Source organism: Phytophthora cinnamomi (genome assembly GCF_018691715.1).
Source record: "Phytophthora cinnamomi strain GKB4 chromosome Unknown Contig114, whole genome shotgun sequence".
NCBI classification, from domain to species: domain Eukaryota; phylum Oomycota; class Peronosporomycetes; order Peronosporales; family Peronosporaceae; genus Phytophthora; species Phytophthora cinnamomi.
In genome coordinates this window covers 852,128-915,312 of record NW_027151047.1, presented here as the reverse complement: position 1 = coordinate 915,312, position 63,185 = coordinate 852,128, and the positions used below count along the sequence as shown (strand labels likewise).

The 63,185-nt window shown below is 54.1% G+C and overlaps 7 protein-coding genes across 7 annotated transcripts; 4 read left to right on the top strand and 3 right to left on the bottom strand.

The window, feature by feature from the left end:
• Positions 1 to 263: 263 nt before the first annotated feature.
• On the bottom strand, positions 264 to 579 carry IUM83_11576 (uncharacterized protein; the record flags this gene model as incomplete). The annotated part of the gene is made up of 2 exons (XM_067936147.1): positions 264 to 420; positions 494 to 579. 2 exons carry the CDS (start codon positions 577 to 579, stop codon positions 264 to 266), a joined length of 243 nt encoding a protein of 80 aa, XP_067781749.1.
• A 59-nt stretch (positions 580 to 638) lies between these two features.
• On the top strand, positions 639 to 1,172 carry IUM83_11575 (putative GPI anchor protein; the record flags this gene model as incomplete). Its single annotated transcript, XM_067936146.1, has 2 exons — positions 639 to 826; positions 902 to 1,172. The coding sequence occupies 2 exons, from the start codon at positions 639 to 641 to the stop codon at positions 1,170 to 1,172; spliced, it is 459 nt and encodes a 152-aa protein (XP_067781748.1).
• Positions 1,173 to 3,383: 2,211 nt separating this feature from the next.
• IUM83_11574 (putative GPI anchor protein) lies at positions 3,384 to 5,129 on the top strand (the record flags this gene model as incomplete). The annotated part of the gene is made up of 3 exons (XM_067936145.1): positions 3,384 to 4,306; positions 4,390 to 4,806; positions 4,928 to 5,129. 3 exons carry the CDS (start codon positions 3,384 to 3,386, stop codon positions 5,127 to 5,129), a joined length of 1,542 nt encoding a protein of 513 aa, XP_067781718.1.
• Positions 5,130 to 5,392: 263 nt separating this feature from the next.
• Positions 5,393 to 6,689, bottom strand: IUM83_11573 (pectin lyase F; the record flags this gene model as incomplete). Its single annotated transcript, XM_067936144.1, has 2 exons — positions 5,393 to 6,081; positions 6,281 to 6,689. 2 exons carry the CDS (start codon positions 6,687 to 6,689, stop codon positions 5,393 to 5,395), a joined length of 1,098 nt encoding a protein of 365 aa, XP_067781780.1.
• Positions 6,690 to 38,335: 31,646 nt separating this feature from the next.
• Positions 38,336 to 38,869, top strand: IUM83_11572 (NADH-cytochrome b5 reductase; the record flags this gene model as incomplete). Its single annotated transcript, XM_067936143.1, has 1 exon — positions 38,336 to 38,869. The coding sequence occupies one exon, from the start codon at positions 38,336 to 38,338 to the stop codon at positions 38,867 to 38,869; it is 534 nt and encodes a 177-aa protein (XP_067781779.1).
• A 17,192-nt stretch (positions 38,870 to 56,061) lies between these two features.
• IUM83_11571 (uncharacterized protein) lies at positions 56,062 to 56,397 on the top strand (the record flags this gene model as incomplete). The annotated part of the gene is made up of 1 exon (XM_067936142.1): positions 56,062 to 56,397. The coding sequence occupies one exon, from the start codon at positions 56,062 to 56,064 to the stop codon at positions 56,395 to 56,397; it is 336 nt and encodes a 111-aa protein (XP_067781778.1).
• A 184-nt stretch (positions 56,398 to 56,581) lies between these two features.
• On the bottom strand, positions 56,582 to 57,007 carry IUM83_11570 (uncharacterized protein; the record flags this gene model as incomplete). Its single annotated transcript, XM_067936141.1, has 1 exon — positions 56,582 to 57,007. The coding sequence occupies one exon, from the start codon at positions 57,005 to 57,007 to the stop codon at positions 56,582 to 56,584; it is 426 nt and encodes a 141-aa protein (XP_067781777.1).
• Between the last annotated feature and the right edge of the window lie 6,178 nt (positions 57,008 to 63,185).

Genomic DNA, 63,185 nt, shown 5'->3' with positions numbered 1-63,185 from the left:
GGCCCCGACAGCCTCGCCATCGAGGTGGCCTTCTGCCCGGACGGATCCTCCAACTCGACATCGACATCGACGTCGACAACTTCTACCACCACTACTACTACGACCGTTGTCGTTACGGATGCCCCGTTGCCACTACCGAGGCTCCGGTTGCAACCACGGCGGCCCTGTCGCCACTACCGCGCTCCAGTTGCCACAACTGCGGCCCCGGTTAACCACGGCGACCCCGAGTCAACGACTGCGGCTCCGGTTGCCTCGGACGCCGATTACTCGGCCGGTGTTGTCTCGACGGACTCGCCATCCTCGACCAGCACCAGCTCGACTACTTCGACTAGCACTGCTAGTACCAGCTCCACCACGTCCAGCTCTTCGACGACTTCGACTAGCACCACGAAGACCACCTCGAGCGGGCTCCACGGGAGACTTCTCGAGCGCCACGATCAGCTCCAGCTTCGAGTACAGCGGCACCAACGCTGGCTCGGCCACCGGCACCTACGGCAAGGTGACGGCGATGTCTTCGTGCTCGACGGAGGATGTTTCGGCGACGGACCCCGTCAGCCCCATGAGCGAGGAAGTGACCATGGTCTTCCTTCCATGAACATCTACAACATCGCCGTTTTCAGCGGCTCGTCCGGCAACGCCTGGACAAGGTGTCGTCCTACGACGCTAGCGCCGGCACGCAGGACAACATGGTCTTCATGAACAACATGAACATCGACTACACTGGCGCGGACTCGACGCAGGGCTACTCGACGGCTGACGGCTCCGCCACACGGCTACGGAGTCGACCATCTTCGGCGGCTCGCTGGCGGATGCCTCCGACACATCGGTGACTGGCGGCGGCCCGTGCGTGTCCACAGGCTGCGAAGTCAACATCATGACGTCGACGAACTGCGCCGACGAGGACGGCTGCATTGGCTACTACGACGACACATTTCATGGCTGGGACGGCGGCGCCGAAGATGTTCGTGACCAAGGTGCAGATGCCGACGGGTTCGACGGCGAACCTGCCTGCTATCTGGATGCTGAATGCCCAGGTTGCAGTGCAACTGCCGTGGATCGGGCTCCGTGGGTGCGGTGAGCTTGATGTCGCCGAGGTCATTGAGACCAACACGGCCCAAGACAAGGTGTCGACCCACTACTACTTCTATGACGGCAGCGTCCCCGGGCGGTGACAACTACGCCGCGCCCCACCGACTCGGCCGTGACGTACGTGACCATCTACGACAACTCCGGCGAGGGCGTCGTAAAGATCATTGAGATCGGCGGCGACGACTTCGACTTTTCGGTTCCGCTGACACTGTGTCGACGTGGCTGTCCGCCTCGGTGGAGAACCTCATCAGCTAAGCGGTTTGTCGTTGGACCTCTTGTTTACATTGGATGTTGGAATCGTTTGGCAGGACCACCAGAGGATTCTGTATGACTCTACATTAGACTAAGTATTGTCGCTCCTGCGCGCGCTGGAGATAATACGATAGCAGTATTGCTCTTTGATGGTGTTGGCTCGATAAGAATGTAGTCTGAATGATTTTACTCGGGATAATGCGCAATGATGAACTTTTCTACTACGTAGTAGCTGTATCCACATTTGCTTTGTGTACGTACAAATGATTGAGCGAACCCCTGCATCCTTGTGCACAACACGTAGAACAATGTGTATTGGGAATGATGATCGTTGATACTGCACAGTACATATCTTGCAGGGATCGCGCGCGAGCTGCGTCAATTAAATGTAAGCCATCGTATCGGTGAGGAAGGCGCTGCAACTAACGCCACATGACGGGCATTCAATCAGTGCATGTACACTGAGTTGTAGTCGTGGTGTCAGCGCAGTGTGATACCAGTGAAGGCAACGACGATGCGTCACTGAAGCCCATCCATCGATATGCTGCGGTGCAAGTGCGGTGCAAGAGGAGGAGGAAGTGAAGACGAGAGCAAAGCCGCGAGTTGAAGCGGTCGGCAACGAGACGATGAGGCGGACAATGCTCCATAGCGCGAAATATTGGCCCGCGAAATGGCAGTGAAGCAAACGCACCATATTCGCTACATCGTCCTCAACTCTTCCTCCATTTTGCAAGCTCATCCTAACTACAGCGAGTATGGTGGCGTGCCCTGGCCAAACCATGAACATACCGTTGGCGTAGCGCACGCCAACGATGGCCTGGCCGATCAAGGAGCGGTACTCATTCCTGTTTGTAGAAAGCTCGCCGACGCGGACTGTCATCAACGTGAAGGATCTGTCGCCACTGGGGACACGTAGGCCAACGTCGTACGAACAACAACACCGCTGCAGCATGGCGCCGACCGTGCAGCAGTGCACGTTCGTCAGTCAGCTCCGACGGGATCGCCTTCGTACAGCGAGGCCGACTGGCAGCCACACAGCGCCAAGCATGACAAGCAAGCCCATCACTCCGAACGGATCCGCGTTTCCCACGCCAGCGGAGTCTGCAGCATCAGTGAGCGAAGCCACCTTGGTGACGCGCGGCCGAGGGCGAGTGATCACAGAGACGTCAGCCGATTTAGAAAGCGCGCGACACTCGCAGACGCCACCGCGTTAGCCGCTCGTTACGCGCAGTCCTTTCGGCCAGCCGCAGTGCCGATTCCTGCGGGGCAAAGAATCCGCAGGCCACCTGGCATTTTGGTGTTGCAACTCGCCGTGTGACTCAGGCGTAAAGTGCCTGGCAGCACTCGACCATCGAGTGTCGATCGGCTGGGCACGCGACGCGACGAGCGGCTAATCAAACTAAGTCAGTAGATCGCAAAAGGTTGCCAAGAGCCTCCAGCCGATCCTCGCCGCCAATCCGCCGCTGCAGACGCAGCGAAACCTCTCGCCCCCTTCCCTGCCAAGCCGATCGCCCTTCGCGCGGCGAGCACGCGCTCGTACGCTCGAAAATCATCTCCAAACCGCCACCAGACCGCGCTGAGCCGACTTAACGCTTTATAACGGTGCCTACTCACTTGCGTTAATAGTCAGATCCCGCATACAAAACCTAAATGATCGGAGGCCGGTTCGCGCCCCGGCCCTGCGCCCCAGAGAGTGGACCTCCCAGTCACGGGCGTCCAAGTGCAGACGAAAGGCCTGGTCCACCGCTGCCGGTGCTGACGTCGTCGTGCTCCACCGCGGCCGCCAGATGGCGCTGGCGTCCATGCCATGAACCATGGGGCGCTGCGACTAGCGCCTGAGATGAGCGCGAGGCTGCCCACACCGCGCCATCGCCACGATGTGTCTGGCACCCGTCTGTCGTCCGAGCGTCTCCGAAAGCGCTGATCGGCTTTACCCGCGTGGGTGATAAGTGAGCGCTACTACCTGTACGCGCGTGCCCCGCTGTGCCTCATTCGCAATTTACCAGCGGGCTCACTCCTCGACAGCTCAGCTCATCCGCACAATGGTTAAGGTCTTCCTCGCCTTGACACCCGCGCTGGTGATGGCCGCGCCTGTGGCCGCTTCCGTGTCGGTCACCTTTGTCAACTCGTGCTCGAACTCCATCAGCCTCTACGACAACAGCAAGAGCGAGACCATCGCGGCCGGCAGCTCCACGTCACGCGAGCTGGCCAGCGGCTACCACGGCATGTTCCGCGACGGCACCGACGACGAGGCCACGCTGGCCGAGTTCACTATCTCGGGCGGCTACACCTGGTACGATATCAGCGTGATCCCGCCCGGAAGCGGCAGCTGCTCGTCCTACGAGGCGTGCAAGGAGCTCACGGGCAAGACCGGCTACAACGTGGCCATGAGCATCGCGCCCGACACGAGCTCGGCCACGTCCGTCTCCAGCTCCTGCGCCACGCTCACCTGCGAGAGCGCGGACTGCTCCGACGCCTACCTGTACCCGTCGGACACCGACATGCCCGGACACGCTGCCCTTCACGGTCACCTTCTGCCCCGGTGGATCCAGCTCCAGCACCACGACGACCACCGGCAGCAGCACCACGACGTCCTCGTCGTCCACGCAGCAGCAGTCGAACTACCAGCAGTCGACGACCGGCCAGCAGTCCCAGTCGCAGTCGACGTCGGCCCCGACGGCGACCACGGCCGCCCCGAGGTCGCCAACGACTACGAGTCCGGCACGGTCTCGCTGACGTCCACGGCCAGCAGCTCGACGTCTACCCGGCAGACTCAGACTTCGACGTCCACTTCAACTTCAACTACGTCGACCACTTCAACGACGACGACCGGCAGCGAGCGCTACGATCAGCTCCAGCTTCGTGTACAACGGCACGAACGCCGGCTCGGCCACCGGCACCTACGCGGCAGTGACGGCCATGTCCTCGTGCACCACCGAGGAGGTGTCGGTGAGCGACCCCGTGGGTCCGTTCAGCGAGGAGGTGTCCATGGTCTTCCGCGGGCCGCTCAACATCTAACATCGCCGTGTTCAACGCCACCTCGGGCAGCGACTGGACCAAGGTGTCGTCCTACAGCCAGAACGGCACCCAGGAGAACATGGTCTTCATGAATAACCTCAACATCGACTACACCGGCGCCGACTCGAGCCCGCAGGGTTACGCGACGGCCGACGGCTCTGGAACTGCCTCCAAGAGCACGACGTTCGGTGGTTCCCTTGCTGATGCCTCGGACTCGTCAGTGACTGGCGGCGGCCCGTGCGTGTCCACGGGCTGCGAGGTCAACATCATGACGTCGACGAACTGCGCCGACGAGGACGGCTGCATTGGCTACTACGACGACATGGGCTTCCACGGCTGGGACGGCGGCATGAAGATGTTCGTGACCAAGGTGCAGATGCCGACGGGCACCTCTGTCAACCGCCCCGCCATTTGGATGCTCAACGCCCAGGTGGTTCGCGCCAACCAGTACGGTTGCAACTGCCGCGGCGAGGGATCCGAGGGCGGATGCGGTGAACTCGACATTGCCGAGGTCATTGAGACAACACAAGGACAAGGTGTCGACCCACTACTACTTCTTCGACGGCAGTGTGTCTCCGGGCGGTGACAACTACGCCGCGCGCCCCACCGACTCGGCCGTGACGTACGTGACGATCATCGACAACTCGAGTTCGGGCACCATCAAGATCATTGAGCTGGGCGGCGACGACTTCGACTTCGACGTGGACGCCGTGTCGGCTGCCCAGGTGACGTCGTGGATCTCGGCTTCGGTCGAGAACCTCATCAGCTAAGCAGCTACGAGTCGATTCGTAGCGGCCTTAGTTGAGCTGTGTGTTGCAGTGTCGTGGCGTGGCCTCTGAGCCGCAAGTTTCGGCTAATAGATGGGGCGGCCATAGCTGTGTCCCTCCTTCCGTAAAAACCGCGTAGTAACTTGATATCTATACAACGATTTTGAAGCTACGCTCCGCGGTCTTCTTCGATTCACATCAATTTGTTGTCTACGCAATTTGTTGTCTACGCATTGCTACTGACAGCTTTTGCCGTGCTACATGGATCATGAATGGTTCTTGGCCGAGTTCTCTTGTTGCACAGCATCGGCGCTGTTGTCCTCTCCACTTTTCTTTTTGGTTTTGTTGCCACCTTTACGGGCAGTAGTTTTTGGGGATGGTGAACCATTACCCTGCTTTACGTTCCCCTGAATCGGTGAATCACCAAGGTCGCCCACGCCGAAGTTAGTGGAGGATTTCGCCAGCTGTGATGCCTTTGCTGGAATGTACCCCGCGATTGCCTTGTACTGCTTCAATGCGTCCAAGGCACGACCACCATTCACCGAGTCAAACGCACCGCACTTCTCCAGCACATTGGCGGAGCACGCGCGACCCAGAGCTGCACGACAGTCGTCCGCCGTCGAAATGCTCGATTTACTTTCATCGGCGAGGACGGGCTCCACTGTATCGTCGAAATAGTTGCCCTCGGCGAGAACGAACGCGTTGGCCCCGGGCTCGAACGAGTGACCGGAATTGTCAGCCCAGTAGTTGTTGGCGATGTGGGCGACCACATTGGCATTAGGGCTCGACGCCCCGACGATCTTCGGCGACCGACCCGACGTTTCGTGGATATAGTTGTTGAGGAAACTCACGCGCGTGGTGGTGCCGTCCAGGATGAAGCCCCAGTAATGACGGCCATCACATGAGGTAGAAAACTCCGTACGGCCGTCGAAATCCGAGTTGCTGATCGTGAGATCTGTCGACGCCGGCAAACCCACTAACGAACATTTGCCGACCAACACGCGAAATTTTGATGTGATCCAGCCAGATATTCTTCATCGCCCGGTCTTCCATGCCCTGGAGATAGATGGCATCTCCGCCCCATACATACTGCGGATTCAGTTCCGTGATATGGATGTTCTGAATAATGATGTTGTCTCCGTCGAGCCAGAGACCTTTTCCTCTGAGGATTCCCTTCTGGTCGATTCCACGCAACGTCTTGTTGCTCGAGACGAAGAGGGCGTCCTTGGTGGCCTTGTCGTACGTCACCTGCACTTTTACCTGCTGGTCGCAACCACCAGTGTGGGTCAGCGTGGTGTCTCCTGGGAACAGTATCACGTCTTGGCCCTTGAAGCCGTTGTTCTTGGCCAGACACTCCGTGTGGGCTCTAGGTCTGCATCCCGTCTCAGTGATGGTTCCTTCGGTGCCGACGAAGTTGAACTCCTTGTCGAGCACGATGACGCGTGGCTGATCGTCACTGAGGAGGTGTTTGAGCTCTTCGATGGTGGCGGGGTAATCTGGTGTAGCGCTGCCACCACCGGTGGTGCCGGCGGCGAACCCGAGCTTGGCCCGTATGGATAACATCCGCGATCGACCGGGCAATCAGTAGTGCCGTGAACACTGTCGTCTGAGCGATCACTCCGTATGCTTTCATGCTTTTGGGCTGGAAGAAACTGCACCAATCAAACTTGATTTCCGGGGCTTCCGGAAAAATGAAAAGTGATCGGTGCGCCCACCTGAATTTTGTTCAAGCATGTAATTCTACACGACGCAACGTATACATTACAAAACCTTCTATTATCGTGATGACGAAGAATATTCGATTACAATACTGCTTGGTATAGGCAGGATTACATTCAAACCTCGTAAACATGCAGTTCTAAAACACATGTATAATGGTTCTCTTTCATAGACCCCTGTAATGCATTTTGGATATATAAACTGAATGGCACTTTGGCAACCACCAACCAGTCGTCCAGCGTTCTTGGCGTGTTGCCGCGCGCGTTAGAGAAACCGGGCTGTTTAATGGGTCACCTTCATGTCCTTGGTACACATTTATCGTAGTTCGGAGAATTTCATCATCGAAACTACAGTACCGCAGCTCAAGGAGCAGAGTAAAGCCACGCTTCTGGATTCTCGCTTTGTTATCGGCTGTTTTTACTACCGGTACTGTACATGTAAGTTCTAACGTCAGATGTAGTTTACCTACAGTGCGACCCCCCGTTTTCGCGGCTGCTGACCTCTAATAAACTGTTAGAAATAATACTCCGCACATTCGGAGACACTCGGATGATAGCTTTTGGGATAGGACTGGATTGCGCAAGTGGCGCGCACATCTCCGTTTTCAAAGGTTTTCCCTGTATCAAGGGAGGGATGACACGTTCTCCGAGATTGACTTAAACTCGGGTGCATAGACCTTTTCATACCCCTGCTCGCATTAAACATTTCTGTGTCGTACAAATGTTGCGTCGCCCCTACTGGTACACTACGCTGACACTAACTCAGAAACACGAACTTTGTCTTAGCGCCAACATGGAATAAGACTGTGGATCTCTTCTCCGCAATGAAGTGTTGTCCTGAGGGCTTTAAAAGATCTCCGATGAACTATTCGCAACTGCTGGTGCCGCAAGGCTTCATTTATAAGGCCCGGATTAAGTGAAATACAGTATCAAATAGCAAATCATTTTAATGTCCATGGCATAGTTTATTACCCTCTCGTTTCTTTTATGGTCCACCCCCCGCGAAAACGGGGGGTCACACTGTACTAGTAGTTTACCTACTGCCAGCAGTACTGGGGGAACAAGTTATTTGTCCAGTTGTTGCTCGTAATCGTCACATAGAGATCGGGTTGTGGAACTTATTGATTGAGCGCACGTTTTATTGCAGTCTCAACAATCATAAATACAAAATATTGAAATCTATAAGCTCGCTTACATTCCTCTGGCGAGGTGCATTTCAATTCGTTTGGTCTAGTAATCGTCCTAACGCATCTATCTTCTCCATCACAAAGCTGCGAAGCTTAAAAAATAGAAATTTTGAGATGTTTTGGTCTTTGTACTCATCGTGTTAGCTTGTATCCCAACAACTACCGTAATAATCGGGCCCAGTGCGACACAGTTTCCCAGTCATAATCAAGTGAAGCAAAAAAACTCGTAAGGTTTTTCAAAGAGTTCGCTCGGATGACGTCCGTCCCGCACGGTTGGTTGCGGTACCTCCCTCGCGCCATCGCAGTCACAAAAGAAAATGAAGAAGAGGTCGAAGAACAATAACAAGACGAAGCTGACGGTGCGGTCTCTCGGAAGTCATGCTCGATACTCGTTTTTTTACATTTTGCTGATGATGCTCGTGTACAGGGGGCTGAGGCCTCTAAAACCACTGCCAGAGATGACCATCACTGACGAGGAGGAAGATAACGATCAATAGACGTTAAACGCAAGTTTTTTTTCAAGTCTTTTTTCTTAATATTTTTAGGAGGGGAGGGGTTGTCACCTGTACGTCTGCCAGTGTCGCACTCAAACCGTTTGTCGCACTGGACCCGATTATTACGGTATTATAATAAACCAACTTTTTCCTCGTCTCGCATTCTGAAGCAGCCAGAAAATCAACTGGTAGCTAACGTCGGTTCTCTGGACTTGCGACTGGTTATTTCTCTGCCAGATTGCAACTGAAGCCGTGCGCAGGGGTGAAAAAGTAGAATGGGGGCACCCTGGAGATTGTGATTGCCGATTGAAATCTCCGCTCTATCAATTGTTGTGATTGACAATCTTGGCAATATTACAATAGCAATCCTATTTTGTGCGTAGAGATTCCGAACGTACAGCTGTAATATGGGCTGCCCTCATTAAGCAGCGCTAGAGTCCGCTAGCTTGCCCGGTACAGCGCAGCATTTACCTTGGTGACGAGTGGGTTTTTGTTGGTAAGCTTCGATTGGTTCGTCAATACTATCTATCTCCGTTATGCCTGTTGCAATACGTTAAGCTGAGCGATCACCGCCAGCGAAAGTATCGTGCTGGCGCGAGGTAGTGTTAGTCTTAGCAAGAAATGGGTGCTTCGCTGTAGTTGCTGCTGGTAAAATTGAGTGTGCAAGTTCGAATAATCGGAATCTCGATTGCATATGGTGGTAAACTGAGACAACATGGGCAATATTTAATAGCGGGTTTACTCACAGCCTGATTCTTTTTCAACTGATCTTGCGCCGGATGAGTTCTTGAAAATATATAACGTTAGAATTACAGCTGCAGAAGTTCAACGTTGAAAACCAGGGCTGGTAAAACCTGCCGATTTTTAAAAACGCAATTAGGTTTTCGGCATGGGTTAAATAAATATAACCAAGTTTTTTATTGGTTGTTGATTTAACCCCCCATTCACCAATGTCGGAGGCTCCGACGACACAAAAATATTCAGGTCGGAGCCGCAGACATGATAGCAGATTAGGAAAACGAAAACATAAATGTGATCTGTACAGTCTACGTGTCACTCATCAAGTTTTGTGACGTGTGACAAGCTGACACTGCGAAAATTGGGGGAAACAGTTAATATTCACGATTGGTCAAAAATAGTAGTTTCCATTGTTTTGCGATGATGATGTTGGTCCTGTGCACGGTGAAGAGGGGGGGAAGGCATACCGGTAGTTATGCGGCCGGTCTTCCCTCCCTCTCCAGCGGTCCAAGCCCTCTCTCCAAGCAGCTCGCAGGGCACCGCTCGACTTAGACGGTGTCGCGTTGACCCCCCTCAGCCCACCAGCACGGCCTTGGACAATATCAAGACGCTCATGAAGAAGGCCAAGAAGAACCAGGTGGATACCCTGGCGCAGCAGTGACGTCCCCGGCTCGCTGCAGCCGACGGTAGCGGCGGCGGGGGGGGGGGGGGTAAGCCCAAATTAGCGTGTGCTACTCGCTTTGGCGTACGGCGCCGCCGTTGTGAACCCCGACCTGCAGTGCCTACACATGCAGCCGGAGCAGATGCCGCGCATCATCACCGTCAGCATGAACGTCGGCACCGTGATCTTCATGGCCATCGCCATCGCGGGGTACGCTGCCGGACGCTGCCAGCTCTCAGGTAACCCGCTCTTCTCGGCTGTCTACACCCCCTGACCCGTACGCGACGTCCGTGGTGGGCTTTGTCCCCGACCCGTACGCGACGTCCGTGGTGGGCTTTGTCCCTAACCACGGCGTTGTCATCATGGCCTACCTCTTCATGCACGTGCGCATCGTGATCGCCTTCTCGACGATCGTCATGGCGGAGCGGTTCCGGCTGGGCACGCACAAGAATACACCCACTGTCGAGCGTCGAGATCGTCGAGAAGTTCTCGTCCGTCCCCGTCGCGTCGCCAGCGACCCCGGACATCGAGTGCAACTACACGGAAACCTCCAGGTGGCGGTCAAGTGCAAGGCCGAGTTCGCCGAGTTCCGCGGCAAGCTCAACATGCTGCGCTACATCCTGTTGCGTCTGTGCATCTTGGCGCCGCCGGTGGTTGCCTCCATCTTCGTGCGCGACCACTTCCCCGACCTCGTCAATTTCACGAGCGCTTCGACTGTCTCTACCGCTCATCTTCTACCCCAAGCACTATTGGAACAAACTCCCCATGCGCGAGCGCGTAGGCTCCATGCTGACCATCGTCGTCGCCACGATCCTCGGCGTGTACGTCATGTTCTACGCGAGCAAGAACCTGCTCAACCTAGACTCGAACGGCGCCACGTTCCCGTATTGCCACGAGGAGTACCAGGCGGAAACGTACTATTCACGCAACTCTACATCGTCGACCAAGGCGTGCTGTAGTCAGCATGGATAGTAGTAGGACTCCGAGAACCTGCAGGCTCTGGGCGTGGTGACTTACGATTCGGCGAGCAGAATTCCTGCGGCAGGAGAGTCACTATTATGACGAGACGCAATCAATAACGAGACCTAATGGTGTCAAGGTATCTCGCTGTCCATTTACAATCTAGCCACTTCGCCTCTACCTTGTCACAGCTACAGCCGGCCGCGATCTCATCTTTGCGCATATCGATCGTCTCTTGTGAGTAGACACACTCGGCCCTCCCAATGTTCTCGTTGAAGCAGATTCCGGGACCCTCGGACTCCGATGAACACTCGCGAGACTACACCCTCTTGCAGGTGTCGTCGTCTATGCGTTTGCTGACCAAGGACGCAGTCGGACACGTTGCTAGGGTACGCATCACAAAAATTGGAAACATTGGTCTCGAATTGGTTCAGAATGGAAAGCGTTGCGGTGGTCAGAACTAGCGATTCGTCGTCCGCTATGTCGAGGCAGAACCGTGGCAACGCATCGTGCCTGCTGTAATTTCTACTGTTGTTGGAGCTGTCAACTGACCCGCAACAGCTTGGGAAAGTCGTATTGGAGCTGTCAACTGACCCGCAACAGCTTGGGAAAGTCGTATTGGATCGACTTCGCTCAGAAACCCGCTGCAACAAGCAGGTATGTCTTGCACATTGTGCAATGCACAAACACCATCTCCAACGTACTCTCGTACTTAGCAACGTTGGGGAGTGAACAAACAAACGGAAGCCCCTCCTACGCAATGACCTGTAACGCTGGGAGATCACCCGTGGAAGGGATTTCTTTGACATTATCTAATTACCCGAAGTAGACACATTCGAGAGTTGGAAGGCCAACGAGAGAAGGAAGAGTAGACAGGTTCGACTGATAGGATAGGTGAATAGTGTACAAACTCGTCATGGAAATGAACAAATAACTCGGAAGCTCTAGGAGAGTTGTGGTGGTACGGACCAGCCTAAGCACAAAGAGGAATATGCAGCACAGACCCTCAGTAAGTTCGGTTAGCCATTCCAACCCCTACAGTACAACAAAAATACGAGAAGATAAAGTGACCACCAAAGCAAAATCTTCACTTGCAACTTTCGGACAAGCAAAAACCTTGTTTTTAAAAGCCGGCGAGCTGCCCTCACTCCACACAGCACCATACTGACCATTCGTGTCAAACAGCAACACGCACCCGGAGCAGTGCAGCAGTGCAGCACTACCAGGGCGAAGTTGAAGTGAACTTAGCCGGTAATATCAGCGCGCTCATTCGCCGAAAAGCGCCCGTCTCCTCCAGCCAATGGCGTCCGCCCGCGCCTTTAGCGCCAGACCGCCGCAACTCTCGCTCCGCTTCCTCCTCCTTACCCACCATGGGCGAAGTGACCACTACGCCGCTGGTCACAGCGCTCGGCCGCTGCCTTCATCGTGCAGCACCAGCAGAAGAAGAGCAAGAAGGATCGAAGCCCAGTAAGCCGCTGCCCTTCCTCATGACGTGCACGCCGCTTGAGCGCGTGCCGCTGGGCCAGCTGCCCAAGCTCAAGAAGACCGGCTGCTGTGTGGCGACCGAACTGAGTGCGTATCCGTGTGGTGCATGCGTCAGACCGGAAGGTGAGCAGATCCGCTTCCCTTTGAGCTGCCTGTGGCCCAACGGATCGTAAACCTTACCGCTATGCTCTCTTTGTATGCACAGCCACCTACCAGAGTTCTGCGAGAGGCTGCGTCATGATTACGACCTGTGCTGCGTGCCAGAGCTGGCGGTGGAAGTGAGGCTGCAGCTGCTGCACCGCTACCGCATGGACGCCGTGAGCATCGTCTCGAACATTTTGGTGATCCCGCAGGCCATGGGCATGGGAGTCGTCATAGTGCCCAAGGTGGGCCCCGTGCTGCAGCAACCCCTGCACGCCCATGGACATCGCCAAGCTAGAGCTCGATTCGTTCTCAGCAACCAGCTAAAAGCTGACGACACCAGGCATCGTGTAGATGTCGATCGCGCGGGCGACGCCACCCACGGCAATGACATCCGTAGCGTGGTCAGCGACACAAAAATGACAGGAGGGCAACGTCGATCTGGCAGCCGCGAGCAGTTGACCCGAGCTGCGATTCCACTTCTTCAGACTGGCATCATTCCCCACGCTGAGCAGCTCTATGTGGTGGAACACGACGTCGTGAACATCACTCGTCTGGGTGTAGTGCACAGGCACTCGGGAGGGCAGATGCCACATTCTAAGGAACCCACCAGAACTCGATCGGCCTCCAGGAGACCGTCTACTGCCACCACCACATGCCAGCCACATCTCAGACTCATCGTGAGCAACAGCTCCAACCCACAGCGACGGCAAGGCCGGTGATGCTGAGGACGATTGCGTCGCCGGCTGAGGCCGCAGGAACTCGACCTTCTTCTCCTGACGCACGTCCCAGACGCCGAGAGTGCCGCCCTCCGACCCCGTCACCAATTCCTGTGAATGCTGCAGGTGGCGCACGGCGTGCAAGAAGTCTTCGTGCCCCTCAAACTGTCGCGTGAACTGCTGCGTGGCGACATCCCACTCGTGCGCGACGCTTTTCCTCCGGCCAGGAACAAATGTTCCGATGTCTTGCTCACGGCCACATCGTTCACCTCCTAGGCTGGCGGCAGAGCCCCTCGGAAACCAAGCGTGCGCCGCTTCAAGTGGTCTACGTGCGCTAGCTGCAGCTTCTTGGTGCTTGCCGGGTGCTTCACCGCCGCCAGAATGTCCTTCCACTTCCACACGCGAAAGTCCTGGTCTCTCCCACTGTCGTCGATAGTTTAAAATAAACTATCTTGTCAGAGCTTGCCGTAGTACTGGCAGTCACATTGACTGCAGTTTTTGATACCAAAGAATAATGGCCCGCGTCATCTCCAGCAAAACGGAGCGAGTAGATCTGCGTCTAGTGCGCCTGGAACGAGAGGTTTGGGCTGGGGAAGGCGGTCGCCCTGTACCGAATTCCCTATGATATCATATACTATATGTTATCGCATACAGTGCCAATCTAGCCAATGAGAGAGCTATCCGGAAGCAACCTATGTTATGATAACATTGTTATCGCGTACAAGCGCCCCATCTACCTCTCCCGAGCTTATTCTGCCATTTGATGGCTCCGAGACAACCCAAAGGAAGAAAGCGCTTGCCGGGCGGCCTTGGCCGCAAGGTGAGATTGCTTCGTTCTCTGCAGCACACAAGCTTGACGTCTTACGTCATCTCGAGGCCCACAACGATGCTATGTAGACAATTCTGCATTACTATCCGGACCTGCCTGCAGCCTAGGCCAACAACCGCAGGACCCTAATTCTGGCATGGCGCCGGTCTCAGGCCAAACTCGAAGCATTGTGCACCCAACGCGGAGGTGCCAACAAGAAAAAAGCTCGCCAGAAAGGTGAGGCCACCATTCTGCCAATGGAGAGAGAGGTCGGTGGGTGAATGGCATGCGTGACGAAGGTGTGCCAGTCACGCCGACCATGCTGCGCATTCAAGCGCTAGATGTAGCTGAGGACGCTGGTATCAAACCGTTCAAGGCCTCGTGGTGCTGGCAAGCCATTTCAAAGCGCGTCATCGATATTCGCTGCGTTGAAGAACGCGACAGGGCCAGATTCGCCCTCCCGAGCTCGATCAAATTGCTCTCAAATTTGCTGAGGAGGTGAAGGCAAAAGCAGAGGAAATAGGAGCAAGTCGGATCTACAACGCGGATCAAACTGCAAGCTGATCGAGCTGCTGGATGAGGGCCTGCACCCCAACATTGAGCATGATGAGGATGTAGTTTGCGAAAATGACCAAGACGTCGTTGATGCAGTGCTCAGTACGAGATCATTTGGTCGAGAAGTTGGTGAGTTTAGCTTAGACGATGACTTCGACCACGCATTTCGCGTTGTAGCGCTAAGTGAATATACCACGTGAGTTTCATCACTCTCAATAGAAAGACGTACCGTCACTGGTCTCTGTAACTACACTTTGGTGCATGGCATAACATAGGCTTCGGTATACACACAATAAAATGGGTACATTACGCAAGACTTAGTGCTCAAATTTTGAATAAGCAGGTGGCGCATTTTGTTGAGCGAGAACGTACTCGCCCCGCCCCACTTGGTCCCAGTATGCGGGCTTCATGACTTGGCCGAGCTGGTAGATGTGCAGTAGCCCCGAGCTTGTGGCTGCCACGAGCACCGTCTGGCCGCCCGAGGCCTTCTCGGGGGTGAATACCGCCTGCTACACGATGGTCTCACTCGCGGCATCTTGCGCAGCAGCTCGGCGAGGTAACGCCGCCGGGTCCATCGTCTTCAGTCCGCAAATATTCGATTTTGGGTATGGTATTTAGGTCCGATATTTGCATCATTTGGGCTCCGAATTTGGGCCTCATAAAGCAAGTATGCTCTCCCTGCCCGACGACGGCGGGGACGACGCTCCCATTCCTGCAGCTTGCATTCTTTCTGGGCCTTATGTTATTGACTGCAGTCAACGACGCACTGCTAGCTCTAGCTAAACCCCTATTAATACCGCTCCTGCAGCGGTGGAGCGCAGCTCCGTTGCTACATGCGATGCAGCATGAAGCTACCGAAGCATGTCACGCCGTGCCTCGCAGATGGACTCGTTTGCCTCGGAAGTGCCCCAAAATGTGAGTCCCCGATGGTTGCACTTAGTTGCTGCACGCGTAGACTACTGACATTTGATATTGTTGCAATGGTTCGCGCAGGAGTTCGGCGGAGTGTTGGTGACGCCGGAACAGATCCGGATGGCGTTCCAGTTCCTAGATGTGGCCGCGTGACGCTCGAGAACCTGCGCTCTCGCCTGGGCATCTTCTGCGACAACATGAGTCTCAAGGACGTGCGTCTGCTGCTCAGCGAGGAGGCCGAGCTCACGGAGGAGTACCTGAACGCTCTGATGCTGCCGAACGAGTCAAGAACTTCGATCCCGTGGCGGAGGCCTTCAAGGCCTACGACCCGGAGGAGATGGGCTTCATCTCGCGCGAGATGTTGCGCTACGTGTTCGAGCGTCTCGGCTACGGCGCGCTTACGGAGGAAGACCTGGACGTGCTCACCTCGTGCGCGGACGCCGACCACGACGGCCGCATCAACCAGGCCGACTTTCGAGCCATGCTAGAGTAAAAGTACGCTTCATCGCTCTCTCCGTCTCCTACAACAGCTTCGTCGCCCCTCCCTCACCTGCTTAAGAGCTGCGTGCGATAGACCACATTTGACGTGGTAGAACATGATCTGCCCTACGGTCCCTTTGGCTCGAGAGCCACCAACTCGTCCGTCCGCAGAGAACTCTCTCTCTCTAATCCCGGTCTCCCCTGTTTCTTCACCCTCCCTTGACCGCCCGATGGGTCCGTTCTCTGTTTCTTCTTCGGCTGCTGCTTGCCGCTTTTGTTGTAGTTGCCGTTGGCGTTGGCGTCGCCGCCCTTCGCCTTCATAGCCGCCTTGCGCGCGATCTTGTCCTGCAGCGCCTTGGCGTCGGCCTTGCGCTTGGCCAGCGGGTTACCCTGGCTGGCATTCTTGGCGCTGACGCGCCTGGGCGCGCTGTGGAGCAGCAGCATAACAGTAGCATCACCACGGCAAAACCAATGAGTTTCTGGACTTTTTAACGGTGCAAACAGCGCTGCAAGGCAGCAAATCTAGCTGTCAGTACGCACCGCGCGGTCCACGTCTCGCTGGTTGCCACGGGTCATGTCGTCTAGGCCTGGGCCTGGTCCTGCACTGCTACCTGGAGCTTCTCGAAGAAATTGTGAAATGAAGGAGTCACGCGGCCGTAAACTACATCGCCTTATAATTCATATCTCCCTTCAGCGAATCAACTTGCATTCCGATCGATAAAATCTGCGCTGAGTGGATAGTTTTATAAACTATGGGAATACTATTCATGTCTCATGTCGGTCTCAGAAAACGCATTCGAAACGGACGATTAGCAATGCTGAGCTTCCCAGTCAGCGGCGACGGCGTCTCGGCCCCGCGCCCAGCAGTGGAGACGCCTGGCGCCGCCGTCACCACCACGACGATGCTTATTGACCTCAAGCAGCAGCAGCTGGTCGCAGCCGAGCAGGGCGCGACGGGCCCGAGCCCTGTTGAAGTTGACACACCACACCAGCCGGAAGAGTTCCCACTATTACAGGCCCCGGCGCTGCGTAGGCGAGGTATTCGCACTGCATTCCACCTCATGACGTTCCCGGACTCGAACAAGGACTCGGAGAGCGACTACGAGCCGTCGGAGGGGAAGAGGAAGAAGGAGAAGGGCGGGAGATTGAAGAAGAAGAATATAAGGAGGAGGGAGACGACCCCAGTGCTGAGGAGCTGTTCGAGAGTTACCACCAAGATACGGGGACGAGTGAGGAGGAAGTGGAGGAGGTGGAGCTGGACGAGGACTTCCGCTGGTGGAAGAGCGGCGAGGACAAGCGCCGCTGGGAGAAACGCTACCGACAGGCAGACGCGGCCTTCCGCAAGCGCTTCGGCTGCGCCATTGACACGCCCGCGCAGCCCGAGACCAGGAGGAGACTACGGCGAGAGAAGAACCGCCATCGAGCCTACAAACTCGTGCTGGCGGGCTTGGTGGTCGCCTACTTGGTGCAACTCGCGGTCGTGTACTCGGCGTCGTCTTGGGCATTCTCGATGGTCGCGTGGCGGACATCGACCACCGAAGAGAGTGACGACACTCGTGTGAACGTAAGTGACGGAAAGGTTATTGACGAGACGCGTGCTACCATCGGAGCAGCAGGTGCCGGAGCATGTGCGAACGGGGCTTCACCGTTGCGCGACGCTCTCGCGGCGTGTGGTCAAGTCTGAGCATGATGTGACAGCTACGCAGCATGCGCTACATGCGTGTGATATCGCGGTGACGTTTGAACCGCTGAAGTCAGGAGAGGATCGAAGCACATGTGCTGCATGGCGACCTGCGCAGCCTTCTCGCACGATTCGATGGAGCAGACGAAGACTATAAAGACGCCCTGACATTGGCGCTGGAGGTTGAAAGCAGCAGCATCGACTCAAAGCTCGCACCAGCGTTGTCTCAAGAACTAGACCTCAAACTGGTCGCCAACCGCTGGACGCAATTGTACAAGACTAAGGGCTTCAAGGAGCTACGACGCGAGGCCAATGCTCGAGCTGCAGATAACAACGATGCAAGTGCAATACGCGAGTTAGCGGCCGATTGGTTGAGTGCGTTCAAACAAAAGAAACCTGTTCTAGAAGTGCTCACTCTCCAGCGCAGTTGGCGACACGACATCGAGGACTCGCTGGACTACATACTGGACTACATGCTGGACAAGCTCAATCTGGCGCGCCAGAAGATCAACGGCGAGGTGCTGCTCGTCGGGTTCGTGGACGCCCCGCTCACGCTCATATGCTACCTGATCGAGGGCAGCTACAGCAACACCAAGGCGCTGCTCAAGACCTTCCTGTACCAGCAGCCCAAGGCGACTCACAAGTTGCTGCAGGGCATCACCAACGCGTGCGTCATGTTCCTACTGGCACAGCAGCATGCCGGTGCTCAGGCGCTGCAGGTCTTTGAGAGCGTGGGCGCGGCGACAAGGTTTCAACGGAACAACGACACTGGGGCGGCCACCTGCTACCATACCGCAGCAATCGGTGACGGTCAGCAGGTGGCTGTGGCAGGGATGCACTTAGCTGTAGTAAGTAGGTAGATCTATACCAACTAGAGTCTATACCAACTAGAGCACAACATTAGCAAGTTCATTATTCAATTCATCATCATCATCATCATCGACAATGCTTGCACTACTGCCTCAACTCCTGCTCGCTCCTCGAAGCCCGTCCACGCCTCTGCCTCACGCATCGACAACCCAGAAGACCTCCGCCCCGTCAACCCAGAAGACCTCCACCCCGTCAGCCAACAACACCAGCGCCACCGAGGTCTCAAGCTGCAGCGCAATGAGCCCGCGGCCGCCCCAATGTTCTCATATCGGGCAGGCTGGGGCCCAAGCGCAGCAACAGGAGACCTCGGTGGCTGCTGCCACCACACCAGTAGTGGTGTGTGCTCGGCGGTCGGAGCGCCTCCGCGCCACGCCCGCGGTGTCGTACGCGGGCATGCTAGGGCCTCCCGCCAAGCGCGCGCGCAGGACTGCTCCTCGGTACGAGGTCGACATGCTCATCGACCACCGTACCGAGGAAAGCACGGAGCAGTTCTTGGTGGCGTGGAGGCACTACGCCGAGACCACCTGGGAGCCGGCGTCCATGCTCAAGGACGACGGCATCCCCGACTGGTACTTCCAGGCCGTGCTGACCTGGAAGTCCGGTGGTGCAACCGAGCCGTTCATGAGATGGGCGAGAGCGCATGCCCAGTTCGCCCGTCTCATGCAAGCACGCCCAAGCAATCAAAATGATTGCGCGCAGCATGCTGTTGACATGGCACTGCGACTCCTTGGCCATGACGGCGCAATTACCCAAGCGATGAAGGACGGCGACATAGCCGCCGCGAGGAAGAAAGACATCGATTTGTCTAAAGGAATGAAGTTGAAAGACTTAGTTTTTACTTAGAGAGTAGTTAGAGGCCAAGCCAATGTTCCATTGGACTTGGACACTTTTTCTAATACTAATCTTTGTAAGGGGGGGAGGGGAGGGGTGGAGCGTCTCAACGAGCTCAATCTTCCTACGGGGGTCTATCTTGTGTCCGCCTACTCCAGGCGAAACAGAGGCCACTGTTTTTGCCTGCAAGTGTTAGGTAGCTGTAGGGTAGTATGGGAGGAAGGACAACCCAGGGACCTCAACGAGGAGGATTCCTGGCTGCGACGGATTAGCTTTGTCCGGCGCTTGCAGCTGATTGGCTAATAAACCTACCTTTCGTGTCTATCATTGGCTTAAATAATTTGTAGGCATAATAAAGGGTTTGGGATCATGTAAAGGAAGCATGCATATTATAAGTTATTGTGGTTTGCAGATATTTTGTCGCTCGGATTTAGGGCTTATATCGATCTCTGAGATAAAATAATTCGAAGACATAAAAATGCGAGACGGTAGTAAATCGACCTCCAGGCGTAGGTAAGTCGCATCACCTCTTCCTACTTAACATAACGGGCGCATCGTTGGTTCTCAGGACACCGAGGAAACGTCGCCGGCCACTGCTACTCCGGTACGGCTCTGCTGGACGTGTTTAACGGCTCATTAGCTTCGTCTGTGAGTGCACGTGCGGCTCCTGCATCACTCGGCTTTCCGCTTCTCTGTCGCGCGAGCTGCTCCCCGCCATGTAAGACCACATGATACTACACACCATTTTACTTTAGGAAACGCGTTTCGTATGAACTGCTGTAGCTCCTCTAAATAAAATGTAGGGTGCGCTTTCACGTACTTTCGAACACGGGTAACCACGGCACTCGGCCAACGCGACGAGCGGTTAGTTCGATCTCCAGACCATCGGTCAAAAACAACTTGTACCAACGTTGCAGTGTTCGCACATTGGGTCAAAATATATCACTAACATACTGCATACAGATTCCATACACATGCATAAGAAAAACTGCTCGACAACGGTAGTCGAGAGAGTGCATACTGCACTTGTGCACGATGAAGATTTTCGGAAACTGCGGTGCTTCGACAGATCGGCAGCGCGATCTGCCGACCACTCGTAAAGTGTCCAGATGTAAGTGTCCAATTGCATATTATATATATATTTAAAGCGAAGCATTATAATCCGTACACAGTCATCGCGATTTAAATAAATCGGCCCGAATTGCGTTTTTGGATCGGCAATTCGACCACAGATAGCGTAAATCGAGATCGATATCGAGGCTGGTAAAATAACTTGGTCAAGTTAGTGGCCATCTGTTTTATTTCGGTCGCCAGAAATTATAACTCGGGCAAAACACTAGGTGAAAGCGACAAACGCATTGCAAAACATCATACATCATATACTGCAGTTAGACGATGTAGAACAAAAATACCAGGTGCGTGTGTGGGAAATAACAGATTCGGGAACTATTTCGTAATATTTTTTTCAAATTGTGCGTCAAATGACAGAATCGGGAACTCCAGCAAATATATGCCATAGCTATGGTACTGCGTGCCACACCACACCAGATAGTTCTTGCGGTTGACGATTGAGTCGTCGTGGCGATGGCTGCCTTGAAGGTGCCCGATGTCTTGGGAGGAGACTGACAACGCAAAGTATATGCCGCCATCATTGAGGTGTTCCTGCTGGATCGTGCTGTTGAGGTCGTCACACAGTGTCCGCATATGTGTGCTTTGTTCGAAGCTTTCCGGTAGTTGCTTCGATTGCACTAGGAATCTATTTCTCCCTCGGGTGCCCTCCTCCTCCGCGGTCGCCATCTCAACCATGTTTCTCCTCCATGGCAGACTCTAAGACGCCTGTATTGTTCATTTCTGCTGTTTCGGCTTTACTAATTGCGCAACTACACGACGGGCATCTGGTGTTCAACGTGTAATAGGCGCGTAGTCTTCTTTTGCAGCGGCCTTGGTCGCTGGTTTGGTTGCTGCCTGATGTAGTGTGGCGTGCGGTACCGTGGCGGATCTGTCACTCGGGGTCTGTTCGTGCTCTCGGCAGCACCATAGCTGTGAGAGGAAACCACCATTTGCCAGTGTTGTTTGTATAAGGTTTTCAACATAGGATAGATCATTTGGTTGATATATTTCGCGCCATGTTTTATTACTGTATCGTCGAGCATGTGTCGGCACGTGGTAGTGGACGAAGGTGGCTACGGCGGCACGACGTTCTACCTGATAACAACCAAGTGGAGTGTCGAGCGCAAGCGCTGCCAATTCAACTTCAAAGTGGACGCCCCATCTCGCGAGCGCACGCGCTGATCCACGTGGGGTCCCTCACGCTCTAGCAGCTGGAAGAACTGTCAACGCCACGGAAGCTGGAGCTTGTGGACATGGAGTCACGCTTCGGTTCCTTCGTGAAGCCGGAACAATGCTTCGGGACACGGCGACCAGATCTCCTTCGTGGTGAGAATGACAGTGCTGTGTGTGCGCTACCAAGCATTTGTATCGCATCCTCGCGCACCCAAAGGTCAGCCTAGCGCAAGCGAACGACGCGTGTCAACGCGTCAGCATGCACTTGAGAGCAACTACGCAACGCATTTTATCATGGACCCCGGATACATTGTGGCCTCAGTGGAGGTGGTTTGGGCTCCAGCCCGTGGTGTGCACGCCGTGGATCTACGTCATTTTGAACCGCACGAGTCTGTCGGAGTCGTTGTCATGCTGTGAAGATCCTACCATCAAAACCAATCGATTCAATCGGTGGAGTCCAACCACCTGCCGAATCCACTACGGAAAACGCTGTTTCAAGGATATGAGGTAGTTTTGCTGACGATGCAGGAGCTGATTGCTGCCATGGGCGAAATCGTGCTTGCTGCTTATAAGGCATTCGAGGAAGAGGACGCAATGCTAATGCGTGAGTTGGACTTGGACTCACTTGCGTCAAGCAAATGACCCCCACCTTGCGCTTGGGCGGGGCCTCGACCACGGCCTTGCAGGTCACCACCAGCTGCACCGTCGCCAGCGTCTCCGCCGCACGATCTCGTAGCACCAACTCAGATGTATACACACCCATACTAACATCATGACCACGTATCAATCCTCGCTTGTGAGCAAAGGGAGTTGACCATGACACGCTGAACCACTGCTACCACATCTAGTGATCGCTGGAGGCGATAGGAGAGTGAAACTTACGGACAAAATTACATATACATATGGAGCTACTGAGAGAAAAGTCGTTGGCTGACCTAACTTTGCTATTGGAACTCCTTAGTCCGATGTACGTTCGGTCGAATCGGTTTTATGATTCATTGCTTATTCCGAGGAAGTTGCACCTACCCGAGCACAACGTTAGTTAGTTTGCGAACCCGTTGTTTTCGATCACGTTGGGTCTAGCTGAATTCATTATTGTCTGGGAAATCGTTTGTTCCGTCTGGTGTCGGCGCTTTTTCCCGGTTGGCCTTCGATATTGAATCCGTTTGTCGACATGAACCGGGAGGCGTTTTCCAGAGTCCCAGTCCTCATGCCATATTGAAAAACATGATTTCTTGATACCAAAGGACTCGTGACGGATGAGCTGACACAAATAAACGCTGCAACAAGCCAAACAGTTAGGTTATCATTCTAAAACCGAATTCGCATCAATTCCACGGGCACTTACTCCCCAGTCCGACCTTCAGAACATGCCTCGCAGAGCCATTTCGTGTTCTTGCCCCGCTTTCCAGGAGCAGCGAGTATACTGCAGACTTTGCATGCCCTATGCATACGTTTTCTATCTGGATCACCGACTTCGCCATGAAAATCTTGCGTTTCCGAAGGTACATGATCCGACCTATTGATGTAGCGTCGTGCTAGTGGCTGCTGAAATGGTGTGGGATCGTCTTGCTCCTAAAAAATATTTCTGATTAGAAGGAGCAGGAAATATGTTTGCTTGCCAAAATTGTAGAAATTACCTCCATATCGGTCGGTTTCACTGCGAGAAGTTGCGCGTGAAGCATGGCTAGAAAACCTGAGTGAGACATTCCCATTTTCCCCATTCGGGAATAATGCGTCCGGTGTACAAGATATGCGTTCACTAGAGCAAGGTCCAAAAGACCTAGGAATAGTCTGCACTCAAAAACACAACATTTAGTTAGTTTCGGTATGTCAGATCCTGAAAAGCTGCATCACGTACGCCTTGTAGTACTTCTTAAACCGAAACGCATTTTGTACTGAGAAGCGTTGTAGCCTAAGCTGGTCATGAACATCCACACCCCCCATGTTGTGATGATAATCCTTGACTAGTTTAGGGCATGGAATCTCGGATGGTTCTCCTTCCGCCCAGGTATTGCGCCCTATATCACGTAGACAATCTTTCAGTACACCACCACCATACACTAGTGCTACATTTTTCATACCAACAGTCAGTTCTTGTAGACTTGCGCCAGTTGCAAGCAAATGCACTGGTTTGAGTCCCACCAGCAGCAAGCTGACATCTCTGGCACTGCTTTCGACCGCGCCACTTTATACGATCCCCGTGAAATTTCGGTTGGTCGCTTCTTTCGTTTCTCTTTCAACGCCGAGGGAAACCCGATTCGCCGTTGTTGAATCGTTCCAACAATATATATCTTGTTAGCTAATAGCTCAAGAGCTAACGCAACCGATGTATAAAACCTGTCAACGACGACAACGTGGTACGATTGGCGATCTTTAGGTAGCACCATATCCAAGTTGCGGAGTACGGCTGCTGGGCCCGACTTGTCATCAATCGTTTGTGGGCCACCAAGATGCGCCTTCTTCCCGCAGTAGACTTCCAGCCTGGTAGTAGTACATGCGAATCTGGTTAATACTAGACCTACCATATTTATACTGAGCCAGCGTACCTGAGACAGTACGATGTTTTTGGACAACACGTGAGGAACAGCTTCGTTCCCCATTTATGTGGCTTATCGCGCATATACATCCGCGTGCCATTGTATTTTTGAATGAGAAGGAATCATACCTTCGTCAAACGAAAGGAAACCCCCTGGCTTGTACCCACTCAAAAATGTTGACTGTAACGTGTCGACAATTGGCCTGATTTTCCATGCTCGATCATATTTTGCCATCTCGCTATGATTAACCGAGAAATGGACGTGTTGCATAACTTTGTCAAACCTATATGCATTTCCAAACACGCATCAGCGGGAGGAATCTAGTTGTATAACGATTCAAATGCTACGTACCGATTACGGGGCATCCACGCTCCGAATGTCCCGATTGGCAGAGCTCCAACACTCGATGTGCTCCAATGCGTAGATAGACGCCGCTTTTGCGGACACAACATGCGAGCAATCAACAACCCAAAGGTTACTGCATACTCGTGCGGTTGAAACATCCTCATCTGCCGAAGTCGCTGTCGTATCTGCGCCAATGATTCTACCTCATTTGTCCTGGACCCGCGGCGTTGGCTGGAAATTTGCCGGTCTCTGATTCTACGAGCGCGGGTTACCACAGTTTGGGCTGCATAGCGATTGCTTTCGTCAGCAATTTGTCGGAGCAAACGTTTTGGGAAGAAAAACCAAAAAATATCGATTGGGGATTCTGCATGGCGTAGCACATTCGGGGTTGGCCCCCATTCGCCTGTGTAGATCCCACGATACTCTGATCGAGGTTCAACGCTGCCAGATACTACACAAAAACAGAAGATAGTAAGTAAGTTTTTCTGTTAAAAATCGATCTTCACGCAACGAATCCATTACCTTCTTCCCATCCTGCTTCCTCCCAAGCCTTGATCTCGTTCCTGTTTTTGGCCAGTTTTAAGAGTGTATCGTCATCATTGATATCGTCACCTAACGTTTCCATGTACGCAGCAACAGCTTCATCACTCCATTCTGCGTTGTAGTTCACATGTAGATCCTCATCTTCAGATCCCGATCCTTCGTCAAACTCTGACGAACAGTCCGATGTCAGCTCTTCATAATCACCCAGTTCATCTTCTAGGCCGACATTCACATCCCTGTGAGTAGCTAAATCGGCTTCCCGATGGCGCACCCCGTTTTCTTCATGGGCTTGTACCTCCTCCTCTCTTTCCCTTTGCTCTTCATTATACTCACCCACCACCAAATCAGCTTCTTCGGAAGCACTGCCGTCATCCGGAGAGGACAGTAGCGCGGATATCGCCTCCAACAATTGCTGATTCGTCGCCCCCGTACCCACTGGAACGTCCCCGCTTAAACAATCCAGCAAGGCTTGCAGCGTTACTCCACGCTGGTCAGTCGTATCCCCTTCCATCAATTCTCGCGATACTTTACTTGTTACACACGTCTTCTTTCGCGGGTCTGATCTAATGGTTTTGGCAGCGTTGGTGGTCAGTCGTCGTTTTCGTCTGGGTAGCGATGGGGACCTCCCAAGTTCTGTTGCGGGAATATCGCACGCTTCTATCGCCTCCATCGCGCTTTCCTTGTCGCAAGAGCTGGGCGCGTCGGCTATCGTCGCTGTGTTGCCCCCACCGCTGAGCGTGGCTACACGTCGTCTGGAAGTCCGTTTTGGTGGCTCCGTGGCCGGCGCACCGCCCGCTCCCAGAGCCGGCATGGCGTCTCCGATGGCTATCGAGCTGGGCGCGTCGACTATCGTCGCTGTGTTGCCCCCACCGCTGAGCGTGGCTACACGTCGTCTGGAAGTCCGTTTTGGTGGCTCCGTGGCCGGCGCACCGCCCGCTCCCAGAGCCGGCATGGCGTCTCCGATGGCTATCGAGCTGGGCGGGTCGGCTATCGTCGCTGTGTTGCCCCCACCGCTGAGCGTTGCTACACGTCGTCTGGAAGTCCGTTTTGGTGGCTCCGTGGCCGGCGCACCGCCCGCTCCCAGAGCCGGCATGGCGTCTCCGATGGCTATCGAGCTGGGCGCGTCGGCTATCGTCGCTGTGTTGCCCCCACCGCTGAGCGTGGCTACACGTCGTCTGGAAGTCCGTTTTGGTGGCTCCGTGGCCGGCGCACCGCCCGCTCCCAGAGCTGGCATGGCGTCTCCGATGGCTATCGAGCTGGGCGCGTCGGCTATCGTCGCTGTGTTGCCCCCACCGCTGAGCGTGGCTACACGTCGTCTGGAAGTCCGTTTTGGTGGCTCCGTGGCCGGCGCACCGCCCGCTCTCAGAGCCGGCATGGCGTCTCCGATGGCTATCGAGCTGGGCGCGTCGGCTATCGTCGCTGTGTTGCCCCCACCGCTGAGCGTGGCTACACGTCGTCTGGAAGTCCGTTTTGGTGGCTCCGTGGCCGGCGCACCGCCCGCTCTCAGAGCCGGCATGGCGTCTCCGATGGCTATCGAGCTGGGCGCGTCGGCTATCGTCGCTGTGTTGCCCCACCGCTGAGCGTGGCTACACGTCGTCTGGAAGTCCGTTTTGGTGGCTCCGTGGCCGGCGCACCGCCCGCTCCCAGAGCCGGCATGGCGTCTCCGATGGCTATAGAGCTGGGCGCGTCGGCTATCGTCGCTGTGTTGCCCCACCGCTGAGCGTGGCTACACGTCGTCTGGAAGTCCGTTTTGGTGGCTCCGTGGCCGGCGCACCGCCCGCTCCCAGAGCCGGCATGGCGTCTCCGATGGCTATCGAGCTGGGCGGGTCGGCTATCGTCGCTGTGTTGCCCCCACCGCTGAGCGTGGCTACACGTCGTCTGGAAGTCCGTTTTGGTGGCTCCGTGGCCGGCGCACCGCCCGCTCCCAGAGCCGGCATGGCGTCTCCGATGGCTATCGAGCTGGGCGCGTCGGCTATCGTCGCTGTGTTGCCCCCACCGCTGAGCGTGGCTACACGTCGTCTGGAAGTCCGTTTTGGTGGCTCCGTGGCCGGCGCACCGCCCGCTCCCAGAGCCGGCATGGCGTCTCCGATGGCTATCGAGCTGGGCGGGTCGGCTATCGTCGCTGTGTTGCCCCCACCGCTGAGCGTGGCTACACGTCGTCTGGAAGTCCGTTTTGGTGGCTCCGTGGCCGGCGCACCGCCCGCTCTCAGAGCCGGCATGGCGTCTCCGATGGCTATCGAGCTGGGCACGTCGGCTATCGTCGCTGTGTTGCCCCACCGCTGAGCGTGGCTACACGTCGTCTGGAAGTCCGTTTTGGTGGCTCCGTGGCCGGCGCACCGCCCGCTCTCAGAGCCGGCATGGCGTCTCCGATGGCTATCGAGCTGGGCGCGTCGGCTATCGTCGCTGTGTTGCCCCACCGCTGAGCGTGGCTACACGTCGTCTGGAAGTCCGTTTTGGTGGCTCCGTGGCCGGCGCACCGCCCGCTCCCAGAGCCGGCATGGCGTCTCCGATGGCTATCGAGCTGGGCGCGTCGGCTATCGTCGCTGTGTTGCCCCCACCGCTGAGCGTGGCTACACGTCGTCTGGAAGTCCGTTTTGGTGGCTCCGTGGCCGGCGCACCGCCCGCTCCCAGAGCCGGCATGGCGTCTCCGATGGCTATCGAGCTGGGTGTGTTTGACGGGGACACGTTCGTGTTGGCCGTTTGTGCGTTGCTGCTGCTGCCTGCATGACATCATCGCATGACGTCACACAGGGTTTTTACAAGCAAATGGGTAAGGTGTGGACGTAATTACTAAATAGGTCCTCGTACCCAATTCGTAATAATTGTTTGCGCCATATCGTTGGGACTACGTCGCCCACCCTGATTTTATGAAGTTATTGTATCGCGACAGGCACGTCAACCTCGGCAATGTCGCCCTTCCTCGTTTCATACAGTGATCAAAAGCGCAAATTATGTCATCTCTTTCCTCCCTCAGCTGTACAATTCCAACTACCACGACAGTCCTCATTTGGGAACTCGCAATGGACCCCAAGCATGGATCGAGCAACGAAAGAAAGACGGAAAGCGACGACGACGCCTACACCCCGAGGTCCGATCCGGAGATCCCGCTTTCGACCCAACCGATCGACCCCGTTCGCCAGAAAGAACCCGCCTTCTACGTCGGCGGTGTAAGCCCGCACGCCTCAGTCGTCACCTCGGACGAAGTTGACGAGATCGGGGATGGTGACGCGTTGAATACTGCTGGTGTTATCACCGGCGGTAATTCAAGTCACGGTGAGAGTGGCGTTGGATCTGCTAGTGTGATCACTGGTGGAGCCGAACCACTTGGTCTCCGTTTGACAAACACTCACTATCCCTGGCTGGACGACTTCATGCCGTTGATGGGTGGGCATCGGAAGAACGGTCGCGGTAGGGCATTGTTCGACTGCAAGGAGTTGTCCCACGTCATCATTCCTGATGGCTGGGATTCGCGTGTTTATTTGATTGACCTGTTCTTCCAGAAACGTTTCTACGCCAAGTCCAAGGGCATGAGGTACGATCCTCTATCCCGCTCGAGCCCCGACGCGCTCTCGGAAGCATGGGATACATATGTGCAGAGTTTGATCAACGACGAAGCCAATTGGATGCAGACATTCATGGCGTTGAAGAAAACGTTCATGACCTACAATATAGAAGGTGAGAAGGTCCGCGTCCATCTACAGTCCGTTGGCGAAGGTGTCCCGTGTTGCGTGCTTAGGGAGCAAGAGTGTCCTATGTGCTACACCGACTCGATCAAGGCGGCAGATTCTATCCGGAAGGGTGCGGTAGGGGCAATCTCCGAGCGTCTCGCCCGGTTCGTCAAGCAGCTCGACAATCGTTGGGCACGTCATGCTATCCGCCGGGGTGAAGATCGCGAACGAGAGCGCGCCGCCCAAGAGGATGTGATGGACGGAATTTCCCTCGCGCAAGTGGAACCGGGTAAAACGAAGCAGCGGATCCGCGACATCGAGTCTGATGTCTATTTACAAGGTCTGGATAGCCACCAAGTTCGCCTTGCGGTGACGACGCTGATCAAAGATGGCGAAGACAGTAGAAGCAGGATCAAAACACTACAGCACCAGCTAGGACAACTCGAAAAGAGTCGAAACCAGATCAAGGCTTTGGAGAATCAGCTAGCACAAATGCAAAATCAAATGTACCAGGAAGGTTCCTTTCAGCGACCTCGACACAAATAACAATATCAACAAAGTAGCGTTATGAAGTGCTTACGATTAGTACAGTACCGCAAACTAATTCCGCAGTTCAGAGACGTCACCAGGCATCCACTTCTTCTTTCCGTTATCGCAAAGTGTGGGTAAGTATGCCCAAGGACGTTATAGAATAACGATTGCGGCTTATGGTTTTCGCGCTCACATCTAACGTGTCAAGGACTTCGAACCTTGTAAGTTTTTCAGTTTACTTGTTTTTCATGGTTGTGGCAGGATTAATATGGTGTGTTTACTACAGAGTGCTCATTCACATCAGTGTAGAAGTGTTTCCATCGTGGACATCAACATCGCTTACCAAAATGAAGTACCTGTACGTTGCTCTAGCGTCTTACATGCCCAGTTTATATCGTACTAACAACCCTGATTCCACCGCCACCGTTAGCCATATCGAAGGCAACACTAGTGCCCCCTGTCTTTTTACGCAACAGCGTGCGTTCGATTTCAAAAGCCCCAGGGTTCGTCTCGAACCTCAGGCCAACGCTCACAAGCAGCCCGCGGTAGCCTTCATCGCCAAAGCATCAAAGGTTAGAGGCTATTACCACCAGACGAAATACGCAGCACTCACCAAAGCTGTCCTGCATTCGCTTCTTCGGGTCGCCCGACGAGTAGCCGCGCACGTAGACGATAAACCTGAGAACGCGCACCATTCTGGCGGTCGCGGCAATCGGGGACGGTAGGCTCTGCAGGGCAACAGAAGTACAACAATGTAACCCTTTATCGATCCTCATTTCAACTCCAAGTGCAATAATAACGTACGATGAGGTTGACAACAGAGCCAGGAAGAGCGGGATGTTTTGATGATCTGGTAGCCGCGTTGCACGCAGTTGAAGGCCTTGGCGTTCTTGTCACGCTGCTCCGCGTACATGTGTAGCACAATATCGAATCGGCTTAGTACATACAATGTTGCGTCGTTCTCACATTAGTACAGTATCACAGTGCGTCTCACCTGCGGATTTGCGATGTCGTAGAGCTTGTGAGCCTTGCCCACCTTCATACCGGCCAATCGAGTGCCACCAGGCCTCGAAAGCCCACGTGAAGGAGGTCCAGCATTTCCATGAAAAAGTGGAACATGAGGAACTCCGTGCTGTCGTGTTCCACAAGATCTTGACAGCACGGTCACACTTCAGGATCCTCCTGCTTTCACCTCACATTAAGCTTCACTAAAACGTACATCATGCGTCACCTGGTAGCTGACGATGCAAAAACATCGGAGAGATGTACAGGAACGTCATGAGCTAGCACAAAAAAGTATCTAGTCATACCATAGTCTGACGTTAGTAGATCTATTGCGTTTATCTCCACCACTCCAACTCCGTATCCAACGAGCAAACTTGAAGTCTGCATACCTGTACGACTCCATCTGGTCCACCACGACCTTGAACAGGAATCTCCCGGACGCCATAGCCACCAACAGCAGCAAAATGTGGTGTTGCGCACCGTACGCTGGCCCAGACGCATCTGGGTAGGCACTGATACCGACACTGCGGACGCAGGCGTACGTCAGCGTTAACACGTGCTGGTAGGCGCGCAATGCCCCACTGGTGATGAATCCACTTCCGCGCAGGCACTCCACACCAAGATCGATGTCGCTGCCCACGATGTAGTTCAGCACGTAGCGCTCCTCGCCCGTGCTGGTGAGCAACATCTAGCTGTTCACAGAACCCTCGGCCGAGGCATGCTTGTAGTCCTCGGGTGATAGGTACCCGCATTCGGATCTCTTGTCCGGGTTAGTCTCGCCCTTCCAGCCACACCTCGTACAGGTTCATGGACTCGGCCATGCCAATACGGGCACCAGCACTAGCCGAACAGAACAAGCCAGTCGAACAGCGTGTCCTCGCGGATACCGAAGGAACCGACCTTAAACGTGCTGTCGTTTGCGATGATGATGATATCACACTCCGGCGTGTACAGTGTCAACAACCACGCCACCACGCCGATGTCGTTCTGGCTGTGTGGGCGCGTCGCCTTCGTCAGACTTGCCCATCGCATCCAGGGTCGAATCGCGCGTCTTCATCAGCAGCTTCGGGATAGTGATCTTCACACTGCCACGGCGCGTGTGCTGGTGCACGTACTGGCGCCGCTGGCGCAGCAGGCTGTACTCATCAAATCCATGAAGTCGTACATGTACACCTTGTTCGACATGGCCTTGGTCATCTGACGCTTCTTGTCGAATGGGAACACAACCGGGTACGGCGCTGTACTTTGTGTACCCATACACTACATAGGTACGACAAACCACATAGTGTGAGGCACACGACGGGGATCAGGGGGTCTCATGCTGGCGCGGAGGCACTCCGACCGCCGAGCACACACCACTACTGGTGTGGTGGCAGCAGCCACCGAGGTCTCCTACTGCTGCGCTTGGGCCCCAGCCTGCCCGATATGAGAACATTGGGGCGGCCGCGGGCTCATTGCGCTGCAGCTTGAGACCTCGGTGGCGCTGGTGTTGTTGGCTGACGGGGTGGAGGTCTTCTGGGTTGTCGATGCGTGAGGCAGAGGCGTGGGCGGGCTTCGAGGAGCGAGCAGGAGTTGAGGCAGTAGTGCAAGCATTGTTGTTGATGATGATGATGATGAATTGAATAATGAACTTGCTAATGTTGTGCTCTAGTTTGTATAGATCTACCTACTTACTACAGCTAAGTGCATCCCTGCCACAGCCACCTGCTGACCATCACCGCTTGCTGCGGTATGGTAGCAGGTGGCCGCTCCTGTGTCGTTGCTCCGTTGAAACCTTGTCGCCGCGCCCACGCTCTCAAAGACTTGCAGCGCTTGAGCACCGGCATGCTGTTGCGCGAGTAGGAACATGACGCACGCGTTGGTGATGCCCTGCAGCAACTTGTGAGTCGCCTTGGGCTGCTGGTACAGGAAGGTCTTGAGCAGCGCCTTGGTGTTGCTGTAGCTGCCCTCGATCAGGTAGCATATGAGCGTGAGCGGGGCGCCCACGAACCCGACGAGCAGCACCTCGCTGCTGATCTTCTGGCGCGCCAGATTGAGCTTGTCCAGCATGTAGTCCAGTATGTAGTCCAGCATGTAGTCCAGCGAGTCCTCGATGTCGTGTCGAGCTTGGCGATGTCCATGGACGTGCAGGGGGGGGGGGGGGTTGCTGCAGCACGGGGCCCACCTTGGGCACTATGGCGACTCCCATGCCATGGCCTGCGGGATCACCAAAATGTTCGAGACGATGCTCACGGCGTCAATGCGGTAGTGGTGCAGCAGCTGCAGCCTCACTTCCACCGCCAGCTTTGGCACGCAGCACAGGTCGTAATCATGACGCAGCCTCTCGCAGAACTCTGGTAGGTGGCTGTGCATACAAAGAGAGCATAGCGGTAAGGTTTACGATCCGTTGGGCCACAGGCAGCTCAAAGGGAAGCGGATCTGCTCACCTTCCGGTCTGACGCATGCACCACACGGATACGCACTCAGTTCGGTCGCCACACAGCAGCCGGTCTTCTTGAGCTTGGGCAGCTGGCCCAGCGGCACGCGCTCAAGCGGCGTGCACGTCATGAGGAAGGGCAGCGGCTTACTGGGCTTCGATCCTTCTTGCTCTTCTTCTGCTGGTGCTGCACGATGAAGGCAGCGGCCGAGAGCGCTGTGACCAGCGGCGTAGTGGTCACTTCGCCCATGGTGGGTAAGGAGGAGGAAGCGGAGCGAGAGTTGCGGCGGTCTGGCGCTAAAGGCGCGGGCGGACGCCATTGGCTGGAGGAGACGGGCGCTTTTCGGCGAATGAGCGCGCTGATATTACCAGCTAAGTTCACTTCAACTTCGCCCTGGTAGTGCTGCACTGCTGCACTGCTCCGGGTGCGTGTTGCTGTGTGACACGAATGGTCAGTATGGTGCTGTGTGGAGTGGGGGCAGCTCGCCATATTTTTAATAGCAAGGTTTTTGCTTGTCCAAAACTTGCAAGTGAAGCTTTACTTTGGTGATCACTTTACCTTCTCGTATTTTTGTTGTACTATAGGGGTTGGAATGGCTAACCGAACTTACTGAGGGTCTGTGCTGCATATTACTCTTTGAGCTCAGGCTGGCCCGTACCACCCTTTTCTTTTTACGCAACAGCGTGCGTTCAATTGCAAAAGCCCCAGTGTTCGTCTCGAACCTCAGGCCAACGCTCACAAGCAGCCCGCGGTAGCCTTCATCGCCAAAGCATCAAGGTTAGAGGCTATTACCACCAGACGAAATACGCAGCACTCACCAAAGCTGTCCTGCATTCGCTTCTTCGGGTCGCCCGACGAGTAACCGCGCACGTAGACGATAAACCTGAGAACGCGCACCATTCTGGCGGTCGCGGCAATCGGGGACGGCAGGCTCTGCAGGGCAACAGAAGTACAACAATGTAACCCTTTTATCGATCCTCATTTCAACTCCAAGTGCAATAATAACGTACGATGAGGTTGACAACAGAGCCAGGAAGAGCGGGATGTTTTGATGATCTGGTAGCCGCGTTGCACGCAGTTGAAGGCCTTGGTGTTCTTGTCACGCTGCTCCGCGTCCAGAGTGTCCTTAGGCGGATCCTTCCATTTGGCAGCAAACGCAGCGGTGACCAGCAGCTCCTCGCGGACAGCATTCAGGTGGAAGATGGGAAGGTCATCCAGCAACCCCATTGTGTGCTGGTGAGCGTGCCGGTCGTGTCCAAGCACAGCATGTTCACGTGTGACCGTCTTAGCAGCGGAGCCCTGCGCCGCCACCACGAGTGCCCCACGTGCCGCTGGCTGTGTCATAGGCAGTCGCAAGGTACACCTAAGGTGCGACTGCGTTTATGTGTACGCTGCCAGTAACGACTTTGTCCACTATGCACCGGATGTAAATTAGTCGTTGTCAGCTCCTCTGACATGTACCAGTCGCCTTTTAGGGAATATTAGGTTTACGTCGGAGAAATGTCGGAGATGTTGTGAGACAAAGTACGCAAAAACATTGCAATAACCTCGTACTTAGAAGAATCAATACAAATCACTAGTATATACTTGACGGAGCCTCCGACATGATTGCAGCTTTATCCTTTTCTCACATGTGCCCGGTGAATGATGGGTTAAATAGTAAGTGTCAGATTTTCCCCAGCGATGATGCCGAAAGAGCACCTCAGAAAAGAGGCCTTCCTCGCGCTCATCTTGTGGCGCGAGCACCCACCCAACTTCGAGAAGCGCTTTGGCGTGGCGAAGAAGACCTCGGTTGGGAAGAAGTCCTTTAAAAATGATGGAGGTGGCCACTGCGCTGAAAAAAAATGCGGAGGTCGGGATGAGGGTTTCCCAAGCGAAACGAGAGAGATGTCTTTGTATGAATCGACAGCAACGCTGCGAGGACTGTCTCTGCTTCATCTGCTTCGCCTGAGGAGAGATAGAACATATACAGGGCCTGGAGATCCGACAGCAGCGCCTTCCGCGGCGATGATGCCTAGCACGCCTGCTTTGAGCCTTACCTCACGTCCCTCCCTCCGACACGTGTCGCTATGACAAGGCATTTCCAAATCCCCCAGGGCATTTCCAAATCCAGCAGCCCCTGAGCTGGTGGATTTCGCGGTAGCGAAATGCAGTGGTACATCGACGATTTCAGGAGGACTTGCTGGCCAGATGCAACTCAAATCTGAGGCATTTCAGTCGCTTCCGAAACCCCTTAGTAAGTCCTTTTACATCAAGGCCAAATCAATCGACCCCAACACCAGCTCACCGAGGCGTGGATGAACACTAGGACCAGGAACGCGGTACTGCACAGAGGAGCATTGATGATAGTGTCCTTGTTTTTCCACCACTAGCAAATTTTGGGATCAGAAACCTTCCAGCCTAGCTCGCCTTGAAAGTGTTTAAGGGCACGCGTTGAGACACCACATCCAGCTCTTTCGATCCACTCGATCACCTCTCTCTTCTCGAGATTGGTTTTGAAGGTTCGCTTGGGGGCCATGGCGAGCGAGGTTGGGACAGAGGGGGTGAGAGGGCGGTGGTCACTTGAAGGGCACGCAGGAGTTTGCAAAGTGAGAGCCTGGAGGTTGGAAGAATTGTTGGTTGGAGGTATGGTTGGTTTCACCGGACATTCTGGACAATTCGATACAGTAGTACATGTTTTAGAACGGTATACTATTCAGAACGGTATAATACCAAATTGAAGACCTTCAAAATAGTCTAGGGTATTCTATTTGGAATGGGTATACTATTTGATAGAACCCGTTACAAGCGCTTGATCCTCATAATCCATTTTGCATTGTTCGCATGGAAGTGTCGTTTCATAACGAGTTGCGCTCTGAGCTAACGGTGAAGGCAGGAAGGCCTCTCGAGCGCTGCCGCGATAAAGAAGTCGCTCTGACATTCGACGTAAATGTATCTGAAGGCTATGATGTGCTGAGGGCGAAAGTCATGTCAGCATTCGCTACGAAGGAGCGCCTGCGCTGGAATGATGGCCTCGACATCTACATCAGGCTTGCAAAGCACGCGCCACAAAAGTCATTGATGAAGCTAGATCAAGATAGTTTCAAGCCCTTACTTCAAACATCATGGCCTAATGCTCGACTGCGACGCGGTGGACAGGTTGACTTTGCACTTAACCTTTTCGTATATGTAGAAAAACCGAAGCGAACGCCAGTAACTACGCTTTATCGCGCAACGGAACGCCGCATACAGCAAGTTCTCCCACGTGTTCAAGAAGCGCTACAGACAGCTAACATCGCATTCGGTCCGGCTACTCTACGCTACACTGCAACTGCCCAGGCCAGACTACCAGTCGATGAAGAAGTATGGGTGCCAGATAACACGACGTTCCGACAATTGGAGCACATCGACAGGTTGGAACGAGATTCGAGGACTATCACGGAGCAAGATGAAGTCTTTCCTGTCCAAGTCATGATAAACGATTCAGTGGTGACGCTGCGTTTGCGGGTACAAATTTTCGTCGCGCACTGGGCTTACAGCTGTACCCGCTGTGCCCCCCCCCCCCTTTCGTCAAGCACCCGTGTTTGTGCCTCTACCAGCACAAGACATGGAAAACGTGGACCACCAACCAAGCGACGAAGAGAATGATGAGGATTACACAGTTTTCATTTTAATGAACGCTTTCCATTTTAACTTGCAATGTTCAGAGCAGCTTCTAAATAACCACAGTGACGATACAATCCACGGCCGACCTGTTCGTGTGATTTGGTGCATTCACGTAGTGCAGCGTTGATAACCGCAACCGGTGCCTCCTTAAAAGCCATACTCGCATGCTTGATGACCCACCGTTTCAAGAGAGAAAACCCCATTTCGATCGGATTCAGATCTGGAGAGTACGGCGAGAATAACCAACAGTAGTGGCTCTGTGGAGTGGACCAGTTCCTGCAATTCCGCGTACATGGGTGTTTTGGCGTCGTCAAGGATCACAATTGACCTCGGCAACGGCCATGATTTCAAATATAGCGCGAGTTTGGTTACAGATGAAACACTTTTCTGGTGAAGGTGTCGAACGCATGCCCCCAGGAAAAGAACCCATTCACGTCCATAGCTGCGAGTACCGAGAGTCTTTGGCCAAGACGGCAAGCTGACAACGGCCGGAGTACCACTTTTAGACCATGTATGCTTCCGTAAAACACTCTTGCACATTCAAAATAATTGTAAATTAGAGCGATTGACAGACACCACGGGAGGTATAATCTACCTCCCGTCTTTGGATGTTTCATCCACGAAGACAAGTTGCTCTGGACAACTGTAAAATGGCAGGAGACGACTACCATATCCCATTCGCTCGAGAGGAACGGACTCTCTCGCGCGCTTAATTAGCTTCTTTAGCGTAAGATTCAAGTCAATTCGTAGTGCACGGCATATCGATGCGGTCGAAGTGTTCCTGACGTGGTCGAATCGGCGCCGTAGCTCTTGTTAAAGTTCTTCGATGTAGAAACACGGGTGCGCCTCCACATACTTCTCCACAAATGTGATGACCTCACGTGGCCACTTGCTGCTACATTCCCGTCGATTTGGGTTCTTACAGGGGGACCCAGTCTTCTCGAACTTAGTAATTCTGCACCGGACGCTGTGTTCATGACTTCCAAATATTGTCCCCACCACATTTCAGCATCCATACCGTAGATGTAGACTAGGATAAATGCCCTCTATCACAGAACGCCAGAGTAGGTCACCTTAAAGACAGCCATTCTCAGAATGGCCAAGAAATTTACCGCAAACGGAGACGGCTGGCTTATACCGGAAGGCTATCATTGCAGCATATCTCTTTTGATTGGTTCAGCTAATCCCATGATGCCTTAACCGTCTCTTGACTTCTCTTATTACGAGTCAATTTACCTATCTCTGAGGCCTGCTGGTTTGCTACACAGAGTATAAGCGTCCGCTTTGGACAATCTGACTGAAAGGCACAATATTTACCTCTTCACTTATCCTTTTACAGACACCATTTATAAGCTTTGAAAACGGGGTTGAGTACATGAACTACCATAGCACGACAGGGGAACTTTCGAACGGTTTTTGCCTGCACTTTAAGAACAAAAAGAATTCAACGTCCCACGCTTCAAATCGAAAAGCGCGGTATTCCCCCATCACTACTGACCGTTTGGTCGTTAAAGTGACGGCGATGTTTTATAGAACCCTGCGGGGTCGCTTATCTATCGGAGGATGACGGATTGCGTAAAATACTACGCTTTATGGTAGGAAATAAATCGAGGTTTTAGCTGCTCGAGCCGGGCCGGACGGCCTTATAATGAGATATGTCGCTCTGATTAACGAATAATTCAGGGTGGAGAACTCTATAAATTGATACGTAAAAGTCGTAAAAAGTCATCTGTGGCGCTGGTGCTGGGAGGGCGCCATTGAGCGACGTGCGGCGGAGTGAAAGGGTTCTTAGGGTGGAGCGCGCAATGCAGACGTGAGTGTATCCGAGAGTTGATGCAATAGTGTGGTTTTTACAGGAAACATTTGTGCGAGTCCGGTTTAACGGAGCGGTCATGGCTAGGCAATTGCGCTTCACAAGCTCTTTAAGCAATTTGCGCCCTCGGAGCACCCGACGTTCACCTTGCTGCCCCAGCGTCCGCTCCTGAGCCTTCAATGGACCTACTCGACGCCATTCGCCACGATGTGCTAACGCAAAAGGAGGAGGAGGCTGTGAACTTCTTCTCAACGGTCTCTGATCTGCGTACATTCATCGCTGCCGCGGACCCAGCCCCCGTCGTCAATATCTGTCTCACGATGTGTTGCGTTCCGACTGAGCGTCTCAATGGAGACAGCAGTACGCGAGTCACCGTCACGGACGCCAACCAGCGTGGGGTGTTTGAGGGTCTAACGGAGTTCACACCCAGCAAGCGCAAACAATACATCACTCAGCTTATTGTCTGGGATGCCAAGGGCAAGAAAGGATACGCAAGCAATACGCAGTTCCGCCCTGGTGGCTTCTACAAATTTCGTCAGGTTGACGGAGGGATGTCCTACGCCGACACTCCAAGTGGTTGCGTGCAGTGCGACCGTGGTGTGCCGGATAAAATCATTGATATGTTGCTGTCGTCGAACAAACGCAAGTCCCGCGTGAGGGCCCGGCGAAGAAGAAGGCAAGGCCAGGCTGGGAGAGCCGACCATGAGCATTGACTTCGAAGACACTATTGATATCGATGTTGATAAACCCGATGGTGTTAGTGCCACATCGGTTGAGGTGGAGGAGTCTGACGGTTCGTTCCGCACGCGCAGCAGCGATGCTCCGCGTGCTTAAGTGTGCATCGGAAGCAAAATAAGAGCGTGCATGTGTACGTAATATGCTCTGGCGGGGAAAGGAGACCAGACACATTTCGCTCAAGGATAGCTAGCGAGGGTTAGTGACGGAGACTTGCTAGTATGCATAAGAGGGAGAAGAGAGGTAATTTGAATGAAGTTTGCTCTTTAGCTGCACTACCATTTAACGCCGTCGAATTACGAATCCAGCTATAAGTTCCAAGTCGTCTGTGCCTTGCAGTAGAACTCAAATGCATCAACATCGTGGATTCATCAACGAAACCTACCTGCAACTACAAACGGAAAGGTTGAATTGCAGTTGCTAGATTGGAAGGTCTTTCAATTTTTCGTTGAAGTACTACGAAAGCCCGGTTGCGCGTCGGTGGCGCACTTGGGGTTAAGTGCTATGATGAGTGGTGGCTAGGATATGCTGATATGGTTCAACAACAGGGTGCTCGCGGCGATCCTTCTGATTGTAAACGATTCGGTGATGTATATCCACGGCGGCGCTTTGCTGGTGCTTTCTCTGTTGATGAGGCCGTAGCCAATAGATGGAAGCAAAACAAATACGAGCAAAGCTGCAGTTAAGCACGCGAACCTGTGTACTGTCATTTTATATTCGATTTGGGGGCGTCTCGGAATGTATTTTGACCAATACTTTCCGTGTAACTCCCTCAGACCTAGGCGATTGGTCCGCCTGAAGGTTGCTCCATTGCCAGTTTTTCGGAGTAGTACCCGAATCTGTCATTTCTCCCCTCGAAGTCCTTTGAAGTAGGTTTGAGGGTGGGTTCATCTGCACCATTACCTGGTCATTTGCACTCAAGCGTGCTTCGGAATCCCCAGCAACAGCACACTACGTACACCGGCCACCTTATTAGTCTTGCGACTTAACTAGTCATGCACTGGCGCTTCGGTGGCGTCACTAAAATGGGACTTTTACAAATCTCTGTGTTTTTTTTTTTATCAAAAAGACAATGTTTGGGCAGATCTCGTCGATACCTCTCCTCGGTTCAAACGGTATTATGCGCAAAATATCGGTTTGAAATTTCGGATTTCAGACAAAAATCATTCCACCACAATTATAATATGCTTATCTTCAGAAATTGTTTTCTTTTTTCTGATCATTTGCGAAATAACCCGCCTCCGATGTGGTTTATTTCGCAAATGAGCATCTTATCTTGTAGTTCAAGCTCGACACTGCATAAGAGCAACGTTTCCGACACCTTTCACGGCAGTGCCCGCACCGCAGCGTACGGCGAAGCTAGCCTGGTGAAGGTGTAGCGCCGCTCCTGATGGACACCCGCTGTGGCACGAGCCTACAAGGCCTAGGGCTACGCCGCCTATGTATGAATGTACAACATTGAGGGGGGGGGGCAAAATTCAGTCACCGCTCTACTTTGGTAAGGACGAGGCGCCCTTCAGCATTACGGTATGCTACGACGGGGTTCGCTTAATTGCGCATGTGCTGTCGACGGTGCCCCAAGAACGCACAGACGGGCGCTCACTTCCGCTTCGAGGTCGACTTCCTGACGCCACCGCCAGAAGGATCTGCCCGTGACGGGGCATACAGACTCCGTGCCAGACCGTGTGCCGGACTAGCGCATTAGCCGGGCGATGACTACATCCTGGGAGGGGTACAGCTCATATGGTACCCCGACTTGCGGCCGAGCTGAGTGAGCGACGCGCAGCCATAGTGGGATCCCGGGAGGTCCGTGTAGGTCTCCTTCCCGCCGAGGATGGGTGCCGATGTGTGAAGCGATGGAATTCAGCGTATATTCGCAAGGGTCATCACTCCCGAGGATGGAGGATACCAAAGCGGTCCCCGAGGAGCTGAGAGGTGAGGTGTCAACCTTAGGAACGAGGCCGACCCTAGGCTTGTAAGATCCGTTGTGAATCTTTCCGGTCTAACTAACGATAAATAGCTAGATGTTTTTGTATTATAGAGCCGTTTCGCAAAGGACTTCACCTTCACATTATCCGTACAGACACCAGAAAAGAGAAGGAACGAGTCAAAACATGGTGTTGTGAGGCTTTTCACCCCGCAGAAGTAGCGAATGTGACGATTGACATCCCCAGCGTGTTAAGCGTACCAAGTAAGCTAACAGCTCTGTTTCGCCACTCAGTCTCAAGATGCGTCGAAACCTCTCCGACGAAGAGGATCTAGCGCTCCTCCGGTAGGTGCTGGACGACCGCCCCTTTCTGCAGCCTCGGTGCGGCATCCTAACCAAGTGGGACGTTCTGGCGGCGACGCTCGTTACCGATGAAAGCTTTCCGCGTGATAATCTCAGCGGAAAGACTGCGAGCGGGGGGTTCGAAAAGCTGCTAAAAGCGCTCCGAAAGCAAGCTACCGAGTCAGCGACGCCGTCTGGCTTCCGTGAAGAGGAAACTGAGAAAGTCATGATCTTAGATGAAATAGTCATACTTATATTGGGGGTAGCTCAGCCTATACTGCAAAATGCACATTGCCTCCGTGAAGCGCGTTTTGTCGCGATGGTTTGTAACCACGTACTCGGGAAAAACGAACGAGCGGCTTAGTGCGATCACACCGCGCACATCGAAGCGAAAAAGCAGCTCGCTGTCTGCGTTCGTCCGCTTCATGAGCCGAGAACGCACGTTGGGCACGAGAGGACGCTCAGGTTCTACCGTCTCAACAGTAGCATGCTCTCAATGGCTGTCGGAGATGTGTCATGGACTTCTTGGCGTAGGAGGAGGAGCTCCTCCGTTGCGGCATTGCAAATGCTGACCAGTCAATAGTAAGGGTACAGTTAGTGAAAGACGCGGAAGTTTTGGCTTGTTAATCCTCACCTTATCTTCACAGCACATCTGTCCAGCGATTAGGAGAAGATAAAGCCGCGTGCAAAAGGTCTCTATTTTTCTTGAGTTTTCTTGGTTGTATTCTGTTAGTTCGCCTACCCTATATTATCCTCGACCCCGTGTCATATCCTATCACATCAACAATCCCAGCGTACCGACCCAGAAGTACACGACATTAAGTGGAGAAGCAGGGTACGCTGCTAATTAGAGAACGACTTGCCAGGGGCAGAGTACCACCTCATACCGGCGACGAGCACCGCGATTGCGCCTACACGGCCATGACTCACAGCGACCCACGAGACCAACAGGACTCAGCGAGTGACGGCTTCTACTCGGCCGGGTCTGCTGACGGCGAACAAGCAACAACGACCCCCCCCCCCCTGCCCCCCGATGGATGCGGCTCAAGGAGGCCAGCCGAGAGTGGTCGCGACTACCACGATCGCTCTGCATGCCGCGCTTGTCGCTCCTACTGCGCCAAGTACTGTGACGTCCAACCCCTCTCGCTCGACCCTGCCGGATATCACGACTCCCGACGGGCTGGCCGCCGCCCGAGCCCTGCTGCGACGTGCCGCGGAGATCGCAGGTCGTCCCGGTGGCCTGTCCCCTGATCAGCATTGGACCACCGAGAGACCAAACCCCGCGGTCCCAGCCACCACAAGTGGGGGAGCCGCCTGAGTACCGACCACGACAGCCCCGCCTGTTGCCAGGGCCGGATTTGTCCCGTTTTCTAAAAGCCTGCCTGTGAGTGCCCTCCCGGCGATGGCCGCGGAAATGAGTGTCCCGAACTTGCAACGCGCCTGGGAAGTACTTCGTGCACTGATAGCTTTCGGGCACGGCGCAAGACACCTCAGTCTCCTCCGCAGTAGCGGTGTTTGCGTGCGTGCAAAGATTGAGGAGATATGAAGATGTACACGATGCCGGAGAGTGTCCCTACGAGACGTTTCTTCTTCTTTTTAGTCATGCGCTTTGTGGCCCCTTGGTGGTGGGTGGTTGTCGGTCTTCGGCCTTTGCAGGACTTTGACCTGCGTCAAAACCCTTGGTGGCTTCCGCGGGGGGTAGCCACATCTGGAACGGCCAACCGCCCTCGTATCCCTCCTTGTCATCGCTGGCTCCATGGTCTGTCGTGAAGGTTCCCTCAGAGCTCCACGACGCGACAAGCCCTTCTTCGTGCTCGCTAGGCGTCGGTGACCTGGCAACCGACGAGGCACCCGCTTTTGACTCTTGCTTAACCGTGACCCCTTGCTCATATTCCGGAGTAGTACTCCCGGGTCACGACACCATGGTGGAGTATCGGCCCTGCTTTTGCGCAAAGTAGTCCTCACACAAACCCAACGCATCCGAATAGCGGTCGAGTCGGGCGCTTTCCCCGGTTCGTGAGTAGCGTATCTCAGGCGGTGGTTTGGGGCAGGCAATCAAGCTGAAGCAACAAAAGTGTTCCTTGCTGACATTACGTCCTTGTGGCGTACCGCGGTTATCGTGGCCGGCGTTTCCTTGGGCTTGCGTCAGGATATCCTCAATACGGTGTTATGTGCGGCGATTATCAAAGCAAAATCGAGATTGAGCGTTATCCTATCCTATGCTGTCGACTGACTATTGTACCGGCCAATAAAGTTTGTACCGCAGAGAGGGGTCATTTTACGCATGGAAGATGGTGACTTTCCATATACGATAGTCAGATATAAGGGTAATTTTCGCCCGTAGATTCCGATTTTGGGCTCAGATTTGACGAATTCGGCGTCGTTATCGAGATATAGCCGCTAGGAAAAACTCTCCCGGCTGGCCAAAAGTTTTGGGAAAGGGCTCCAGTAGGGTTAGCCTATCATCAGTCAAAATACGAGCACACCATTGGCTCAATCCGTGAGTCATACGGTGAAACATCTGGATGCATGGGACAGGCAATCACGTTGACGTCGAAGGCCAGGTTTGACTATTATAGCAGATCAGGACAAATTCACATCTCCCGTATAGCATCTCACAGGTTATTTTGTTAGTTTCGTAGTTCCCATCCTGTACCCATGTATCGAACATAACATCTTACAGTGTTAACGGCACCTATCGATAACACGACTCCGAAGCCAAGTCTTGACAGGCTAGAAGCTCTCTTGGTGTCAAAACTCGCCCAACTTCGGCCTACGTGCGCTCATTACGAAGCTGAAACGCTGTAGTTTCAGGTTGCGTTGCTGTTTCGTTTTAGACGTGTCTTCTAGCTTTAATTATGGTACCATTTTGTTGGTGATGCGCTGAAGGCTGGATTTGCTGGCTATATTAACCGGGACCCATACATCGCTAGACAAACGTGTTTGAGATGAAATGTAATATGCCAGAACGACAAGACCTGGGTGGTCATTTTGTGGGCAGCAGTGGTTTCGGTCGACAAGTATTGATAAATTTATGACCCAGAAACCGCTCATGTTACAAATCCTGGTACAAACTTTATTGGCCGGTACAATACCTTGAAGCTTGCTAAGCTTCGGTTCCTTGCCTACCCCTACGTCTGTCGTGCCTCTTACCTTCAACTTGATTCATGACTTCTTGATTGGGGTCCTGGATCGGGGTCATGGATCGGGGGTTTCCCAATCTTGAGCCCGTGTCAGAGACTGGTGCCCGATCCACCCGTTGACCCGTCCCGACTCAGATCTGAGCCACCACTCCTTTCTCGGAAACCTGCATCTTAGACCGCAGTCGCCTTCTTTCACCTTCTACGGGCCAATGCTGCGTCGCCATACTACGACCCGCCTTCACTTGGAGGCCGATCTACCACATAGATTCAGCCTCGCTAGCTTGGCTTTGTCATTGTAGAGCTGCGACGCCCGCAGATCTGGATCCGGACTTCATCAGGTCGACCGAGGGATCCGTCGGCTAGATCCAGCCGCATCCTGGCCGGGACCAAATCAAATCCATATCCAGGACGGCATCTCGCCCAGATAGATCCACGACCCAAATATCGATATATATATACCAAGGATCAAGCTAGAGTGATCGTGATCCGCATCCTTCCTTCCGTTGTATACACATTGTCTCCGATCCCGACACAGTCTTGGATCAGGCTCCTGTCGACGTGGCACCCAACCTTACGAGAAAAGATGGTATCCACTCGGCGTCTGTGTCTACAAGTAAGACCCCCTTCTTATTGTTAATCTTGCCTGGGATCTCAGCCTGTCGAAGCCACTTGCCTGGCGAATGCTGTTTCCAATATCCACGAAACTAACCAGGCATAAGGTCTGTGGACCCTGGTTCCAGACCGCAAGATCCACGTAAAGCCTCGACATGCATAAATCTGGTGTAGTGGGTCTAACTTGACTGACTACTTTAGCTTACACGTTGCGCAACGTGTATGAGGAAGCGTAAGTACTTAGTAATTACTTAGGTTAATTATATTTGAATACACAAGTATAAGTTAAATAAGAAGGGATTCCAAGTGACTTAGATTAGGTAAAATGAGAACTGTATTGCTTGTAAATTGATCTTCCTCTAAAATCTGCTAAAAACTGTTTATCATCTATGAAAGGGTTGACAGCGGCTGGCTGTCAGAGCCCCGCTAATATGCATGACTCTGATTGGTAGAAAGATGCTGCTTTCTACCAATAGGATCTTGGGGTATGTGTGGACCACTCATTGTGGTGGTCCACTTCAATGTATCCATTGGTGTGTCTTACACCAAGGTGAGGAAGTATCCAAAACCTTTAACAGATAACCTATCTGTTAAATTCACAAGTGGCTTGCAGCCACTTGTATGTGTAACCCCGTTACGCCATCCCCCCCTTAAGGTTAGACGCGCGGGGTCTCCGCACGTCAATTTTTCGCGTTTGTAGAAGAAATCCGCGCTTATTCAACGATGAGCGCGCCTCAGTAGAAGTCCACAAAGTCGGTGGGGAGTCATCTCTCCATCGACGACTACTTCGAACGCCAGAAGGCGAAGTACGGCGACGTCGTCGACTTCGACGACGACGATGAAGGCTTTGAGGGCGAGTCCTCCTCGCCCTCCATGCTTTGAGGGCGAGGAGGACTCGCCCTCAAAGCGTAAAGACTCAGTGTCGAGCGAATCGCTCGACCCTCATGCCAAGAACATTCGCCCACGTGAAGGGGACGAATCAGACGCTTCGAGTTCGAAGCGTTCGCGTACTGAGAGCGATACCCCACTCGCTTCCGCTGGGGCTCTCAGTACTCCGCGCGCTGCGTCTGCAGCGCGCGATCCATGGATGCCGTCCGCGTCCGAGATTGCGGACCGGTATGGGAACTCGGTACCTCCGAATGAGGTGCCGCTGTACGTATGCAGCGCCATCAAAGATGACGCTGTGGCTGCCGAGCTGCACTTTGACGCGGAAACGCATCAAAGGCGCGATTACTACATCGGACTCTTTCATGAGCTCCGATGGTTTCAAAGCAAGAAGACCTCTTCTCGCAGCAAAGTGCCCGAATGGCAGGCACTTTGTCAAAGCTGGAATGCCTTTGTTGAAAACTTCAACGAGAGGCCGAGTGCTTACCGTGATCGGATTAAGCAAGCGCGTGATCGCTTCGAGACGTACTCGAAGCGTGGAAAGCTGGAGCAACTTCATGTTGTTGCTGAGGAGGCAAATGTGCCGTGCGCTGTGCCCGAGGGCTTTCAGTGCACGAAGTGCTTTCCGGGCGCGGTTCGATTGAGCGACCGCGACCTGAACGGGTGCACGTCGTTCCGTGTGCCCGAAAGTCTCAAAGAGCTCCGTGCTAAGTTCTTAGCACGTGAGGGTTCGGGCGCTAGCGATGATCGCAGCGCTCGTACTACTTCCGCTGCACCAGCGCGTACTGCTCCTCGTACGCCCTCACCATTTCCGGAACGTCCTCCAGCAAGACGTTCCGCGGCTCCCATGTATCTCGATGGGGAGGAAATCCTCTCCAACGAATACGAAAACGAGCCCCTTGAGGGCTCGTTTTCGGGATACTATGGTCAACAATCCGCTCAACAATCCAGCGGGTTGAGCCGCGGGCGTCACGGATCGGCGGTGGCGGGGGTGGGAACACGCCCCGGGTATGATCAGCCCCGGGCTGATCAGTATGAGCCTCTCCACGACCGGGTGACCGCCGTGGAGCGTCTGCAGGGCGCTGAGTTCGCCGCCCTGAAACAGGAGCTGGCGAACCAGAAAGCCCAAGTCGCGGCGGTCTCGCAGACCGCCTCGAATATCCAGGTCGAGCTGGGGACCCAGATGAAGGGGTTGCTCCAGCGCGTCCGCGCGCTGGAGGAGAGGCTGCTCGTCGCCGAGGCCAAGTCCTCCGCTTCTGCCTCGGCTCCTGCCGAGGCTTCGGGTCATCCGAGCTAGATGGCTCGTGCTGCAGGTATGGCTTCAGCCGTCCGACGTAAAAGGTCGGATGGAGGCGCATGCTAGACGGTATGTCTAGCGTGTATGCGTTGCCGTGCCGTGCCAACACAGTGAACGGCCCGATGAAGCGCGGAGCAAGCTTGCTTGCTCCGAAATCCGAAACTGCATGTCTAGGCAGGTTTTGTGTAGCTAACAAAACTAATGAACCGACTTTAAATTCATTTGTGTTGCCTCTGCCCGCATTGTCTGCGTTCAGCTTCTGTTGATCAACAGAAGCTGCTATTGTGTCTTGGACAAACCGAATTACGGCTTGTCTTTTGGTGATGAACCTGATTGTATCCGGGCTGAAGTCATTCAGCTCGCTCTCCGCTAGAGGCCCGGCCTCTGCGTGGTTCTTTGCGGTGTCTGCGCCCTGCGCAGACCCGTGGTCGTTGGCCTTGTTGTTGGGGGAGTCTGCGCCCTGCGCAGACTCATGTGGTTTGTCCATTGTTGCAGCTGACACTGTGCAAGTGTCAGCGGTTTTCTGCGGCTGCTGTATTGCAGTCGTAGATCCTCCCCCACTTAAAGTGGGAGCCATCACTCCGAGTAAACTCGGTAGACGTGGATCGCGCATGGCATTCACGTAGAACGGTGTATGCCCTGTCGAGGCATGCACTGAGTTATTGATGGCAAACTCTGCCATCGATAGGCACTCGCTCCAGTATGGGAACGAATGAGCGTAGCTCTTCAACATATCGACGAGCACGCGATTCACGCGCTCGGTTTGACCGTCCGTCTGCGGATGATCCGCAGTCGACATGGAAAGCTGGCTCCCAAGAAGTGTAAACACTTCTTGCCACAGGTGCGCTGTGAAGCGCGGGTCTCTGTCCGACACGATGTCGGACGGCATGCCATGGTGTTTGAACACCATGTCGACGAACAGACGGGGCGTCTGGTTCGCGGCCACTTCTGCCGGCACCGGAGCAAGATGTACCATCTTGCTGAAGCGGTCTACGAAGACCACAACACCGGTATTCCCTCCGCTGTCCGGGGGAAGACCAAAGATGAAGTCCAAAGACATGGACTTCCAACACTCCGACGGAGTCGGTAGTGATTGTAACGGAGCCTGCGCGAATGGCGCAGGCTTTACGCGTTGGCATACCTCGCAAGCACGGATGTACTTGCGCACCCACTTATACTGGTGGTGCCAGTAGAAGTCACGCGTGAGAAGGACGTATGTCTTCTCACGTCCGAGATGTCCCGCAGACGGGGCATCATGATATTCGTACATGATCCTGAGTCGCAGGTCATGATCGTTTGGTACGACAACGCGATCCCCGTTGTCGTCGACTGCATTGTAAAGCAGTAGTCCGTCGTGCACTCGAAAGCGGTGTGCACGCGCACGAAGGTGCTTGGGCAGCTTCTGACGGGACTTGTTAGAAGGCGCTGTGCCATAGGCCAGCAAGAGCTTCGCGTCCGCGTCGTGCGCGTACGCGGCCTTCACATCATCCAACAGAGATGATGTGGGTTTGCTCGATCGCATGGCGTCAGTGGCATTGACGTCAACCGCTTCTGCATAGTCCGGCCGACGTGATAACGCGTCGGCCACTACATTCAATCTTCCGGGTTTGTATTCGACCCGGAAGTTATACTCCGCAAAGAATGAGAGCCATCTCGCCATTCTTTGTGATATGTGTGGCGACTTCACTGCGCACACCGCAGTGAAGCGTGGTCGGTGTAGATCACAAATGGTCTACTTCCAAGCAAATACACTCGGAACTTTGCGAGTGCATACTTCATGGCAAGGAGTTCCTTGTCATGCACCGGATAGTTGCGCTCAGCTGGCTTCAGCTGACGCGAGTGGTAGTAGACGACACGATCACGGCCCTCGTGATCGTGCTGCATCAACGCGCATCCGATCGCGAAATCGGATGCGTCACACACTACGTGAAATGGGCGATCTTGGTCAGCCACTGCCAAGATCGGCGCCTCAGTCAAGCCCCGCTTGACTGCATCGAATGCCTTTTGGCAATCGGGTGTCCAATTCCACACAGCTTCTTTCTTAAGAAGCTGTGACAGCAGGCGGATCTTGCCCGCATAATCCTCCACGTACTTGCACAAGTACGTGGCCAAGCCAAGGAACTGCCTCAGTTCCTTGACACTTGATGGCGTTGGCCATTCGTTAACCACTCTGACCTTTTCTGGGTCAGGGCGAACACCATTCTTTCCTACGAGACACCCGAGGACGGGTATCTCGCTCGCCCCGAAGATACACTTCTTCAGGTTCGCGTAGAGCTTATGCTTTCGCATAAGCTCAAGTAGCTTCCGGAGATGCACCCTGTGCATCTCTACGTCGGTCTTCCCGTCCACAGCCCGGCTGTGGATGAATACATCATCGAAATAGCTCGGCGCGAAGTCGCGCACCGAGCGCAATAAGTGCGTCACGCACCTGTTGAAAGTCGCAGGGGCGTTCTTAAGCCCCTGTGGTATTACTAGCCATTCCCGGAGCATGCCGCTTGGCGTGCTCACTGCCGTGAGAGGGATATCCCTCTCACGCATTAGGATTTGGTAGAATCCATCTCGCAAGTCGAGAGCACTGTAAACGGTGCTCCCGGCCATCGAATCGATGATAACATCTTTTCGCGGTATCGGCGTCTGCGCCGGTACCGTCGCATCGTTCAGCTTGTTATACGCATGAACGATGCGCCATCCGCCCTGTGGCTTCTTGACACAGAACGTCGGAGCACTGTGCGGGGACTTTGATTCCCGCACTTGTCCTGCTTTACGACGACTTTCAAAGAAGTCGTCGATCGCTTTCACTTGCTCTCGCGGCAGTGGCCACTGCCGTGTGACACAGTACTTCGTGCCCGGCACGAGATCAATCTAGTGCTGAATGCCCTTATCCTGCGGAAGCTCCGCAGGAATCTCTTCCGGGAGTACGTCTTTGTACTCCCTCAACAGTTCGTAATAGGGACTCGACTTTAACGAGTCCCAACCTTGTTCCTCGAAGCGCTCTCGCTTCGTCTTCGCACTGAGAGTGTCTTCACTCTCAGTGGTACTTCCCATGAAGAGCTGTCTCAGCTCTTCGCTCTCACTCTTCGTTCTTTCGCTGTCCGAAAAAACGCAGACTTGCTCGATGCGTCCATCGTGCAAGTCGCGCGTGAAGCGCTTCCAGCTCATGGCTAGAAGCGAAGTCAACTCCAACGCCGTCGTCGGAGGACTAGCGAGTTCCATCTCACGATACTGGAATCCAGTATCGGTGCGCGTCAAGACGCTTAGCGTCTTGACATTCGGCGTCACCGCCGCAGTCTGCCCAACAGACCGCTCTTGTTGCGTCTCGGTCCCGGACCGAGACTTGCGCAGCGTTTTCCGCTTGCGCCGTCTTCTTGTTGTGCGGAGCCCGGCTCCGCACAGTTGTTCGTCTGGTCCAGGCCCGGCCGTGAACAGTTGTTCGCCGGCGGACCCTGTCCGCGGGCGCGCGGTATCAAGCCCGACTTGACCGCATTTCCCTTCGTGCAGCCCGGCTGCACGGTAATGTGTCCTTTCGCCGGCAGACCCTGTCTGCGGGCGCGCGATATCAAGCCCGGCTTGATCGCATGGCGCTCGTCGTGCAGCCCGGCTGCACGACAGCATGCAAATTGCGTCAGTGCGGTACGTTTGCAACCGTCCGCACTGTTTGCAGCGTCAACTCCCGGAGTTGACACGCCTTCGTCACCTCGACGCCATTCATTGGCGGAGCCCCTCATCACCGAGGGTGCGTCGGCTCCCGGAGCCGACGCGCCGTTGTCGACCTGACCTCTTCGGGTCAGGGACTGTCCCTTACACGCTTGAACGTGGGTGTTGGTTCCCGGAACCAACACATCTTTTTCTTCCGACGTCGGCAGCATTGCCGACGCGGGTTTCACTTGTGCGCGCCCTCGCGCACTCCTTGGGCACTCCGGGACAGCGGCATAAAGCGCTGTCTCGACTGGTGAGCCGCGCGCACCAGCAGGTGCGCGCGCTGCGGTAACAGGGCCATCGCTCTCTGTTCCGCTGTCGCGTCCGAAGCGCACGAGCGTGCGCTTCTTCCAGTCTATCACCGGATCATGCCGTGCAAGCCACGGCATGCCCATTACTACGTCGAACTTATCGTCCAGGTCCAGGACGATAAAGCGTTCGACAAACACTCGTTGTTTGTACGAGAAGCGCACGTTCACGACGCGCTTCTCGGTCTTCACGATGGCACCTGTTGCCAGCCGTACCTCCAGCAGACTTCGAGGTACATTTACCTCCTCGAAGTCAAGTCTCGGCAGGCTTCGAAGTCGAACAAAGTTGTTCGACGCGCCTGAATCTACCAAAGCTCGAAGAGAGTCACTCGCTCTCTTCGAGTAAACCTTCAAGATGACTAGGTTCGGCCTGTCATCTTGTTTCTTGCAGTGAGAGCTGGTCTCACTGGGGGCTGCAGTCCTCAGTGTCGCGTGCCCGATGTCGGCACGCGCGACTGCATTACCAGTAGGGTGCCCCGCGCCTACTGGATGTTCGTGTTTTTTGTTGGTCCGCGGCGATGCCTAGCATCGCCACGACGGCCACCTCCAGGGGGCATGGGAGCTGTACACTCCCGTGCAAAATGACCGATCCTTCCGCAACGGAAGCATCGCACGTTACCTCCCTGCTGCTGGTAACCAGCGGTTGTTGCGTTCGAGAGGTCCATTGGTTCCGGACCTCCCGGCCTCGCTACCGGGCGTGGTTGCGGCCTCGGCACGTTCACATGCAGTTTAGCCTGCCGCAGGCTAAACTCTTCTTGCATGGCAAGAGTAATCGCAGCTTCGAGAGTACTCGGGTACTCTCGGAAGAGATAGGTCTTCACAGGCCCATCTCTAAGCCCCTTCATGAACGTGACGACCTTGGTCGCCTCGTCAATCGGGTTAGGCACGATATTTGATACCAAATATCGTGCGCGCTGCGCGTAAGCATGGACGTCATGCTTACCCTGCTGAAGGTCGAGGAACTCCGCCCTCGACCGGAACTCGTTTTGCGGGGGCTCAAACGCTTGTTTGAGCTCCTCTTTGAACACTTCGTACGTGCTGAAGCACGTAGGATCGGAGAGTCGGCGTCCATACGCCCAACTCCTTGCGCGTCCGCCAAGGCAGGACATGGCGAACGCGACCTTCGACAGCGGGTCGACGATGCGTCGAGCCGCTATGGCTGTGTCGAGTTCGACAAGCCATCGGAAGAGAGGCTCGCCCTCTCTTCCCACGTAATTGCTTACGCTCAACTTTAATGGTTGAGCACGCGGTGTCGTCTCTGACGACGCCGTCACTGAGGAAGCAGCGTCACGCTGCTCCTTCATGATGAACCCCAGAGCAACACCATGTTGCTCCGTCGGCGATAGCGTACGCAGCATTGTAGCTATCACCGCTTCTCCAATGACTGTTGACAGTCGTTGGAGGGCCTCCCACTCTGGGTCAGATAGGTGGGGGCAGTCTGCGCGTGCAACATGCGTTGCAGGCGTATTGGAGCTCTCCATGGGCACCTCCGTGCTCATGGGGTTCTCGGCTCCGCGTTCGTACACCGCGTACGAACGTCAAGCAGTCGGTCGTTGGACGGACTACAAAGTGCTACCAGGTGTAGTGGGTCTAACTTGACTCACTACTTTAGCTTACACGTTGCGCAACGTGTATGAGGAAGCGTAAGTACTTAGTAATTACTTAGGTTAATTATATTTGAATACACAAGTATAAGTTAAATGAGAAGGGATTCCAAGTGACTTAGATTAGGTAAAATAAAAACTGTATTGCTTGTAATTTGATCTTCCTCTAAAATCTGCTAAAAACTGTTTATCATCTATGAAAGGGTTGACAGCGGCTGGCTGTCAGAGCCCCGCTAATATGCATGACTCTGATTGGTAGAAAGATGCTGCTTTCTACCAATAGGATCTTGGGGTATGTGTGGACCACTCATTGTGGTGGTCCACTTCAATGTATCCATTGGTGTGTCTTACACCAAGGTGAGGAAGTATCCAAAACTTTTAACAGATAACCTATCTGTTAAATTCACAAGTAGCTTGCAGCCACTTGTGCGTGTAACCCCGTTACATCTGGAGTTGTGGGAATTGTATCGTACCGCCGGTACGTCGGAACCACACATCCGGATCCTTGTGTTTCCAGTAACCCTGCGGTACTTGGGAATCCAGATCCACAGCCACCGCCACGTCGGATCTAGCGATGTTGTACGCTTGGTAGAGGCTCGAGACATGTCGGTTCGTTTCCCATGCGGATTACATATATTACAGTGTGGGCTGGCCGTTTACCAACTGGATCTACCGCTGTCTTGTTCACAAATGCGTAGATGCAATACCTAATACGATCGGCTCATACCGGATTACAACCCGGTGAGAGTCCTATTTTGACATCTTCTCCGCCTTTTCAGGCAACATCCCCGCGTGCTTGGTCGAGCTGTACCATTGGCGGATCTAGTTGTAGTACGCCTTCATCGGGGATTTACGCATGTCATGGATCTCACCAAATTCACGGCACACAAGCAACCAGTGATCTACCGGATGACCCTTCTTACCGCACGTCTGGCACGTCAAGCGCCTTCAGCATCCAAGTTCCGTATGCTGCCTGGATCCACTGCGCGAACAGCGACTGCGGTCGGATCCACCAGCTGGGATCCTGGCTAGGGCGTCACGAGGTGCTTGATACAGTGGATGACTTTCGAGTTGGCTTCTTTCAGTTCATCGGCATCTCGGAGCCTCAGCAACGCCAGGTGATCTGCCAGATTATTGTCGCCCAAAGTCTCGATAAAATGGTTCACATGTTCACGTTTCTCCTCGGATCCTCCATTTTTGACCTTCAGGAGCGCTCGTAGTCCAGCGACATTGAGTCGGTGCAAATACTCCAGCGGGGACTCGTCCGACCGTTTACGCGCATGGTAATACTGGCGCTTGACAAAGATCCCAAATCCACAGTATTGGATCTTGAAGCAGCATGGCAGATCCGACCACTTATTACGGGTGGATCTGGTAGTTGGTGGTACCAGCTCCTGGTGGATCCAGACAGCAGATTCGCTAAGGTCAGGCATTTGTCCTCGTCGGACGCTTGGTCGAGCAGGAGTGTTGACTTCACGTTGCCCACCCAGGCCCTGGTACGAGCCACGTCCTGGTTCATACCGGAGAACTCCTTCAGTTCCGAGATCGCCGAGTACCGAACTCGCAGGACCAAGGCAGCTCCTGTGGATCCAGCGGTGGCCGTGGCCACTGCGGCGCGCGTCGACGTCGGGCAGTCCAGTTCGTCCAGGTCGTACTCCCAGTCCGCACTGCGACTTGGTTGACTCCATCTCAAGATGTTGGGATCCAAGATTTTGGATCTCCGCCGGCGCGGCAGCACTTGTGTTCCTTCCAAAAGCGGCTCATCGCGGCTGAGAAGAAAGATCCCAGCTTGTCAGTTCGATCCACTTATGTAGCAGGGTGCCTCTTGGATCTAAGTTGCAGTCTTCGCGTTGGAGCTGGACTCTAGTTTGGAACATCGAGGTACATGATGATCCAAGTGATGTGCGCTGCGGCTCAGACAAAGTATCTGACCCATCTTCGGCTGCGGACACATAGGGTGACGAACGGCATCCTGTGGATATCGGCGGAGGCGTAGGTGATAATCGATCCAAGTCTGTCGGAGCCGGGATCACCGGGATCTCGCCCAACCAGGGCCTTCAGCTTGTCGAAGTTACCTTGGACCGAGGATTATATCACCTCCAGATCCAGCTCGAAGCGATCCTGGAGGTTGAACTGGTCAGATCCAAGTCCCCGCAGCAGGTGCCTCCGACCCTTCACCGCGGTCAACTTGTTGCCTGTCGGCGCGGTTACAGTGACGGGGCCCAGTGGATCTCGTATCCGCTTCAGATCCAAGCTCCTCATGACTGGATCTTGGACGATGAATTCGCGATGCTCACCCTGGCGGAACGCGTATTCCAGTGTAGCCCATTCCACCCAGATCCGGGAACCTTTGAATCTTCATCGTCCAGATCCGGGACTCTCATCTTCGATCGCGCCACCGACGGTTCGTCTGCTCTTGGTCGACCGGCGCGGGGAGTGTCGACTTGTCTAGTAAAGTAGTCCACATACACGAGAATGTACTTGTTGTTTGTCTCCACCTCCGTGACCGCATCCACCACAAGCAAGGAGAACGGCCCCGACAGGTCAAACACATGCATCCGTTGCATTAGAACAGACCTTTAAGGGCTTGAGCCTTTTCAACATCTACAGTGATTACACTCGCGGATGTATTCGGCAACATTTTGGAGCCACCCGGGCCAGAACACATGACACCGCTCCTTCTAAAAGCGTCTTCGTGAGCCCCATGTGTGAAGACAGCACATCTGAATGGCAGTAGGGAAGGATAGGCGACACTCCGTTTTTCTCGTTGTACGGACACGACCCGGTACTTCCGTTGCTGTAACATTCTTGATTTGCATAGAAGAGGGATAAAGTGGTGCAATATCGCAGGGAACTGCACCATTCCATTTGCGATTCCCGTCACTCGGTCGAACGGCAGATGTTGAGAGCGTAAGGTAGCCAAGAACAACGTCTGAATCACCATATTGAAGAGTTTGGAGACCTGGTGTGGGTGTATCAGGTGCTTAGGACCAAGCGAAGAGAATCAGGGACAAAATTGGCGATTGATTGGCACGGCCCACACTGTGATATTGACAAAATTGGGGAGATTACGTACAAGGTTGAGATCCCTACGCACCCTAAAGGTCAATGCAAATCAACTGAGGATGTATATACGACGGAGGACCTGTCCTTTCATGGATGAGATTAACACCTCCGGCTGAACACCGCAGCCCTGGCGCGCACCGCCCTCTAAGTATCGGGCGGAGTGAGTTTGGGTCGGCAACAAGTCTTGCAGCGTCTGGAAACACCTGCCCTCCGATCCCGCGCTCCATGCAGAACAGGTGAAGATTGCCAAGCAGTTGAAGTGTGGCACCTACGGGTGCCCCGGAGATGCGATGTCGAACAAGCGTTTTGAACATCGCGAGGACGGCTCGGACTACCAAGATGAGAACGAAATGTTCAGCGCCCTGCCGCCAACGCCGCAAGTAGTCGGAGGATACTCCGTACCGAGCTCCGGCGACGACCAAGAACGCGATGAAGAGGAAGAAGCCGAAGTCGAGCTGGAAGAGACGCGCCGCCCCGGCAATTCCGACAATGGTGATCAAGATGAAAATCAGGACGACGGCCAGGAGAACACCCCCAACGACGATGAGAAGCAGAGTTCCGACAACAACGAGACCTTCGATAACGACAAGAAGGACGACTCGTATGCCTCTTCAAAGTCCAAGTAGCGCTTTTTCCCCTGGAAATAGGGACGCCCCGCCGTACTGTTTCTCCTTTCATTTTTCTTTAGGCGTCCCGTCGTTAAAATAAAAAAAATGCAACCCGTTTCCACCACTTATTTTACGTGTTCCCTAGGTAAGCACTCCAACTCCATGACTTACGGAACATCGAACCACTTCCCTCACGACACGGCTACACCATCAGCAGGTCGTCACCTTCCACTTCCGGGCGTTTGGAGGCCAGCGCTTGACTCTCTCCGAGGATCTCGGGGATGAAACGACATCCGTCCTCGTCGACTCGGCACTGATCCAAAGCACGACCGATGGTATTCTCGGAGCGAGCACCGTCATTTCGGTACACTGCGGCCGTCGGTCGGCGGTTGCGCTGAGGCGTCAGTGTTTCAGTGTTTGCGTTCATCGCGGATGAGCGTGGAGCTGCAGTGCCGTCAAGCCACATGAGGTTGTCGTGCGTCTTGTTCTCGAAGTGGTCAAGGAGCCCGTAATAACCGAAGGTCATTAAGTTCATGTTCAGAAAGATGGGCCGCGCCTGAATGGCGTTCGAGTTTTGTTTCCGGCGGACTCCTGACTTGTCAGACGGAGCATACAGCGCAGGCGACATGGTTGTGGCGGCCCTTCATACAGAACTGCCAGGGCACGTGGTACAAGCCAGGGTGCTCCTGAGAATCCGCTGTCGAACCCACGGATAAGCTACGCGAGGCGGAGTCTTGCCTTCACTCGCGGTGTGCTTAACGAATTCCTCGATGGCACGCTTGATCGACACAGGTTAGTCACCTGGCAACTTGAATTGGTACGGTTGCTTCTTGGCCTTAGTTTTTCTCTACTTCTTCTTGGCAGGAGGTGGCTTGTCGGGTTTTCTTTTGGATGCTAGTTGATTGACCGGTGACTGGAGTTGCTGGAGTCGCGAAGAGCTCGTTGACCCGTGCTTGGGAGGACGGCGGCGGCAGGAGCGTCTCGGAGAGACTCGTCGGAACGGTGGCGTCGCCGGCCAGGATGGAGATGGCTACGGGCTCGATAGCATTGACGTTGGTCATTGCCGCGTTGTCGTTGAGGATTTCGCGTAGAAATGATCATGGGTGCAGAAGTTCGTGTCAGACGCAGCTGTTGCTGGGCTGGACTTGCGCGAGACGAGTACGGAGGCGTTGCGAGACGGCTTCTTTATTCTTGTCTCGAGACTTGGTCATGGCCGCGTAGCGAGGGCTTGCTTGAGGCGCTTGTTGGAGGAAAAAACTGTGAGTCAGGTGGGTACTTGGATGCAAGTGATGGCAGCTGACTTTGTGGTTGATTGCAAGTGCCACTAATGGAGTATGACTGATGGTTAATCCTAATGTGTTGACGAACTTCAACTACGGTTGACTAGTAACGGTGGGTTGTGTAGCTATGATTTGAGTCTATGAGTTCGGAAGCAGGTTCCGTGGCCGATGTGGCTCTGCATCATTCTGGGTCTTGTGCGGAGGCGAACATCGAGGTGCTGATGGAAATGCTGGATGGTGCGTTTGGCGATTGCTGGTCTCCTGAAGAACGCATGTCGCATGGGCGTGTGAGTACTTGTGTTTGGTAGGCATGCTGGTCCTTGGTGCGATTCTGGGCATCGTGGCACTGCCTCTGTGGTGCATCGCTGATCGACTGTTCTGTGCGGTGTTCTGGTTTGGTTAGTGGGCTATGTGTGCGAGGATCTGCATCCGACAATTCGTTAATGGGCCGTCGTGCGAGGCAAGGTTCCTACGTAACGGGGGTGGAAGGCATTCAAGGCTCTATGGGCGACGCCCATCGTCGTATTAGAGGCGCAGGGTGAGCACCGCGAAGTACTCAGTTGACTGTTGCTTAAGTGGCTCGAAGCCTATCGTGCGTTGTGGTGTGTCTTCTTGCCCGACGTCCTGGGGTTAGGATTGAAGTCGTCCGTGAAGAACTGGATTGGGTCGCATACTGAAGGACGGATGACAGTTGACCGAGCTTTGTGTGCCGCGGATTTTGTGAGGGCACGGCGCTGCTAGTCTTTGATACGGGGATGTACATCTACGAGTTGTCTGAAGCTGTTTGCCAAGATGTATTGGGCTTCGGAGCTGTTTTGCTCGCGATGAACTACTGTTGGTCCACTGATATTGCGGTGGGTGGAGACTTATTGCTGGATAAAGACGTGTTGATGGCTAACGGCGTGGTCATAGTGACCGCCTTTGCCAGCCATTTGTTGCGCTGGTACGAGTATTGTGTCGGTGAACTGCCACCAGCCAATAAGGCATCTGACCGCTACGCTGCGTGGCAACGGGATCTCGAAAACAGGATATATGCGATCGTCTAAACGAGGCGTTCTGGTGCGCCGATGGTGGTGTTGGAGAACAGAAGCCGGTGAGGACCTTGAGCGGACGGCAGGCGGAGTGTCAAGCGTGGTGTGCCAATCGAGAAGCTAGCAGACTGGAAGCTTCTCGGCGAGGGCGCCAAGCTCGTCATTATTCTCACATGTATCATAAGGCGCACTTGGTATTAGCCTTTATTATCGGAAGCACCTCGTCTCCGCCCTGTCCCTGCAATAACTTCACTGTCTGAAGTGAGAAATGACAACTAACATCGCATATCTTAATTTGCCTAGTTACCCACGGTACCTCCTACCGACGGCAAAATTACTCAAAACTCAAACAAGCCATACAGAGTTTAGCGGGGAGACGGCTGAAGGTGGCGGCCTGTCGCAGCAGGATGAGGGCGACTGCCCCGTCCCGCTGAAGCGGTGATGGCCTGGAGGGTGGTGGGGTGGCTAGAGTACAGTAAGTCGTTTGAATTGGTTTTTGTTGCACTACTTCGTCCAAACGCGCTGTCAGCGATGATGTTTCGGTTAACATTTTGTCTTTAATGCGGCGGCGAAGGAATCGAATTCATTGGTGTTGAAAAGAAGTTGCGCCCACAGCGTGTGCACTGGATGTACTTCGCGCAGAAGAACTGTATCTTGTAGAGCAACAACACACAGATACAGGAACAACTCTAAGACCCCCCCCCCCCCCCCGTTGACACGTGTGGAACTGAACTGACTTCATTGTATACGCTTCCATGAAGGCGTCGACAAAGGGAAACACCTCTCAATGCAAAGAGTCTGAGAGCCCGAGAACGTCACGTTCTAAGAAGAACGTACGCCGATCCGGGGGAAAGTCAGCAAGTGAACGCATGGCATCTCGCGGTAAATCCGTAAGATAACAGCCTTCCATGACACCAGCGTTCCACCGACCTAAGCGTGCGGGGGTGTACTAGCACCCCAACGTTGTTGATCGCTGTATAAACTTGATATTGCGTTCCCATACATATATGTGGTAAAGTGGCTCCCGGGAATTTGGGAGGTGGGAGAATAAGGGATCCACTCCACGTAGTAAAAACCCAAGGCTGACGGATCTGGATCTAGATCCAAGGGATGAAGGAAGATTATTACAAAATATGGATCTGGGCTACGGAGAGAGCAAAGAAGTACATGGAGTGTGTGGCGATAGCATTCAAGAAACCCTGAAGGCGATGCGGGATATGGGAAAGCTAGATACAAAGGTTGGAAGGATCCGGATCCAGATTCAGGTGGATCTGGTCTGATTTCTGGGTCCAACCCGATCTTTATATCTGGAGCCATGCTGTGGATCTACGACTATGGCTTAGCGGGAGTAGTCAAGGGACACGCAAGGAAGGTAAACAGGCCACGTAGAGTCAGAAGGAAGTGATAGGAAGATACGATCCGTAAGGATGATAGAACTTTGGAATTGGACCGAACTTAACGGTAATCAGACCTGAATTTGCTTTGGACATCGCAAGACTTCCCTCCCTCACCTGGAACCAAGAACTACATTGGCCCTACACGGCGTTGAGTGGTCAGCGGTATGTCGGTAATTTATTCTGGTCAATATTATTGGCCAGATCCAACCTTCTACAGATCCGTCCTAAGCCTAGACCCAAGATCCACCGGGGTTATCGACTTGACCAGCGGATCTCTTCAGCTCTCGCTACCCAAGCTTTCGTCATAGGAGACGGCAAATTCGACCAAGGAAGACCTGCAAAGGCAAGGAAAGGCGACACAACAACCCATCGGCCGGACCCAGTTCCGGGCCGCCAGATCCAAGTACACTGGTGTTGGATCTGGAGTATCTACAGTGAGTAGAGTGAGGATTTCTACGTTGCCCGGATCCCCACGTCTCGCTAAGTCATTCCTTTTCCGCCGCTTGGACTCTTCGGACGACACCAGAGGAGCTCGGATCCAGCCCCACCGACGGGGCAAGTACACAAGGTGAGAAGTTCAGTACAGATCACGGATCATCGGGGGGTCCTTTATTCGGTGCCCGGGCACTGTCGGGAAGTTGGATCCAGCGATCTCGCAGATTTTGCAGATCCCGCTACACCACATCTCCACCGTCACGATGCCAACCTTGCGTGTCGAATTTTTAACTCAAACTTCTTGATCTATCACCTCTTCTTGAAGAAACAGATGCATTTTGGCCGCAGCGATCTGAGAGTGTGTAGATTCATAGAAACGTTGGCGATCACACCACGCCGTGAACTGGCGTTGCTTAGGGGCGTAGGCGCGAGTCGATTGGGTGGTCGTGCCTCTCGGCACCGGTCCATTATTGCATGAGCACTCTCTTCTAGCTCGACTTGTAGCCCCGGTGGCTCCATTGCGCCTCTCCAACAGAAGCAATGAATTTTTAATTTGTAGGTGCACCACAGCTTTTTTTTGTGCTATTTCCGACGGTTTGCTGGCAGGAAGGGACGTCGTTTCTCAAATATAGTGCAGCCGAGTATAGTAACCCCTGTGGAGATAGCCCTCCGTTATATTATCGAAAGAGGATGAGGGACGCCGTCATTTTGCTGTCTCTATAACGTCTCTGCACCGTCCCTCAGATAATTGGATATCTGAAGCGGGTACCTTCAGATAACACACGGATTTGGAGCCCATCCGCCGGGCACTTCTCGTCCACTCGGATTCAGCAATCCGACAGCGGCGGGGAAGCCCCCAAGCTATGTGAGACGCGCGAGGCGGCGCCACGTCAGGGAGGTGATGGCCCCGGGTGTAACGGGGTTACACATACAAGTGGCTGCAAGCCACTTGTGAATTTAACAGATAGGTTATCTGTTAAAGGTTTTGGATACTTCCTCACCTTGGTGTAAGACACACCAATGGATACATTGAAGTGGACCACCACAATGAGTGGTCCACACATACCCCAAGATCCTATTGGTAGAAAGCAGCATCTTTCTACCAATCAGAGTCATGCATATTAGCGGGGCTCTGACAGCCAGCCGCTGTCAACCCTTTCATAGATGATAAACAGTTTTAGCAGATTTTAGAGGAAGATCAATTTACAAGCAATACAGTTCTTATTTTACCTAATCTAAGTCACTTGGAATCCCTTCTCATTTAACTTATACTTGTGTATTCAAATATAATTAACCTAAGTAATTACTAAGTACTTACGCTTCCTCATACACGTTGCGCAACGTGTAAGCTAAAGTAGTGAGTCAAGTTAGACCCACTACACCTGGTAGCACTTTGTAGTCCGTCCAACGACCGACTGCTTGACGTTCGTACGCGGTGTACGAACGCGGAGCCGAGAACCCCATGAGCACGGAGGTGCCCATGGAGAGCTCCAATACGCCTGCAACGCATGTTGCACGCGCAGACTGCCCCCACCTGTCTGACCCAGAGTGGGAGGCCCTCCAACGACTGTCAACAGTCATTGGGGAGGCGGCGATAGCTACAATGCTGCGTACGCTATCGCCGACGGAGCAACATGGTGTTGCTCTGGGGTTCATCATGAAGGAGCAGCGTGACGCTGCTTCCTCAGTGACGGCGTCGTCAGGGACGACACCGCGTGCTCAACCATTAAAGTTGAGCGTAAGCAATTACGTGGGAAGAGAGGGCGAGCCTCTCTTCCGATGGCTTGTCGAACTCGACACAGCCATAGCGGCTCGACGCATCGTCGACCCGCTGTCGAAGGTCGCGTTCGCCATGTCCTGCCTTGGCGGACGCGCAAGGAGTTGGGCGTATGGACGCCGACTCTCCGATCCTACGTGCTTCAGCACGTACGAAGTGTTCAAAGAGGAGCTCAAACAAGCGTTTGAGCCCCCGCAAAACGAGTTCCGGTCGAGGGCGGAGTTCCTCGACCTTCAGCAGGGTAAGCATGACGTCCATGCTTACGCGCAGCGCGCACGATATTTGGTATCAAATATCGTGCCTAACCCGATTGACGAGGCGACCAAGGTCGTCACGTTCATGAAGGGGCTTAGAGATGGGCCTGTGAAGACCTATCTCTTCCGAGAGTACCCGAGTACTCTCGAAGCTGCGATTACTCTTGCCATGCAAGAAGAGTTTAGCCTGCGGCAGGCTAAACTGCATGTGAACGTGCCGAGGCCGCAACCACGCCCGGTAGCGAGGCCGGGAGGTCCGGAACCAATGGACCTCTCGAACGCAACAACCGCTGGTTACCAGCAGCAGGGAGGTAACGTGCGATGCTTCCGTTGCGGAAGGATCGGTCATTTTGCACGGGAGTGTACAGCTCCCATGCCCCCTGGAGGTGGCCGTCGTGGCGATGCTAGGCATCGCCGCGGACCAACAAAAAACACGAACATCCAGTAGGCGCGGGGCACCCTACTGGTAATGCAGTCGCGCGTGCCGACATCGGGCACGCGACACTGAGGACTGCAGCCCCCAGTGAGACCAGCTCTCACTGCAAGAAACAAGATGACAGGCCGAACCTAGTCATCTTGAAGGTTTACTCGAAGAGAGCGAGTGACTCTCTTCGAGCTTTGGTAGATTCAGG